The sequence below is a fragment of the Sminthopsis crassicaudata genome, chromosome 4, assembly GCF_048593235.1.
Source record: "Sminthopsis crassicaudata isolate SCR6 chromosome 4, ASM4859323v1, whole genome shotgun sequence".
In the NCBI taxonomy this organism is placed as follows: Eukaryota; Metazoa; Chordata; class Mammalia; order Dasyuromorphia; family Dasyuridae; genus Sminthopsis; species Sminthopsis crassicaudata.
In genome coordinates, this window is record NC_133620.1 from 227,271,975 (window position 1) to 227,335,352 (window position 63,378).

Consider the following 63,378-nt stretch of genomic DNA (forward strand, 5'->3'; position numbering starts at 1 on the left):
CACTCTCTCTTCTTTAGTTTTGGTTTGTAGCTTTTCCAAGTCGAAGAAATTACCAAAAATGCAGTAGTTGACCTTAATGTCATATTCTTCCTCATTGAAAATGTTTAACAACATAGTTGAAAACATCATTCTAAAAAGCATGGCAGTAAATGCACAGCCTTTTTTCCCTCCATTTAAGATGGGGATAAAAATAGCACTAACTACTCAGTGTTGTTGCTAATTTAGGGAAGGTTCACAAATGGCCATTAGCAAGACTATGGGCACTTTCTGTGTTTTCTAGGACAATAACTTCATGCTACATGGAGTGATATGTTTATGAGCAAGCTCTTTAGAATTTAAAAAACAAAGACATTGCCATATTTCATAGACTGCTGCATAAGTTTGTTGAAAAAAGAGTTTCAGGGAAACCTGAAGCAAATTTAAAAAGGCATTTAGAATTGACTTAAAAAAAAAAAAAAAAAACCTTTACAAAGTAAATCAACTTTGTGCATTTGTGTAACAAGTAGGTTTGAAATGTCTAGCCTGCTTCAGATTTCTCTGAGGGAAGCCAAAAATTATCCTCTGCAACTGCTAACCATGTATAAAATATAGAAAACAGGTGTTCACACACCAAGAAAAAAAAAAAAAAAACATGGTCAGTTGAGCTAATTTTGTATGGAATCCAGTCAAAAATCAATCTAATTGGTTTTTGTTGTTGTTATTGTTATCAGATGACCAAAGTTTTAATATAGTTGTCTGTTTTGTTTTGATATACAGGAAAGGATAATATGAAAATATCCATTGCTGATGGGATTTATCTCCCAGCAATCACTGACTATGTCTATATCAAAAACCAAAAGTAGTCTATGATACTCATCCCTGGTACTTCATGGTACTCATCAGGCCCAGGACCCAATAGTATCTATAACCAAGCCCTCAATAGTTTGTCCTGATCTTTCTAAGCTACTTTTTTGCTTGTTTTTTCCACATGTTTCCTCCTACTCCATTACCCTTATCTCCTTACATTTAATCCATTATCCCACAGAATTCATCCAGGTTTTTTTTTTATTATCTTCTTTTCTTTGTTTCTTCTTTTTTGGCGAAGTGAAAGTGGAAAAAAAAAACAAAACACTTTTTAGCCATAACTGTCATATGGGAATCCAGAATTGAGAATGACTTCAGTAGGAACCCAACATTTCCATACCAGCTCAATAATTTGGGGCTGAATTCCCTCAATCAATAGTAAAGTTATATTTCTTGCCAGTTTCTGAATTCTTTCCCTCTTCCAATTAACATCATTTGTGATTGAACATAACCCATGTGGATTTCATCAAGCCTTACTTGATCTGGACTTAGGAGACTTTCCTGCCTGGGTTCTGCCATATCTTATAATGAATAACTCAATCACAGTTAAGTAGACAAGAGAGAAGAGTTACTATATGAAATTTTAATTGCTGTTAACACTGAAATTCTAGAATTGTTATCATAGCAATATGATTTTTAACATTTAAAGCAAAATAACTGAGAATTCCAATTTTCTGACACATTGAAACATCCAAAAAGTCATTTCAAAAGAAAGGTATATATATATTCATAGAAACTTCAATTTAGAGTTGGAAGGAGCGTTAGAAATCATTAAATCCAATTCTGTCACTTTTTGATTGACAAAATTAAGGCACAAAGATATCAGGAAGCACCCAGGGTTACCCAGCCAGGAATTAAAACAGGATTTGAATCCAAGTCCTCTGAACTCTAAATTATTGCCCTACCTACCACAGTACCTCTGAAAAACTTTTTCACTAGTCTTAATAAACTTAGTTTCTAGCTATATTTCTAAGACCTTCTAAATGTGAGTTTATATTTATTTTGATTTGTATAATGCCAGAATTCCTTTAATCTGTTAAATTTAACAGTCTAACTCCTGGCTTTCCAGAATTCCATGACTTCTTTCAAATGTCAGATAAAATTCCACTTATAGCAAGAATATTTTTCCCATCTGCCTTAATGCTTGTGTTTGCCCTGTAAGATTACTTCCAAACTGTCTGTTGTGTATCTTGTTTGAACATAGTTATTTGTCTTCCCCACTAGAGTATGATTTCCTTGAGAGCAGGGAGTATGACTGAAAGCTTATGCCAGGTATATCCCCTTAATAAATGCTGGTTCTTGACTTAAGACCACAGAAGCAACCAAAATTGCATGAACATTTTATTTACTTAGACTACGGTAAGAGCTAATATTTCTAAATATGTATGTGCTGATATGTATTTAATTATGAAGATATATCTTGTATCTTTATATATGTATATACACATGTCCAGATGCATACAAGAATATGCACACATATGTGTGTCCTTTATATTATCCACTCAACATGTATATTCAGTCCACACATATCCATGTGTGAGTACATTTGGATATATTTTAACTATGGACATCTAAGCACATCTGTTGGCAGAGAAAAAAGTCAGTGAAGAAGGAAAGATTTAAAATATTTTTTAAAAGAGGGATTACTGATGTAGAGAAAAAAGAAGGAAGAAGTTGGATCCAATACTTTGACAAAATGGAAGAGCACTTCTTCCACAAAGACAGAAGCAAATCAGAGGGGAAGGGGAAGAATGATGAGTAAAGACAGAGGAAAATATTGTTAGACAGAAACAAAATTGTGAGAACTCACATCAGATGACCTTGATTTCAATAAACTTCAAAGAAGAGTTCATATGTTGGAGATGAGCAAAGGGAGCCTGGAATTGGGAATTTGGCTGAATACAGCTGAGCCAAAGATAAAGAAAGCTTTAAATCAGCTCTGGTAGGGAATACAATAAACATTCTCAGCAAATGAAGATCATAAATTTACTGTTGAAAGGAGCCATCAATCCCACCTTTTTCATTTTACAAATGAGAAAACTGAAGTTAAATGATTTGTTCATGGTCACAAAGCTGGTAAGTATCTGGGACAGAATTTGAACACAAGATTTTCTGACTTGTACCAATACCCTATCCACCACCCCATATTGCTTCCTTAAGAGATGTAATATTACCTGAACTTTTTGTTGATCTAATTAGTCCTTCATAAACTTCAAGAGTTTGAATGAACCTTAGAAATCACTTAGTGTCCAAACTTCTAGTTTTATGGATGGAGAAACTCAGACCAAGAAAGGTGAAATACTGAAAGTCACATAGCTAGAAAGTATCAGAGCTGGGACTCAAACCCAGATTTTTTCACCCCCCCCCAAACCAGTACCTTTTCTGTGATACTTCCCCCAAATTCTAGAATCATCTGAACCAAGATAATAACCTAAGTTACATAGAGAAACTTCTGAGAAGGAGAAATAGGATCATGATGGAGCTAGCTAGAATGAAAACTAAATTTTCAATGTAGCTCAAAATATTTTACAAATCAGGATTTAATTTATTGTTTTATTGATTTTCTAGAATTTGGGAAATGATGGAGAAATGTTGATAATGCCAATTAATATTAAAAATGTTTCTTTCAAGAAGAAAGTAGTTGAAGTTGTACCAGCATATCCCTGCCCACAGAGAGTACAAAAGGATGAAGATAGACCTCTAGATCAAAGGTTCTTAATTAAACTGTGGGTCACAACCCCATATGGGGTTGGGCAACAATGTGGAGATTGTGAAAATATTATTTATTATCAGTAAATGTATGATTTCTTATATAGAAAATAGACTCAAATTTATAATAATATGAGCAATTCTCCAATTGATAAATGGTCAAAGCATATGAACAATTTTCAAAAAAAAAGAAATTAAAGCCATTTCTAGTCATATGAAAAAAAATGCTCCAAATAATTACTGATTAGAGAAATGCAAATTAAGACAACTCAGATACCATTACATACCTGTCAGATTGGCTATGGTGGCAGGATAAGATGATAAATGTTGGAGGGAGATGTGGAAAAACTGAGATACTAATACATTGTTGTTGGAGTTGTGAACTGATCCGACCATTCTGGAGAGCAATTTGGAACTATGCCCAGATAGCTATCAAACTGTGCATACCCTTTGATCCATCAGAGTCTCTAGTGGGTCTGTATCCCAAAGAAATCATAAAAAGGGGGAAAGGACCCACATATAGCATCCCTTTTTTATAATAGCAAGGAACTAGAAACTGGTTGTCCATCAGTTGGGAAATGGCTGAATAAGTTATGGTATATGCATATAATGAGATACTATTGTTTTATAAGAAATGATCATCAGGATGATTTCAGAAAGGCCTGGAGAGACTTGCATGAACTAATGTTAAGTGAAGTGAATAGAACAAAGAAAACATGTACAATAAGATTATACAATGACCAATTCTGATGGACACAATTCTTTTCAACAATGTGGTGATTCAGACTAATTCCACTAGGCTTGTGATGGAGAAAGCCATCTGTATCCAGAAAGAAGACTGTGGGGACTGAATGTAAGTCACAACTTAGTATTTTCACATTTTTTGCTGCTTGCTTTTTTTCTCATGTTTTTTTCCTTTTTTTGATCTGATTTTTCCTGTGCAGCATAATAAATGTGGAAATGTGTTTAGAACAATGGTATAGTTTTAACCTATGTTGAATTACTTGCTCTCTAGGGGAGGGGATCGGGGGGAGGGAGGGAGAAAAGTTTGGAACACAAAGTTTTGCAAAGGTGAATGTTGAAAACTATTTTTGCATGTATTTTGAAAATAAAAAACTATTATTTAAAATGTTTGATTTCTATATTTATTTACATATCTATATACCCAGGGTTACATAAAAAAATTTCTCAAGTGAAAAGGGGTTACATGGGGCATTAAATGGCACCATGGATAGAGCACTGGCCCTGAAGTCAAGGGGATCTGAATTTAAATTTGACCTCAGACAAGTAATACTTACTGTGTGACCCTGGGCAAGTCACTTAACTTCAATTGCCTTACCAAAGGAAAAAGTTACAAGTAGAAAAATTCTAAGAAGCCCTACTTTTAAATAATGGACAAATTTCTAACAGAAGTTAGATCGCAGTGGGATTGAGAAGATAATGGAGAGCAACGTGATACAAATGGAAAGATTTCTAGATTCAAAGAAGAAGAACTTGGCTTTCAAGATTGGGTCTAGTTATTTCATTACTGGCAAAGTATAGGGGAAGTCACTCCCATAGGTCTCAGTTTTGTTTAAAATGAGAAGACGGAGCTAGATTATTACAGATCCTAAAACTTCAGAATTTAGATTTTCAATTTAGGTTTTCAGTCCACATTCTTCATTCCCCATTCATTATCTAGGTTCTGATTATAAAGTATAATATGATTTCTTGGTATTAATTTTGTTCTCAGCATCCTTCTGAAGTCATTTTATCAACCATTCAAAACTGATACTAAATTAATCAATTGTTGGTGTAGTTGTTTTAACTAAGCAAGGTAAATTTGCAACCTAATGAATAAATAACATTCTAGAATGAGTTAATTAATGGAAAATTCACTTTGTTATTTGTATCCTTAAAAAGAAAAAAAAATGCTAAATTTTAGAAAAATCTAGTCATCAGTGTTTGAATTTATCCTAATTGCACATTGATAGCTTCCATGAAGTACCTTGGAATATCTCAACAGCAAAAGAAAGTAATATAAATATAGAGGGCTAATGATAGAGATGGATAGAGAGATAGAGAAAAAGGAATAGCATGTGCGGATGATACAGAGAGGTAAAAGGGAGAGAGGAAGGGAAGGCTAACAGACTCCACCAAATTTATGATATGATTGGAATACATTCCAACAATGGCAATTGAAGCTTATGCATGTTTTTCTACTCTATGAAATTCCTCTTCATACCCTAAAAGCAGGTAAGTGGTACAATGGATGGAGCATTAGATCTAAAGTCATGGAAAATTGAGTTCAAATTCAGCTTGACACTGATTAGCTATGTGATCTTGGACAATTTAACTTCTGTCTGACTCAGTTTCCATATTTGTAAAATGAAGATAATAATAGCATGCTTGGGCAGCTATATGGCATAGTGGAGAGACCTCTGGGCCTGGAGTCAGAAAAACTCCAAAAGAAAGAGTTCAAATCTGGCCTCAAACACTTAAATAGCTCTGTGACTTTGGGCAAATCACACAGTTTGCCTCAGTTTCCTCATTTGTAAAATGAGTTGGAGAAGGAATGACAAGCTATTCTAGTTTTTCTACCAAGAAATCCCCAAATATGGTCACAGAGTTGGTTTGAACAACAACAATCGCTTCTTTGGCTCAAGATGATTGTGAGAATAAAATAAATATTTGCAACATGCTTAGCACAGTACCTCTTACATGCTGTTGTTAAATCATCATAACTCAGGGCCACAAAGATAAAAAATGTTTGTGGCCAGATTTGAACTCAGGAAGATGAATCTTCGTGATTGCAAGTTCAACATTCTAACCACTGCTCCACCTTGCTGCCCCATCTTCTGCTGAGTGACTGCTTTATAAATACTTGTTTCTTTCCTTCATATAAACTCACACTTCTGAGTGCTTTCCTCAGATTCCCTTGAAAACCAAAGAATGCCAAAAGAATACCCAGGCTATCCAATAGTTGTTCTCATTTTTATCTTGTCACTAGCCAAGAGAACTGTCTTTCTCAATCATGTATTAATTTTAAAATATCATTTACAGACTTTCTTTTTCTGATTGCTCATACCTGCAGTCCTTCCCTGTTCTATTCCATTGCCCTCTTCATAGAAATCCATTAGCATACAATTTTAAAAGAACATATAAATTGAATATGCAATACACAAAAACTCATTTTATCAAATCTTTATGTCTTTGACACCATATATGAGTAAATGTGCTTTCCTATTCCTTTATTAACTGCATCATTTTAAAAAATCTTTGCTACTGTGTCTATTTTGTTTCTTCTCTCCATGTCATGTTAAACTCTTCACAAGAAATCTGCTTTGTGAAGCCTTAGAGTGTTATCAAAATGTGAATTGTTTTAGTTATTATTATTTATAAAGACCAGCAACTTCCCTCTAGTGTTAGGTTACAGAGACTGAAGAAGCAAATAAAGCTTGCATTTGAATCTTGCTATAGAATGCAGAGAAAGGAGTTTTATAGAAGCTAAATGGTTTTTCCGTGCAGCTTGCTTTGTTCAGTAAATGGTCATTGATACTTTTTTTCCAACCTTTGTGGAAAGATTGTACCAGACATAAAAATAACCCTGACCATTTTGTATTCATATTTTGTGATTTATTTTGAGGGGATTAATACTTAATCCTAAATTTATGGTTTTTAAGTGTGGTTTTATATTATGCCTTAGTGCCAAAATATTTTTCCAGAAAAACATATCTCCAATTCAATAATTAAAAGAAATAGGGCAATAGGGCTTGAAATGCAGAAGTTTGTTTTACGGGGCAATTTTTAAGGAATGCAGGCATTCTCTAAAGCAAAGTACACTTGTGTATTAGCTTTCTATTCCAAGGGGTAATATTCCAAAGAGCTCAGTCTTCTGTCTACTTTAAAATTATAAATCTTCTCAGGAAGTAGAAGTATGGAATATTCATTATTTTCCTCTTTCATAAGACATGCATTTTTGTCCTGTATATGTTGTAGTAGACCAATTATAAATGCACTAAAGGACAGGCAGGCTCCCAAGCAACCAAATTAATCAGACCCAAAGATACATAATGATCTGAAATAGAAAGAGAAATGTTTCTCAAAGTAGAAAGTGGGCCAACTTCCTAAGAAGAAACACAAACAGTTCAATCTCTTAGGATTAAAATCTGGAAAATAAAAAATTAAGTGTTATTTTAAATTATAAATTCCTTAAGGATAGGGGTAATATATTTCTAAAATCCTTAAAGATGTCTGTTTCACACTGATCTTACTTATCATAGGTATATGGCTACACAAAACAATTTATTCAATGAAATGAACTTGCAAAATACATAAAAAACATTATTGTTATTTTAAAATAGGTATAAGGTTCTCCTTGTAAAGAACAAACAAGGCAAAAATATCAAATATAATGATGCTCATTACATCTCAGAGATCATCCAGTTCAAACTTATCCTTTTACACACAAGGAAATTGAATTTCAAAATAGTGAAGTGACTTGTTCAAGCTCAGACAGAAAGTTAGTATGAGAACTAAAAATAGTGTATAGTTTTTTTCTGACTCAATCCAAGCTCTAGTGAAGGCTGACTTTACAAATAAGATAGAGGAAATTGCCACCGACATCATGTGATTTGAAAGATGTTGACAACAAGGCTACTTCCTTCCCTCTGTCACCTTATTGATCTGTCCCTAAAACCTATTGTCAAAGATTCATTTCCTTAAGTCTTGAAGTTTTGGGGCTCTTCAAAAATCCTGTATTTAAAATATCCTTTTTTAAAATATTAAAAATGAAGCAAGAGTTTTCCAATATAATTTCATTCTATAAGTATAGTTCCTGGTTTTGTTTTTAGTAGGTACACTTTCAGGTATTATTTATTTAAATGGGGTATATTTTACAGTAAAACTTCTTGAAGAGTTTTGTTTGTGATATATAGGAATGTTGATGATTTATGTGGATTTACTTTATATCCTGCTAATTTGCTAAACATTATTGTTTCAAATAGAGTTTTAGTTGAGTCTTTGGGATTTTCTAAATATGTTATCCTACCATCTGCAAAAAAAGATAGTTTTATAACCTCATTCTCTATTCTGATTCCTTCTAGTTCTTTTTCTTCTCTTATTACTATAACTATTATTTCCAATGCAATATTGAATAATATTGGTAATAGTTGGCATCCTTATTTCATATTTGAACTTACTGGGAAGGCTTCTAGATTATTAAGAAGTCTTAGTTTCAATGACTTTCTTTCCCAATTTCAATCAATTTAACAAATATTTTGTAAGCACCCATTCTATATAAAGAATCATTCAAATCAACAGCATCATGTACCAGACATAATACTAAGTTGGGAACTCAAGAGTCATATGAGAAGTACTCCAAGGGAAGAGAAAATTTTCCAAGGTGAGAAAGATTTTATGGCATGGTAGTAAAAGTCCTGTGGAGATGAGTCCGCTATATAGCCTGGAAAGTAATACGCTAGATACTGAAAATACAATGTCCAAAGGGGAAAAAGCATTATTAAAATAATTCCTGCTCTAAAGTACTTACTTTATATTCTATTGGGAGGTTTGGATAATTGAGAATAAGAGTTGAGGGTAAAAGATGGGATGTGGGAAAGAAATATTGATAGTTTGTAGCATCAGAGATAATCTAGTCCAAACTTTTTGTTTTTACAGAAGATGAAATTGAGATTAAAAGAATTGAACCAAGTGACTGGCTCAAAAACAGATATCAAATTAGCAGCATAGTTGGAAATAAGCAAGGTGATATGGCTTGCCTGCTATGAGCAGTCAGGAGATCAGAAGAGTCTACCTTTTGAAGGTCTCCAAAGAGTTATCTATCTGTTTCACAGATTTTCCAAAGTCTGGCTCTAGCTATCATTAATTCACAAGTAGGCCTTCGCAAAGTCAATTCATTCTATCTATATTTCTATAAAATGAACAGATATATAATTCAAAATACATTAATAAATCATAATAAATATAGGTCTATAGGGAATTTCCATTAAAAAATTTATTTAATCAGTACATAAACTTAGCAATTATTTGGACATAGATTGTGCAAGATTGCATCAGCTTTGATATTCATACCTCATCAGAAGCCCCAGCACTCTTTCTGCTCCTTGGATTGAAGAGCCAGAGGGCAGAGCAAAAAATTCCTCCCAAAGCCTCAATTTAAATAGGGATCTCAGATCAGCCTTTTCTTCATTTTCCCCCAATTTGCACTAAATTTTATGCTTCTTGAGGACAGGATCCATAGTTATTTTTTATATATGCATTCTTAACACTTAGCACAGTGCCTGACATATTTATTGACTAAGTACTTAAATAATTTGTTTTCTTAAATGGTAACCTGATATTGCTATCTCCCATACAAGTCTCCATCCCTCTTCACTCCCAGGCTCCTAAGGTCAAGAGTTTATTAGAATACCTGGCATGAAAGTTATGTAAATCATTCAAAATAATATTAACAACAATTTATATTTATAAAGCACTTTTTCTTACAACAACTTGATGAGGACAAGTTTGATTGCCATTTTCATGATTGAGGGACCTGAATCTTAAAAGATTTTAAGTCATTTGTCAAAGATCACTCAACTAATAAAATGTTGAGTTAAGACTTAAAACCCAGGAGTTCTGGATTCCAAGTACAGTAGTTTTCCTACTATTTTCCCCCTTATCTTATTAATTGCTGTTCATCCAGGAACCAATCTCTTATAATTGGCTCCTTAGAATAGAAATTTTACCCAACTTGAAGTGACCTATATTTCCCCCAAAGACAAACTTAAAATTTCATGCTGCTTCATGTCTGAGATGATTGCTGGGCTGGAAAGGTTTCATTCAAGCAGAAGGGAATCCATTTCTTCATCTCATTTTTCCCTTTTCTTGAAATTATCAGACTTAGTGATGACAAGTGGGGCTGACAAGTGCAGGAGATGGGGGTGGGGGTGGCAGGGTCTGGTGCTAAGCTTTTCCCCAGGAACATAGAGGAAAATAATGATAACTTAGACATGGCGACTTGGGTAGTGATGGCTGGTTATCCCTTCTCTCATCAGACCTCAAATATTTCTGCTCCCAAAGAATGGGTGCATCCAAGAAGACATGAGAGAAGTCATGAGGGAGGAAAAAGTTAAAAGGACACTCCAGATTGGATAGTTACTTCTTTCCATTAGCTCTTAAAATTCAAACTGGAATTCCTTTCTCATAATTCAGAAAAATGGAATACCTTGGCTATTACCAGTTGTATTAACAAAAACTGACTTTGGGATATCAAGATGTGAGATCTTGTGCAGACAGCTCCAAAGTTGTAAGGTAAGGTAAACCATAGCTTCCTCCCCACCACAGTCAGTAGCCTTTAAGAATTAGTTTCTGTTTCTGGCATCATGGTGCCAGCTTCTATCTGTGCTAATTGGGATTTTAAAACCTGAGATGTAAATGCCAGATATTGTCCTAGATAGTAAGGTGTATTGCAAGTTTCAGAGTTCTGAGACAGCTATTTAATTATGATGAAACCTAGTGAACAGACCAAAAATGGAAATTAATTTCTATGATATCATTCCTTTAAAGGACCCAGAGAAGCAATTCATTTACAAATATATACTTAATCCTGGAAAAGTAGAGGGAGGGCTTAGCAAAAGGAGGTTTCATTTTGGGAGACAATTGGAGTTCCTCAACATAAGACTGGTAGACAGTTTCCATGCAACTTACTATATATAATAAAAAATATAACTAAAATGAAAGCCATTTGCCTGAGTCTATGATGTGGTGGCTAGTCAATGGAAAGCAGAAAATTTCCTAGATACAGGGAAGGTACCTGACGAGTCATAAATGTTTCCATATTTTAATTTTAAGTTTAAGTTTTAAAGTTAAAATTCTTTGCAAACATTAAAGGGTTATGTAAATGTTGGTTCTTGTCAATGAATGGAATACGTGGAGAGAGTCTGATGATGCTCTAGGAAATGAAATGTTTGCAGTTGCTAAAATAATGGAAATATTCAATAAGCCAAATCTTCCCAGTCTTGTAGTGGTTAATAAAAAGACATGGAAAATTTTTCAAAGAAGAAGGCAGGGAATTCCCTAATGTCATTTGGTGCTTCTCTTTCTTGCAGGCAGGCTTTTGCAAAACAGAGAAAATGTTTACTTACAGGCTTTTCACCCTCTGTGGTGTTTCCATTTTCTCCTGATGCCTTTTCTCTTTTCATGTTCCCAATATTTCAGCAAAGGAATGAATATAAATATTAGGATTAAAACTCTTACATCTCCTGTCAAAGACCACATTTCAACCATTAAAGCATTAGCTTTAAATGAGCAATTGAGCCTTCTGTTTATGAATACTCTCATTTAAATATGATTTCAGTACAGAACTGCTGTTGCTCCTGCCAAATCCAATTGGTACCTACCAAACTTCAACACCAATGCCAGGAGCAGCAGACATGTTATCAGAATGCTTCTCACATCCTGAGAGTTCCAAAGAGATGCAAAGGTCTTCTCTCAGGCAGCAATAATTGACAAATCATCCGTTCTTTTTTCCAAGTTCAGTGCCAGGCAGTGTACTCAATTATTTAGAAAGTATAAAGACTCCAACCAGCCATATCATGAAAGAAAAATGAAATGCCTTTAGTAACTTGGGGTTTAGGGAGTTTCTGCTAGTGGTGTTTTGTTTTTGTTTTTGTTTTGTGCTCTCTTTTGTTCTCTTGCATGTTTAAGCATTTCAATATGTTTTTGAGAGAGAGGCAAGAAGAGGGTAGGGGGATTTGAAGAGGAAAGCAAAAGCTTAGTGGAATGGGCTCTAGATCCCATAAGCCATTACTGCTGAGTCAGCTGTTATGCTGCCAGAAATGGGCCATACTAATCATCTTGTGGTGTATTCAAACTAGTAATAAGTTTGGAAGACCTGGAAAGTGGTAACAGAGCACTCATTGCAGATCAGAAGGGCCCTTCTGGGATCCACAAAGACTGCTTGATGAAGAAAAAGTGAAAAAAAAATATTATAGCTGAATAAGAGGTAAAAGAAAGGGTCAACATGGAAAACAAGTTACAAATAATGAAGCTTGCTGGGATGTTTGTTTTGCAAGAAAGGTGTATGTTTGCTGAGGGATTTCAGGCTAAATAAGGGAGGGGAAGCAGGGTTTAATAATTATTTTGTTTTTGTTTTTTTTTTTTTAATTTGGTAATTTGAAAGTACAATCTTCCATATTTTCTTCAAAACCTTCTTTAAATCTCTTTTCTCTGTCTCTCTCTGTTTCTCCCTCTGTCTCTGTCTTTCTCTCTTTCTGTGACTATCTGAATGTCAGTGTGTGTCGTGTTTGCCTCTCTGTCTTTCTATGTGTGTGTTTGTCAGTCTTTCTCCTCTGTCTCTGTCTTTCCCTTTTTCTTTTCCTCCTCTCTATTTCTCTCAAATTTTATGGATGCCTTTTGTTTTGTTTTTCACACCACAGTTATCTGCCTAAATATTCCACCATCACTGAATTATCCCTTAAAATAAAAATATATTTCAGCAAATACCATGGATTATTGCTCATCAACTTCAAAACACTTGAAATAAAAAGGCTTAAAATTATGGAGACCCAGAATATGAGATCAAAATTATGTGGGAACAGCACAAAATACACAGCATTCATCATGTCCTGAGGGTATCTGTGAGGTTATAGGAGATGAATATGTAGCTTATTATTTTTATTTAACTGAAAAAAATCCAGTTTTGGTTTTGTTTAGTTTTTTAATCCACTTGTGCAATTGTTTCTATCTGAAGTTCTTGTGGGGAGGAGGGGGAATGAGAAGAATGATTGCTAACATCTATATAGCACTTTGTGCTTTTCAAAACACTTTATACATTTCTCTTGTTTGATCTTTACAATGATTTCTGTAAGGTAGACACTGTTATTAATTAGCCCCATCTTACAGATGTGGAAACAGAAGTTGAGGGAAGTGAATAAATCTGCCCAAAATCAGAGAGCTGTTATCTGAGGCAGGATTTGAAGAAAGATTTTTCTCATCCAAAGACCACCATAACCACTATGTGTACTGCTTCTGCAATAGAATTTAAAGATCCTACTTAGGCATCATTGACCCTAAGAAAAAGTAGACATGTTACTTTTAGTTAAGAAAATACAAGAAAAATTTCACTGATGCTCATATTTACTAGAGCCAACAGAAGACATCAATATCTTGTGCTAATCCCTCTTTACCTTTAATACACAAATATATTAAATTCCAACAGCATGGTGCTCTCTACAGTCATGTAGAACAAAAACTCCTTTTAGGCTTAAGTTTAATTTAATTAAAATAAACATTCTAACTTCTTCTAGTTCTAAGTTCAATTTTTTATAATTGACAAAAGGCTCAGAGAAATGGAATTATTTGCCCATATTAACACACCTAATTAGGAAGAAAGGCAGAATTTGATCTTGGGCATCCTTGACTCTGTTGAAACTGGAGTTCCCTACACCATTCACTACACCAGACTGTATGATCTGTTGAGTCCAGTGATAAATATATTAAACCACACTGCTTCCCTATTAATTTCTAAGGATCAGTTCGTGTATACACTGCAATCCCAGGATCAACACTTATCCAATGATAGCACATACTAGCCAAGTATGTACCAACTTAATAACTATATCAGATAGATAACATTTTCTTAGTTAAGTGAGGAGTGTGTATAGAAGATGACAGGAGGAAGATGAGGAGGAGGGAAGAAGAGGGGAGAGGAAATAAGCATTAATTTAGCACCTACTATATGCCAAGCACTGTACTAAGTGCTTCATAAAGCTTCCTGTCTGTAAGCCACATGAATTCTACCCTATTCAATCAATTTTCTCACCATCCTTTCTGAGATACTTTTGTTGATGGATCTTTCCCTTCCACACATAGCAGTTGTCCAAATGTTTCTCAGACACTTCCTCCCTAAGCAAACAAAGCAAAAGCACATTGGAGACCTTCCATTCCCCAATGTGTTTCAAAGAGACATTCCGATCTCCTTACCTCTTGACCATTGATGCAATTGCATTCTCAGGATTAAGGTCTAGAAAGAAACATTTGAGGATACTGAGTTCAAGCCCAGGACATGATAAAAACTGAACAAGAAGGCAAATAGGTCATGTGATACTCTGGAAATTTTGATGAATTTGGAAAGAACATAAGTTTGAATCCTATCTTTGCCATTTACTTAATAAGTCTTGTTCTTTTGAAATACTACATTTTGAACCAGTATGCCTTCACTTAATCAGCATGTACTTACAAAGAACTTACTATGTACTAGACACTCAGAATACAAAGATTTATATTTTGACAAAGAAACAATAAAATATTTTGTATTTATTATTAAAATATTTTTGGGGTTAGAGAAAGACGACAATAGGTAGAAGCATTTGGAAATGCTGTGTTTAAAAGGTAGTTGCATGAGCTAAGTTTTGAAAGAATTATTGGGGACAATTTCTACACTTCCTCCATTTACTTGTCCACTCAATCAACAATTTTTATTCTTTCCATTTTTAAAAATTGTAAATGAAACTTTGTTTTTGGTGGTGGTTGTTTGTTTTCTGTCTTTTTTTGTACCCCCAATACTTAGCACTCTTCTTGGCACATGGTAGGGATTTCATGAATAATTGTCTAACTACCTACCAGGAAACATCCTCATATGTTTTCTTATTATCTAGTTTAGCTATTCCAGTCTAAGATCAAGCAATTGAGAACCAGAGAGAATTAACTTACCCAGCTTGTAAGAAGTGACTTACCTGACTAGGATGAGCCTAGACTAGAACTTATCTCTTCTGGCACCAGGTCCAGTTTTCTTTCCACTATCCCACAAAAAAACCCCAAAGTCTTGATTCCTCTTCTAGGCTACCTCACTTCTAGATTTGCTTATTTGGCCTGGCAATCTGTTTTAGTTTCCACCTAGAATAATTAAATCCCATACAAATTCCTATTCTTTTCTGCATGATATTCATATTTAACAAGACCTTCTGCAACTTTTTCAGTGGCAAAGGCATTCATTTCAAACACAAGTCCTGCCTTCACAAGAGGTTTCCAGCACCAACAGGAAGAGATAAATTTAGCATAAAAATTAAATGAAAAGAAAGGAGGAAAGAGTGAGTTGTTTCCTCTGGAAACCAGGCAAAGAATATAAGAAACTACATTATTAGGTGTTTTTTTGCTATTTTAGTTAACTCCCAGGTTCTCCTTGGAGCTCTAAAAGTAAACTATTTAGAGGCAGAAGTTCTGTGCACTACCAGAAATTTCATTTTCTTACTGTTTATTTTTGATCTTGGAATAGTCCAGTCCCCTGACCTCTAGGTGTAGCCAAAATTTAGCCAATATTCCAGATGTAACCAACCCCTTTCAGATTTTATATATAGTCAGAAATTTTCTTGAAATACATACAGAAAAAAGGTCCACTATAAAAGAAGACTGAAAATTCAAATTTTTCAAACCATGAAAAAACCCAGATTTACTGAATGGGATTGAGAATATAGCATTTTCTAAACCCCTTTTTTCTAAAGTCTCCCAATTTACTAGTAAAATAAAGTATGGAAAGAAACATGCAAAAACATGATGAATTTAAACTTGGCAGGAAAGGGAGAAAGGTATAAAAGGAAATTAACTTTGTGGTTGGAGAAATTTATAATCATTCCTAATTATCTATGGTGTGGTTTTTCCTTTTCATATTTTTTGTTATTGTTTTCAGCATGGGAGGTTGCTTGGAAAGAAGAGTCCCTCATTAACTTGATGAAGTTAAAGGTAGATAAGCACTTGTTTGGGACTTCAAAACTATCTTCTCATGAAGGATGTGGATATCCTCACTAGAATTGCTTGACATAACTGATAGAACCAGAGTGTTTGAGCCTTAAAGAATAGAGATGACCGGGGTATGAATTGATTGGATGAAATTATTGTATACAAAAGTCATCTTTTTTGTGTCAGGCCTATAAAAATTTGTGTTTTCATTACAGATGCAGCCCTTTTTCCTTTCTGAAGAGATCCAGATTATGGTAGAAGTAAGATGGGCCATAGTCCTATGAGTTTAACTTCTCCCTGAATTGCCAGTAATGGTTGCCTTGGAACACCATTCCAAGTATGGTAATATCATGAATTCTTACCCATGAAGCCCAAAGTAGAGTTATTTGACTTTGATTTCTGAATCCCAGCTAGATCAAGAAAGTAGCACAGCTTCTTCCATACAAAGGAAGAAGTACTAAAGGAATAAGGCACATGACTAAATGTTAGGTGTTTCTAAACCTCAGCTTCCACAACAGAGGTAATATGTTCTGGATGACATCAAGTTACCAGGGAGTTTAAGGGTCTAAATAAAGAAGAGGGAATTCTTGGGCAATGCCAGATTCTTGAGGAGACCATATATGTAATCCTGAAACTGAACCATCAAAAAGGACCAAGCTACAATAATGGAAACAAAAGACCTGTGCTTTGCTCTCTGCTATTACTGTGAGTTAACTTAGCCAAAAGAGGTAACTTAGAAAGAGAGTTATCTCTCTAGCAATTCCAATTCTGTTTTCCTTTCAGAAATTTTGGGAATAAAACTAGAAATCTATTGGCAACCCTGGAGTGAAAACAGGACTCAATGTGAGGTCAGGAGGTTGTCTCAAGATTAGTCCAAGTTGGTTTTCTTAAGTTCAAACAATAAAGTTACAATAAATCTATTATATATATATATATATTATTAAATCTCTTGCTGAAATATGGTCTGTCTTAAGATTTTCTGTTTTCTCCTCCATTTGTTGTCTATTACAAGGTAAAGTCTCTTGAGGGCAAAGAATGAGATTTGTACAGCGTCTGGCACAATATGGATACTTAACAAATTGAATAATAATGCCCAAAGTTCTCTAATTTATGTTTCATTTCAGCATTTAGCCCAGGTTGGGAATCTTCTATTAAACATTCATCCTTAGGGTTTTGTTTTTGTTTTGCTTTTTAGTTCATTTACTTTCTGTAAGACAACTTCCTGTTTCTAAGGGGAGAGAGAAAAAGAAAATTTAAAAACTTATTTTAAAAAAGACTCAAAGGCTTCTTGGACATCAAATAACTCTTACAAAACAACATTTTGATGAGTTAAGTGTAAAGGAATCAAAAACATACGGATTAAATTTCCTTTATAATACACATGGGCTTAAAATGAAGGGAAAAGTGCTTAGCAAAATACACTTTGGGTTTGCCAAACCCAAAACATTAGGAAAACAGTTCAAGACGTTCAACAGACCCAGAAAAGCCAGGTTCACCCATCTACAATTCAAACACCCAACCAGCTGAATGTCTGAGCTCTAAACTGCTCAGTAGCTTAACATCTCTCTTTCTTATCCATCTCCTCCAAAATGTAACCTTTTCTCATTATATGAATGAAACTTAGCCACATTTCTTAAGTAATATGTAAGCAAGATCTTAATAGAAAAATATATAAATGTCTAGGCATAATTTTTAAATTTCTTTTTCTAAAAAAATTTATGAAAATGTAGTTAAGCAGGCTACAATATGCATTGCATGAAACAGAACAGAGATGCTTTAGAAAATAATTTGACCTGACAACTTCCATTTTACAGTACAATTATAATCAAATACAATAACTGCTTGTAAATTTTAATATGTGTTTAGATAAATATCACATTAAACCAAGAATAGTATTGTGCTTAAAACGGAAGCCTTTTTTTCTGAAGAAATTTTGATTCTAGCAGTCTGATACCATTCTGTCTGCACATGTTTTCAGAATCAAGAAATCTAATTGAACAAAGAGGTTACTCTTTCCCTCCCAAGTTGTCAGAGATGTTCCATGCCTCTTCTTTTGAAAGGAAGAGAATTAAAAATACTTTAAACTTTTTTAAAGTATACTTTAGATTCCTTGAGAAACAAATGAAGAGAACCCATTTAGGGACTACTAAAAGGAACAATGGCAATCAATAGAATCAATGGTACCTCCAAAAGGAATGCCAGAATGCAAGAAATGACTTTACCATAATAATATTCTAGTTACATCTAAGGAAGCAATTTTTAATAATACAAAAAGATATATGGATAGTCTGACCTATTTTTTTCCTTCAGAGTCCTGTTGTATTTGAGTATTTCCTGTACTGACCTGGATCTAATATCACAGAGCCTAATAAATCAAGTAATAAGTCTCTCAGTTAACTAAAATATTAAAAGATGCCTTAAAGAATTTAAGGTTTTTAAAAACATCTTATATTGAGGGTTTTTTAAAAGGCAAAGGTAATGTGAAACATATTTTATTCTCCATTTTGAATTGAATTTTCTTTCATTGCTTTCTTTTCAGAAAATGACCTGGCTCTATAAGGATATTGACCAGGAAAGTACTTTTCTCTTTACAAAAGCACTCAGAGACAATGTGGGTGGCTCTGTTAAGTCATATATAATCCCTGATTCCTTCCCTAAGGAGCTGTCCGATTCTACAAGAGTAGTATGTGTACTGCTAAGATAGCTATCTTGTGAACAAAGTCTTTTTCTAATTTACATGATTGTATGATTCAGTCTTAAAGACTGTCCAAAAATGTTGTCTCCTAAAACACAATAAAGAACTTATTTGGGTCCAAATCATGCAAATATTAGTTAGTATTCCATAAATTATAGATCAATAGACCTAAAGAACTTAACATCTGATTTATGATGAGTGTTCCCATTCTTAGTTTTACTGTAAAGTTCCCTCCTGACTAATGATATGGCTCATTTTTATGACTCTAATAGAGTCTTCTCATAGATGAAGTTATCACTGCTCATAGGAGATTATAGGAGACTTTTCTTAACTCATGGAAAGTTTTCTGTTTTAAAAAGAAGGCCTAAAAAATAGATTTGATTGCTTCCAAATGGACTCTCAGGAACTTTTAAACTCATATTATGAGTTGGTTATCCTATGGGTCTATGATTTTATGATAGGCTGGGTTTTTTGAGACCAAAGATGTATTGCATTTATACATTGAGTTTTCTACATTAAAAATGTTTCAGTAAAAAAATTAACTAATTTGGACTAATTATTTTAAAGTTAAGCTCAGTTAAAAGTCTGAATGATAGGTTATTCTGAGAAAAAAATTTTCTTTTGTTTTAGTAAAGCCGAAACACAAATTCAAAGTAACTTCATAAAATGTTCCTATGCAAGAATCATTTGAGGTTGCTTTAATAATAAAAACTAGTGCATATATACATATACATATATATCTTTATTATATATATATATGATATATATCTTTATATATATATATGTACATATATATATATATATATCTTTAAGATTTGCAAAATACATTACAAATATTATCTCATTCCATCCTCACAAAACTACCCAGGGAGATAAGTTCTATTACCATTTCTATTTTATAGATGGGGAAAATGAGATAGAGGTTAAGTGATTTGATCAGAGTTACATAGCTAAAAGAATTAGAAGCTAGATAATAATTAAAGATTCTTTTTCTCCAGGTTCAGAACTCTATCCACTGAACTATTTAGCTGGTTTAATGAATAGTTATGATGGGGTCATTTTTCTGACAATTGTTAATATATGAATGACCAGTTTTAAAGTGTCAACGATTGATTCCAGACAGTTTTTTGTCTTAAATTGTTAAACGTTTCTCAAATTAATCATGCTTATACACATTTAATAGGGAAAAAAGAAACTTTCAAATGAATTTTTGATAAGGAAATATCAATAAATGATTTCTTTTGGCCATACTGATCCACAAAAGAAACATGTATTAGAACTCATAACTACGTCAGTTTTGGAATCCTACAGTCGCTGACAGATTTGTTCTTCTTACAGGTCTCTATCCATTCTGTCATGTACAAAAACAAACTAGTGTCATAGGAGGAAAAGGTTAGTGCCCTAATGAATGGTAATGAAAAATGGATTTTCAAACAGGTTCAGCCAGAAATAGAGAAGTAGGAAGAAAATGATGCATCAGAACAAGACAGGGAAGCCAAGGAAGCCAGGGACAAGAGATCAGATGACAGTTTGCTCTAGTTGGAGCACATTTCATCAGAACAAGCTTTTAACAGCGGGCTGAAACATGTTAGCCTCCCTGCTCTCTTCTTCCAGAAAGGATAGTTTGATCGGAGTCACATGGACATTCTGCATCACTCAGAAATGTGGATATCAGGCCAGAAGCAGATATATTAAAAGAAGAGTTGTAATCATCAAGGTAAAAATGTTGTTATTTCTTATGACTCAGTACTTTTTTCTTTTTTTTTTTTTTCCTTTCTTCTTTTCTCTGATCCAGGTATCAATGTCTTTTAGATTGTTGTTAAGGAAAACAAAATGATAGAGTTTTATTCTTGTAAGGATCTTGAAGATTATCTAGCCCACTCTTCTAATTTTCCAGATGCATGAAGTATAATTCAGTATATATAAGTGAGTTTTCAGGTCCCATAGTAAGTTATTGGTAGGTCTCCAATGTTGTTTGTCCATTTTCAAAGAGGATCAATGACCCTATAGATGATATCTTCACTTGAATAGGAATTGCTGACTCTTTCTTCTAGTCATCAAAGCCCAGTGGCAAGATAAAAGTCAAGGTGACTCAGGATATAGTGGATGACTTTGATATTTTTGATGTTTGACTAAGCTCTAAACATCTACAACACTTGCTTCACTGCCCTCTTGGTCATTGGAATAAATTTCTCTCATCTGCCCATTCCACTGGGAAAGTCTATACATGCATATAATTAGATGTCTCCCTAAACTCACCAACAAGTTTAAAGCCTTTTGTTATTCTCAGCCTGGTTTAGTCTATCTGCTGAGATGATTCTAAACATGTTACAGCTACTTCTTGAGTCAGTGTCAAGTGGACACAAAAGGTGAATAAAGAGCCTGCATGAAGATAACTATATAAATATGTATACATATATTGTATTTAACATATGCTTTAACATATTTAACATGTATTAGACTACTTGCTATCTAGGGGAGGGGATAAGGAAAGAAAGGGAAAAGTTGGAACAGAAGTTTTTGCAAGGGTCAATGTTGAAAAGTTATCATGCATATGTTTTGTCAATAAAAAGCTATAATAAAAAAAAAGAAAAGAAAAGAGCCTGGCATGTTCTCACAGCAGTCACTACTCTTCCTGAATATTATATATCCCTCATTTCCAATAGCTTACCCAGCAGAGTAGTATACTCAGAGAGTGTAAAGTCTATGACTCTCGTGGTCAAATGATCAGACACCTTTTCAACTAATTTTCTTCCTTATATTCTACAAGATTGTCAGCTACATGAAAAAAGGATCATATTTTTCCAGTTATCTCCATCACCTAGAACAGTATTGTAACACTAAGGAACTCAGACCAGTAACAAACTTCATAAGCAACAGTTTCTCTGGCATTCTAAGGTTCCTATAAGCAATCTAAGAGACAGAAGCTGAGCATGCAGACTGGTGCTAAAGTTTGGACACATTTTTTGTCATGTTTTTGAAGAAATGATGTTGTTTCTTCAGTGTCTGATACAAAGTAGAAGTACGTTCTGCTTCAGTAATTACAGACAATGGAAGAGATAGAAAACACAAAATGTTAAGTTCAAAGAGGGTGCAGTTCAGCATTCTCTTAAAAGACTTTTTAGTGGTACAGCATGGTGATTTCAGAGATCTCGTATTCCTGAATGATTTTCCTCATGTCTTTGTGTTCCCTTTCAATTTGTATGCCTAGAGAAGCCACAATAGTTCTGGATTCTAGTGTCCTGTTTTCTAGTGTTGTGCTGTAAAGCTGCCTGAGGCCACAGATACAGAGACCACCAGAGGTTTGGTACACTGATGGATCAAAATCAATAATCACTGCATCACACCATAATGATTTCATATTCTTTAAGACCCACCTCTGCCAGAAGTATTCATAGGATCAAGATGTCTCAGTGACAAATGAGTCTGGCTCCTACCCTATCATGAAACTCTGACAAAGTCCTATGCAAATAATATTAGCAGATATTTTATAGCACTTTCAGGTTGCAAAGCTCTTTATATATTCTTCCTCTTCTCACCACCATACCTGTGGTACTTTTGGTATTCTTGTTCCCATTTTTCAGATGAAGAAACTGAGATTCAGAGAGTTTATGATTTATAATTTGACCAAGGTGACAGCTAAAACATTTCAGAGGTGGATATGAATGTGATCTCTTTCCTGACTAAGCTTCCTAATTCTTTCTATAATGTCACATAAACTCTCAATAGGTATTCCTCTAGATAAAAATTAGATTATACTGAATGAGATAAGTTATATAAACATTTTGTCTATTTTTTCTCATTCAGTATTATGGATAATTTTGCTGGATATTACATTTTTGGCCGCGAGCCTAGTTCTTTTTACTCTCATTGTATTTGATTCCAAGATCTTCAGTCTTTTATTGTGGCCACTGAGAAGTCCTATACAATTCTAACTGTAGCTCTGGCATATTTGAATTGCTTTTTCTTGTTTATTGCAAATTTTATCTTTGATGTAGGCATTTCAAAATTTGGCAATACTATTCCTATGTGATTTCCATAAAGGATCTTTTAGCATAATGTTTTCAGCCATGTTGTCAAACACCTCAATGAGGATAAGCATAGACTCAAAGTCAGTTACTGGACTGATGGTATGTTCTCCAACTTGAAAAGGCTTATAAGCCAAAACTAAAATGGAGGGAATGTTGGTGCATGATTCTTTTGTTTACAGATGATTGTGCACTCAATGTGGCCTCTAACACTGAGATGCAACAAAGCATGGATCAATTCTCTGCTGCTTGTGCTACTTTTGGCCTAACACCACCAAGAAAACACAGAACCTCCATCAGCCAGCATCACAGCATCCATGAAAAATAAAAGATAATTTTGATTATATTAAGTTAAAAAGGTTTTTGTACAAACAAAACAAATGCAGACAAGTTTAGAAGGGAAGCAATAAACTGGGAAAACATTTTTATATCCAAAGGATCTGATAAATGCCTCATTTCTAAAATATATAGAGAATTGACTCAAATTTATAATCCTTCAAGCCATTCTCCAATTGATAAATAGTCAAAGGATATGAGCAGACAATTTTCAGATGAAGAATTTGAAGCTATGTGTATATATATATTTCCCCCTTTTAGTTGTGAATGCCCTGAAAATAGAATTTATTTTACTCTTCTGTATGTGAAACCAGCAACTAGGACAGTGCTTTGCATATAGTATTGTTCTTAATAAATGGTTTATTAGTTCATTCCTTTAACTATTTTTGTTGATTATTTATCCCTCCCTCATTTCTTAAGACCTGTCAGTTTGGCTTTACTTCATTTTACTGAAATTTCTTTGATAATTGATAGAAAGAAAGCTATAGGGGTGGGCATTATTTAAGTGCTTGTTAAATGCCAAGCACTGTATTAACTGGGAAGAATACTTTCAGAAAAGCTGATGAAGAAGATAAAAAAAAATCCAAATTGTGAATGAATTGAGAATCACCAATGATATATTTTTGCCATCATCCTCCATGATTTATTTATAAAACTGCTGTTGTTTAAATTACAATAATCTTTGGAATTTTCAAAAAACAAAAAAACAAAAAAAAACCAACAACCTTTAGAATTCATCGTATGACATGGGAGACATTGGAACAGAATCTCCCAGCATAGCATGCCTTCATTAGTGAAGGTGCTGATTCTATAAGCAAAGCAGAATTGAATTAGCTCAGAAGAAACAAGAAATGTCCAAAGTTGAGAGTCTTCTCCAAATGTTCATAGGACTATTTGTATCCGATTTGTGGTAGAGTACTCCAAACTCATATTGGTCTGATTAGCAAAATTGAATATCTATAACTTGACTCTAGTATAATGATGTCATTTTGTCCTCTTCGAGAATGAAAAACAACTACCAACTCATGTATGTGTACATATATGTATAAGTATATATATATATTGTGTGTATGAGTATGTATATATATATTCATATGAGTATATGTGTGTGAGTATATACATATATACGTATGTATGTGTGTGTGTATATATATATATAAAGTAATTTTATTCACACGTCTATTTATCAGTTTTTCTTATGGATACAGATAGCATCTTCCTTTATACATTCTTTGAAGCTAATTTAGGTATTTAATAATAGTCAAAATGATTTATTCACTCAGAATAAAACAATATTAGTGTTACTGTATACAATATTCTCTCGGTTCTGTTCATTTTGCTCTTCATTATTTCATGCAAATCATTTTTCCCATTTTAAAAATAATAATACAATCTGATGTTACTTCTACCTTATTTTCAATAGTTTTGTTCTCTCTTATGAATCTCTAAGGCAGAAAATATTCACTTCTTGAAATGACTTGCAATTGAAATACTCCAATTTTGAATCTAAGTAAAACAAAACAAAACTAATATAAGTATTAATCCCAAAAGAATGAAATGTGAAGTTTTAAAACCAGGGCTATAAAACTAGTACTCTTTCAAGTCCAAATAGCATTCCCTTCTGCTTAATCTAAGTGTCCAGGAAACAAAAGTCACTTAACATTGAGCAGTTCCTAAGATAATAGACTAGCGCAATTAGGGCTGGGGAAATGCAGTGATCAGAAGTTGTTTGAACACACATAAAGTTAATAGTGTCCGTGCTTAAGATAATGCAAGGAATTTTAGATATAAACAGTGGTCACCATCACTATTCTTTTCAGTTAATGAATGCCCAGTGTTTGCATCTTGTTATCCTAGATGTCTAAAAAAATAAAAGCTTCCTAGTCTAGGAAAAATGTCTTTTCTTATCAAGGGTTATCTATAGAATTCTCGACAATGTTAAATTAACATCCCTCACTTTCTATAGGAAACTCCCAACTTTAAATGGTATATGTTTTTTATACTTCAGGAACTCTATAAACCTTTCATGATTTTTTTACATGTCACTAAGTTTTATATTCTGCCTAAATATAAAAACAGGCTTTTTTCTAGAAGGTATGTTGCTATAGTTCTATTGATTTTTTTCAATGACTATCATTGCCAATCATTTCCTTTCTGTGGTGTAATCAAATTACTTTTTGTGTTGTTGCTGGCACTAAAATAGACTCAGCAATTGTATGTTGTTCATTCAGATTCTGGAATAGTTTGAAAATTTGCCACCTAGACAAAAAAAAAAAAAAAAAAAAAAAAACATTTTATCTATCATTTTCTTTCATGGACTTTATTGAGTATTCTATGCAATAAAGAAACTAGGTACTAATTCCACATTTAAAACTTATCTTGTCAATTTCATATAATTGGTCTATTGTTATCTATATTCTGAGCAATCTAATTCAAGTTGGTGGTTATAGTTTTTAAAATTCACCTAAGATACATTAGGTGTATGTTACTAGTTAATGTTAGTAGTTACACCTTTTTTATTGGCAAAAAAAAAAAAAAAATAGAAACAAAATGGATGCTCACCAACAGAGTTGAATAAAACATATAATATGAATTTCATGGAATATTATTATTCAGTAAGAAAGTGGAGAGTCATCCTGGCTTTGTGGATATAAAACTTCACCTTAAAGTCAAGAAAACACAGATTCAAATTCTGATTCTTACACTTGCTAGCTATAAGATTCTGGCTAATTTCACTTTGTCTATCTCTATGAAATTCTTTAAAGTTATCTATTGTAAAGTAGTTTTTGTGTTTGCTTTGGCAGTAGGAATTTCTTCACCTAGAATTTCTTACTCCAAAAAAATTGAAGGTCCAGACAAATAAGAGAATTCTAGACAAGCATGGAATCATAGGTCTAGACCTAGAAGGGAGTTCAGAAGCCACCAAACTAGCTCTCTCATTTTACAGAAAGAGAAACTGAAGCCCAGAGGATTTAAAAAGTTGCCCAGGGCCACAGAGGTAGTAAGCATCAGAAGTAAAGTTTGAAGTAACATTCTCTAACTCTAGAGCTTGAATTCTTTCAACTCATTAGGAAGAGATTTTCATGTGATTCAGATGTGATTCAGAATGAAGTGATTCAGAATGAAGTAGAGTCAAAAGATCAATGTACCTTTGACAGCAATAATGTAAACTATAACACTACAAAACAGTTAAGATTTCAGAAAATCCTGGAAAGAACTGATACTAAGTGAAACAAGCAGAATCAGGAGAATATTGTACACAATAGCAATAAGATTATGTGATGATAAATTGTAATGAACTTGGCTTTTCTTAATAATACAATGAGTCAAAGCAATTCCAATCAACTTGGGCTGGAACATACCATCTGCATCCAGAGAGAGAACTATGGAAACTGAATGTGGATTGAAGAATAGTATTTTCACTTTTTGTTTGTTTGTTTGTTTTTTCTTTTCTCATAGTATTTGGAAAATAAAATACCGTTAAAAAATTTTAAAGCCAGGGGCAGCTTGGTGGCACAGTGGATAGAGCACCAGCCCTGAAGTGAGGTGGACCTGAGTTCAAATCTGGTCTCAGACATTAAACACTTCCCAGATGTGTGACCCTGGGCAAGTCATTTAACCTCAATTACCTCAGCAGAAAAAGAAAAAAAGAAAGAAGAAAAAATTCCTAGAATGGAGAGATGGAGTAGGATGTCAATGCTGCTGGATCATAGAGTATTTAATAGAGACTAAGGTATAAGAAAACTGGAAAAGTAGAAAGAGGCCAAGTCATAAAGAGCTTTAAAAGATTTTTTAAATTGATTTTGGAAGTAATAAGCAATAACTGGATTTTACCATATATACTAACATATTCATTCTTTTCTTTTGTTATAAGAAAAGGGCAAGTTGGGTTAAAAATAAGATGAATTTCTATGGTATAAAAATGACAAAAAACTTTTAGATCCAAAAACATATCATGGGAGAAAAGATATATGTGAAAGCATATATTTCTGTATATGTGATCATTTCAATGGCTAAGAGAAAAGTATGAAAAATTGAAGCATCTTCTTGGGACTAGGTAAGAATTTTAGATTTCATGTCTTAGTTTCTGTGCTACTGGGTTTTCATCCTTTTTGTGTCTTTTTAATAATAATAAAATCTAGCATTTACATAACATCTTAAAGTTCATAAGATACTTTAAAAAATATTACTTCATTTGAACCTCACAACTCCTCAGGGAGACAAATTGTAATTAGGCCTATATTACAGAAAGAAAACTGAGGCATACATGCCCAGTGTCACAAAGCTGATACATATACAAGGCTAGATTTGAATTCAGGTTTTCCCTTTCTCTGGATTCAGTGATCTATCCAATATACCACTTAGCTATCTCTTCCTCCCAGGAATGCCAGGAATCCCATTGTCTGGGGCCAATTTCTTTTGTACCTATTTTTGACTAGTATCAAATCCATTGTGTTATCTATCAAAGGCTAATAAGTATTTATGACTCTGAAGAAAGAATTCAGAGCCTTACTTTACAATTCTCCACTAATTACCAGTTGTACTTCTTTCCACTCTCCCATCTTTGTTGCTCTGATCCTCCATCTCTTTTCCTCCCCTATTTAAAATGCTGTTTTGAAAAATGTCATCTTTACAGGCTTCAGAAGCTCCCTGATCACAAAGGGGACACAAGAACTATACCACCTGTCCATAAGAGCAGAGCCCTATAATATAGCTCAAACACAACTTCTTATAATTCTTTGACGACTTCTGTGCTTACGTAATCCATCTTCTTAAATTACAAAACACTTTTAAGATTTCACCTTCTCTCATTGCTTGTCTTTTATAGTAAATGTTTACAGATATGAGTCTGTTACATTGGTGAGAACTACACTTCATAATTTATAAACTAATACTTCCTATTGTCTAAAATTAGATCTTTATTGGTTGAGAGAAGATTGTTTCATTGCAAAAGCACCTTACTCCCTCCTCACTGCCTAGGAAATGGGTTCTTGACAAGACAGAAGTCAGGGAGGTAAGGACAGAAATAACCCTATGAATTACTTATTATCTAGAAACAAATATTTGAGTGTTATCATGTACTTACTCAAAAGACCAAAGCTGGTTCTGCATCCACAAGGCCAAAGTCGATGAGAGAAAGGTTAAAAAGTTAGTTTAAAAGTTAATTAAACTGGTTTCTTGGCCTTATTTAAAACAATATGCAACTTTCAAACATGGTAGTTTGATTGAATTTAATTTGGTCACTGGATTAGACTTGAAGCCGGAAGATATTTTAGAAGTTATTTGAGCCACTTTTGTTTTAGAAATAAAGAGACTGGGACCCAGAGACTTGCCCAAGATCACACAGCTGAAAGGGATCAAATCTGGGATTCCATCTTAGATTATCTAATTCCAAATCCACTGTTTTTTTTTTTCACTGAATCACTATTTGAAAATCAATTTGTCCATATATCAAGTCACAGTCACAGTTTCTAAGAATGTTGTAAACATATTATTCTTTTAATGAAAAAGCAATACAAATAAAGGTAGCCTAATCATACAACAACTAAAATTGTATCATAAAGTGGCAGTCATAAATACTATCTGGTATTAACTAAGAAATAGAATGGTAGATCAATGGAATAGATTAAGTATATAAGACACAGTAGTAAATGACCATAATAATCTACTGTTCGATAAACTAGAGTGCTGTTTCTGGGATAAGAACTCACTATTTAACAGAAACTACTGGGAAAACTAAATAACAATAAAACAAAAACTAGATGTAGACTAACTTTACACACCATGTAGGTCAAAATGAATGTATGATTTAGACATAAGGAGTAACAACAAAAGTAAATTAGCATAGTGAGAAATAGTTTATTTGTTAACTCAATGGATAAGGAAAGAATGTATGATCAAAGAAGAGATAAAGAATATACAAGTTGTAAAATAAATAATTTTGATTATATTTAATTTAAAAGTTTTTGCACAAACAAAACCAATATAATCAAGATTGGAAAGAAAGCAGAAAGATGGGAAACAATTTTACAGCAAGTATCTCAGATAAAGGCTTTATTTCTCAAATTTATAGAGAGTCATATAAATGATGAGTCAAATTTATAAGAATACAGAGTCATTCTCCAATTGATAAATGGTCAATGATATGGACAGGCAATTTTCAGATGATAAAATCAAAGGTATCTATATTCTTGTAAAAATCTCTAAATCACTATTAATTAGAAAAATATAAATTAAAACAATTCTGAGATACTATCTCACATATATTAGATTAGCTAACATGATAGAAAAAGAAAATGGTAAATGTTGGAGATGTGGGAAAATTGGGATATTAAAGCACTATTAGTGGAACTGTGAACTGATCCAACCAATTTGGATCTATGCACAAAGGGCAATCAAACTATGCATACCTTTTGATCTAGCAACACCACTACTAGGCCTGTATTCCAAAGAGATTGTAAGAAAGGGGAAAGGATCTGCATGTACACAAAAAAAAAAAAAAAAAAAAAAAAAATTATAGCAGTTGCCTTTATGATGAAAAAGAATTGGAAACTGAGGAAATGTCCATTAATTGAGGAATGTGGTTTATGAATAAAATGGAATACTATTGTTCAATAAGAAATGATGAGCAGGTAGATTTCAGAAAAACCTAGAAAGACTCAAATGAACTGATGCAAAGTGAAGTGAACATAACCAGGAGAATATTGTACACAGTAATAGCAACACTGTGCAATGATTGGCTATGACTGACTTAGTTCTTATCAGTCATACAATGATCCCAGCCAAGATTTATGATCGAAAAAGTTAACCACAAAGAAAGATTGATGGAGTTTGAATGCAGATTGAAGCACAGCAGTTTCACTTTTTAATTTTTTTGTAGGTTTTTTTTTTCCTTTTGTTCTAGTTCTTCTTATACAACATGATTAATATGGAAGTGTGTTTTAATATAGTGTATATCAAATTGCTTACCTTCCTAGAAGGGAGAAGGAAGAAAGAGCAAGAAAATTTGGAATTCAAAATTTTATTTTAAAAATTAATGTTTAAAATTGTCTGCTTTGTGTGGAATCTACTGATCCAGACCAAAGAAATGAACAAACAGAACAGGGATGCATGGTTTCTAAGTCCTGGAGCCACCAACACTGCCTGGAACAATTGCGGCGCCTGCCAGGGGAAGGGGGGAGAGTGAACAAGCAGCAGCCTTGCAAGCAGATGAGCTTCCAGCTGCCATGTGCTCCCGACTGTCTCCTTCATCACCGGTGCCCTCTCCAGTGGATGCAGAAGGAGCCGGAACATCATCATCACTGTCCTCCTCATTTGACCGTGTCACTTCAGGCTCTGGAGCTGGGATCTTGGTGGTCTGTTCTTGTTCTATCCTGCTGCACAATGCTAAGATCTGGTGATGCAGTGCTGCATACAACTGCCCAGTATCTTTGGAGCTGGCCGAGATCAGGAACACTTTGACTCCCTGATCCTCAGTGTCCATGGCTGTGATTCGAATGCTCTTATCACTAGCTTTGTCAATGTGCATCTGTGCCCACAGCTTGGTGTTGAGGATAAGCTGCAGGCTCCCCTGGGTCCACGTTACCAGTTGAGAGTATAACATCCCATCATCTGTTGAAGTCATGTCATTAAGTCCTCTGCCTCTTTCCACCCAAGACTGTGATGTTTTGTCAAACACAAACAACTTGCATTGGATCTGTAATATGTTGCTCTCTGCCTTTATCCGGGTGATCACTTCCACCTTTTTTAGTAAACACTTCCTGGCTGTGGCCTTGGTGTAGGCAACTGCTGATTTTGCCAGTGATTCTGAAACATTATTAGCTTTCTCAGGGGTGGCTTCTAGGGAGGAGGATTCTGAGCGGGAGTCAGCAGCAGTATTGTCCTTGCTGGCATCTATTATAGATTCACTAGATTTTGGTGGACTCAGCACTCTTTCACTCATGTTCTGTCCAAATATGAATTTGTTGCTGGAGGCATCAGCAGTATTCGTTGAGTTCTCTAAACTGGAGCTGATGTATTGTAGGAAATAGTTGGTTACAGAGGGTGTTTCAGAGCTGGGATGCCCTGCATTCTCTAAGTCACTTGTTTCAGCATTTTCATGTCCTAGCTTGTCAGCAGATTCAGAAGGATTCCTCAATGCACTATTATTTATTGATTCAGATGTAGCTGCTCCTTGACAGTCTGAAGGTACATTAGCACCATTGGTGCCACTGTTAGGAACTGTTTACATAAGTGCCTTTGGCTAGGGAGCTTGTAATACTGCAGAGCATACCACACTTCGCTGCTGTTCCTTAGGTTTCTGGCTTGGTAGACCTGCACTGGGTGCCTGACCATGCATAAGTGTGGGAGGCTTCAGTAGGAATCCACTGCTCTTTTCCTCTGACTGATGGAGGAAATTGAATTAATGAAGAAGTTCTTTCCTGTTTTACAGGAGGACAGTAGTTTCCATCTTCTTGGTCAGAATCTTTTCCATCTTCTGGACTTGAACCATCAGCAAATCTCTTTTGAGATTTCAGTTTCCTCATCTATAAAATGAAAGAATAACAATCTTCTGTGATGTTCTGTTTCTCTCAATTATAATAGTTCTCTGGGAGCAGATCTCTTGGAGAGCTTCTGGAGGTAGCCTTAGTTTCAGTTCAGTTCAATAATCCCAAAATGCAGCCAGGAATTAAAGTCCAGATCCTTTATCTTGTCCTTTATCTTGTCCTACTATAATCCTTCTCTGGGAGGAGAATTCTTTTCTGTAAATCCTTTTCTCTGTGAGCAGGTTTCTTGGGAGGCTTCTGGAGCCTCCAGCCAGAGCAAAGGTAGAATCTCAAATCCTCTTCTTCCTGAATCCTGGCTCCTTTTATCCCCCCAGAGAATGGGCTTGTGGGTATTCCAAAGATGTAAACTCCTTTAAAGGTATGAACTAAAGGTGTGAATTCTGAGCTAGAGAATTGCCAAGTACCAACTTACCACCTAGTAAGAACCTAACAGTTTCCTTGCCTGGAAATCCCCTATACAGATGAAATCATTGATCTAGTCTATATTATTAATGTTTCTTGAATTAACTATCTCATAGCTTTCTCATGTAAAAAAAGTGTTTTGCAACTTTAAAATATCATAGAAATGTGGCATTATTATTCTTGTCTTTGAGTTTTTCATCTTTATAAACAAATATTTTCTCTACAAACAGTTCATCTCTTTATGAAATTAGAGAAAATCAGACATGATGAGGTTAAGTAATTAGAATTTATGAAAATGATAGGACTATAGAGATAGTTTCGTGAATGCAGAGTGGTCTCATTTTAAATATTCAGATGTATTCAAAACACCTGAAAACATACACACACTTTAGATATTGTCAAATGATTAAACCAAATCTTTGCTGAAGAGAAAACAGGTAACTGCTAGATAATCCAAGGGAAACACAGGTGCAAGGGAAAACCCTTTTAGCCTAATGTAAATAGTCACATTTATGACTGCATTAATCTGTGGAAGAAGACTACTTGGAATGGGTAGAATATCTTTTGAAAAAGTCACTGCACTAGATTTTCATTCTAGTAATTATTCCATAAAAAGACCCTTTAGCAATAGTTTTAAGGAAATGGTCTAGACAGCCATGCTCCAAGAATGTGTCATTGTGAGTACAGCAGATTGAGTTTACACTTTACTTTTAATTCACAAAGAAGGAGCATGCTAGTAGGCCTTATGCCAGAATGTGGGTGACGAAATAAATGCTCTTAGAGGCCCTGATACTCTTCCGGAAATACATTAGCCATTTTCTGATCACTAAATATAGGCATATTGAATGGAGCTAGACATGATGTGCCACTGGGCACACTCCTTCAGGTACCTGAAGGCTGGTCATAAACCTGCAATTGGAATTTTCCATCATGTTGAATTTCCAACCAGCTTACTGCAAATGTCAGTATTTTATTAAGAGGAACAGGAAAAAAAAATGACCTCTAACTACCATATAGAAGAATAAAACTAGCCGTGTCTACCCTGCCATTATTAGCCTGGCATCCTGGAAGTAATATAGGTGATTTGATTGAATTGCAAAACTCATATGATTTACCTATAGTTCAGAAGAAGAAAAAGTTCAGAAGTTGAAAAAAAAAGCCTAGATATTCCAAGATGACATAATTGAGGTGGAAAAAATATTGATCTATTTTCTTTAATTCATAATCTTAAGATCCTGTGTTGTCCATGAAGCTATTCAATCTCTCTGGTCTCACATTGACTCCAAACACTTTCCTTGATCACACATTCATTCATCTTTCTCTCTCTCTCTCTTTCTCTTCCTCTCTTTTTCTCTCTCTTTTCCCCCCTCTCTTTCTCCTTCCTCCCTCTCTGGAAACATGTATATGTGTGTGTGTGTTTACCTGTATGTGGTATAAGTACTAAAATGTTTATCCCTTCTATACACATATTTAGTTTCTTGTATGTAATTTATATCCCTCCTCCAAAATTCCTGAAAGAGACATCCAAAGAAAATTTTTTCCCTAAAATAATTTTCCTAACACATTTTTTAACTTGCTACAGAGGTCATACTAACAGAAGACTAGTTTTTCCTTGCAAGAATAGACAAGCAACTAAGTTAAAGCAGCACTGCCTGCTGATTTGGAAGAACAGAACAAATCAGTACTCTTTTACTCACTTTCCATTTACCCCCATGCACAACAATCTGCCACTGTTAATTACAGCTTTTCCTCATGCTTATTTCCCTCCTTTTCCATATAATGTTTTTCCAAGCTATGTCTACCATTGGAATAGCATAGTATCATCTATTCAGTGTTGTCATATGCCTGCTCATCAATTGGAGCATAAAAAAGGAGGTGCTCATCAAAGGTGTTTACCACTGTCGTGGTTAAATATCTTTCATCAAGCCGGAAGGCAAGAGTTTCTACAAAAGACAGGCTCCTGTCTGTGGATGACGTATTATTGGTTGCATCAAACCTCAGGGTAATACAGAATCCTTCCTAATGAGAGCAATAGGAAATATGTATCCCAGCTAATTTCCTTGTCCCATTATAGTATGTTTCTGAATGAACCAAGTTTCTCAGAGACTTAAAAGGCACATAAAGAAGCAGAAAAGTATACAAATTGAATTTAAAGATATAAAAACAAAATCTAATGGATTTTTTTCATGACAGTTTCTAGGTATATTATGTTTTATAGGAATCAAAAATATCTCTTTTTGCTCATTCAGAATTATTCATCTCACATCAAACCAATTGAACCAGTAAAGGAATAATTCACATTGATGCCATTCCCTTTATAGTCTAAATAGTTCCTAAACACTACACAACATTAATATGTTAGTATTGCTGATAAGATTTGTAGATCTTAACAGAAGTCACCATATTTTGCCTATTCCAGAATGCTCCAGATCTCTCAAAGAAATGTAACTGTTGGTGCTTTAGTTAGTGAAAATGCAATGTTTCAAGTGAAGGAAATAATAGTTGAACTTTACTTTGTTTTGGTTAGACAACATCTAGAGTATTGTGCCTACTGCTGAGTATGACATTTTAGAAAGGATTTGACTATGGTGTCCCCTATAAGGATCTTTAATAACTGAATATCTGGGACACTATACACATTAGGTTGGGTTCACCTTTTCCCAACTTAATTTTCTTAAATATCATTGCTATTACCTCATATAATGCTTTTGCTCCTGAGCTGATTGTGTCCAAGTGTAATGATTCCCTAGTTGCTGAAGAGAATACTCACTATAGAAAAGTCAGTAGATATATTTACCTTTTTGCATTTTTTTGTTCAACTTTTAGTGTTCTGTATAAATGCTCATGGAATGATTGTCATAGATGGCCTTCACAACATATTATCAGTGTTTTCCCTTCTAATGATGTTTACTCTTTTGTGAGGCAATGCAAATGAATAACCTCATCATCTTTCTCTAAACTTTCTTTTCAAAATGACCTCATACTCTAAATGTGTGTTGCTCTTTTGCTACATTTTTCTTGACAAGGAGATAAGCAGGATGGTAAAGTAACTTATAGCCATGACAAATGAGCATAGGTAGAGGGAACTAGTAGTGTTTAGTAGTGTTTACATCAAAGAATAGAAAGCTGGGGCGAGGGGGGGGGCTAGAGATTGAAATTGAAATTCTCAATTTCATTTATATATCATATGTATGATATATAAATATCATAATGATATTTATAGTTCTTCATTAGTATTGGCAAAACAGAGTGTATCATCCAGTTAGAAGGATAATTAGTTGAAACAGAAAAGTATAGATATAATATTAAAGTGAGTTCTGTCTCTGTTCTACTCTGTTTTCTCCCTTTTTCTCCTAGAAGGAATGCTTTGTAGATGTCCTGAGGTCTTTTATGTCTCCTTATCTTCATTACTGAGGATACATTACATGTCACTTGTCCTGGACATAGGTTATAATTTTAAAAAATTCTTGAGAACTAAAGGAAAAATTCAAACTGATTGAACAAACCCAGCTCTTTGTTACAGAATCCATTGCCTTTCTGGCAATTAATGCCTTGGATCTCCCCTGCATTAGCCATAAAATGGACAAATATTGTTGCTTTGTGTTATCTGCCTAAGAGCAGAGAGCTGAACTAGATAATCTCAAAGGAGATCTTAACATCAAGAGGTCATGATGCCATGACATGGAAGTGAATTGGATTTAAGAGAGGGAGGTCTATGCAAGGTCACCTACCTCACTTTCTCCTCCAGAGTCATCTGGTCCTCTGGAAAGATATAGATCAGTATGACTAGAGATGTCCCTGGATGCAATGGATGACCTTGACTTTTTAAACTAAGATCTTCAAAAGGTCTCAGTTTGACTGAGACCACACCATTCAGTGATTAAGGTTAGGGAGCAATTGAGGCAAAGAATCTCTTTTTTCACCTAGACAAAAAAAAAAAAAAAAAATCTAAATAAATAAATAAATAAAAATGAATGAATGAATCTGGGAGGGGAAGACCCTCAGGGTTTCTGGCCAAAGCAGAAATGACTGTGATTTACTTTTAATCTGGGTCAATGAGGACCCACATAATGACCAAATGTGGCTTGGCTTAGGACCTCTGGATGTCCCATTGGCATCAGATTGAGATAGTGAAGAGATGGTTTGTTTTGTTTTTTTTAATCTTTGTAATCATAAAGGAGTATATAACTATTAACCATTATTTCATTGCCTTTAAAGTAATAATAGGACATTTGGTACATTTGCATGTGTGTGTATACACACACACACATATATGTATGTGTGTGTGCGTATTTATATGTATTTCTACATTGTTGTTTTGTTGCTATTCAGGCATTCATACCGTTTGTGGAGTTTTCTTTGCAAAAGATACAGGAATGGTTTGTCATTTCCTTTTCTAGTAGATTAAGGCAAATAGATAGTGACTTGCTCAGGATCACGCTATTAGTAAATGTCTGAGGCCAGGTATTCCTGACTCCTGACTTTCTAACTTCAAGCTAAGCATTCTATCCATTGAGTAACCTACTTACCTACCTACCTACCTTCATATAAGATACATACATACATACATACATACACATATACTTTGTGTACATATATATGTATTTTCTATATACAGACATGAATTTGTATTATGTATAATGTACATATACACATGAGTGTATATATATGTCCTTATGTATTAAATCCATAATAAAAGTAACCATTTTAAATTTAATCAGGAATCTACTTTTAAGACTAAACAGGGGGGGGCAACTAGGTGGCGAAATGGATAGAATACCACCCCTGAATTCAGGAGGACCTGAGTTCAAATCTGGTCTCAGACACTTAACACTTCCTAGCTGTGTGACCCTGGGCAAGTCACTAAACCCCAGCCTCAGGAAAAGGAAAAAAAAAAAAAAAAAAAGATTAAACAGGGAAGAAATTCTATAATAAATGAAAACAATCAAAGATGGTACTTATATCCTTTTTTTAAAAAATGTCAGTTAGAAGTCATGAATGAGTAGTACTCTTTTCATCACAAAATCTCAGAAAATGTAATCACAGAATCATCATCATAAAATGCTTAAAAGAATGTACTCCTCAATCCTTTTTTATAGCAGAAAGTGCTTTATAGTTGGCAGAGAATCAATAAAAGCAACAAAACACTAAATAACCAAACATCTAACACTTAGCCACATGCCTTTATTCTCTCCCAGATCCAGGCAATTTGTTATCAAAGCATAGGCCACTTTGAACATAGAAATTCTAGAAAAAGTTTCATGAACTTAACTTCTATGGCCACATCTCCTTCCAGGATTGTAGAGAACAATTTGCAAATGATATTTGATGTCTGAATCCTGTAAAAGCAGTCTTTCATAATAATAACTATCTTTTACACATTATATCTCTTTAATGATTGCAATGTACTATACATATGGTATGTCTTTGATTTTTACTACAATCTTGTGAAGTGAGTACTATATTTCCATTTTCCAGATGAGGAAATTAAGGCAGAAAAATTAAGTGCATGCCTATGGTCTCATAGTGATTAAGGTCAGATTTGAACTCAAATCCTTTTAATTTCAGGCCCAGCACTCTGTATCTTGGCGATTCAGGTTATAATCTGAAAAGAGCCAAGTTCATCATAGTTGATTACATAATCTTGTTGCTGTGTAAAATGTTCTTTTGCATCTACTCACTTCATTCTAGTATCACTTCACATAAGTCTGTCCAGGTCTTTCTGAAATCATCCTGCTGATCATTTTTTGTAGACTAATAATATTCCACTACATTCATATGCCATAATTTTTTCAGCCATTCCCAACTAATGGACATCCACTCAGTTCCTTGTCACTACAAAAAGGACTAACAAACTCTTTTGAATGGCTTTAGATCACCTTAAAGAACTCTGTAGTCTTCTAGACTTGATGCAATAAATATAGAATTCGTAAACAGAGGTTTAGAAGACTTTACTTTTTATGAGGAATCTCTTGTTCATTTGGACTGTGCAGGAACCATCCACCATAGCAACAACAAACGCTTTTGATGAGTATAAGATCTTCCTTTTTTGTTTTGTTTTGTTTTGTTTGATTTTGATAATGAAATAATTCCTGATTGGAGTTAACTTTATTGCTGTAGATATCAAGGATTTTTATATGATTTTATTATGTGCAAGGAGACACATTGTTAGAAAACCTTGCTTAATGATGCATTTTGTTTTGTTAGAGCCATCTATGTGAGTGTAGAAAAGTCATTTAAGTTTTAATTTCCCCAGTCAATTCTCTCACATTATAACTTAAAAATAAATCACCTAATTGCCTAAGTGCAAGAAATTTCCCAGTATTGATGAAACCATAAGGCTGAACCAAAAAAATTAGAATACATCTGGGGTTGAAATACTAGAATTTGTTGTTACAGGACCATAGATTTAGAGCTTAAAGGAATTTTGGAAATCACCAATGTCATCATCTAATTTTAGAGATTACACAAAAAAAGACAGCTACAAATTGCAAATGCTAAAAGCCAACAAGAGCTCAAGAAAACAGGCCAAAAGCCTGTAACAGCACTGATCATCTTTTGAAAGGAACCCAAAAAATGAAAACTCTCAGAAATGTCAAAACTAAAATCTTGAATGCCTTAGTCAATGAAAATGGATTTTTAAAAATAAATAACCCTCTCAAGTCCACACAACTCTTTGCAGCAAATAATATACAAAAGGAGAAAATCTTGACATTCCATATTCCAAAAAGCAAAATAAAAGGCATAAAAAACAGAAATAATTGATTTTTAAGATACTGAGGTAGAAAATGAAATAGAAGACTAGAGAGAATTCCCATTGAAAAGATCAGGGCAATATAAACATAAGATTCAATGGAAATAAGAAAAGGCAAATACACTTGAATAACTAGAAGAGATGAAATGATGACCTGCTTACATTCTATATTCTTCTCAAAACTTCCACCTCCTCAGTTGAAAACTATACTCCATATGTAACTGAATAAGTTGGAGCCATTCATTAAAAACTCTTCTATATTTTCTCTCCTTCTCTTCCTCTTCCTCCTTATCCTCTTTTTCTTCCTCTTCGTCTCATGTTACCTAGAATCTTTCTGCCATGATTTTCTAGGATAAGATGATCCTTCTTCTTGTCAAGATCAACCTTTTTAAGTACACAAATGATCCCTTTCTATCTACTCTTCTCCAGCAGATTGCCCCTCTATCATCATTACTGTCTCAACTAGTCTTCAGCCTGTCTCTTTCTACTAGTCACTTCACTAACTCTCTTCAGACATGCTCATGTCTCAGTTATCCTCAAAAAATACTCCCTTGACCTATCCATTCTTGCTCACTATTGTCCCATATCTTTGCTCCTTTTGTGGCTAAACTTCTTGAGAAGGCCATCTGTAAATGGTACCTCCACTTCTTTTTCTCTCACTCTCTTCTCAACACCTATTGTTTAACTGCATTGCTCATCATTTAACTCTCTCAAAAGTTATCAATAATTCTTTAATTGCCAAATATATTTACCTTTTAAAAAAAGTTCATCCTTGACCTTGATTATTGCAATAGTATACTGGTTTGTCACAAGTCTCTTTTCATTCCAGACTAATCTTCACTCAACTATTAAAGTGATAATAAATTCAATAAAATCAATAAATTCCAATGGCTCCCTATTGCCTCTAGGCCCAGATAGGAAAAACACTCAAAAATCATTAATAATAAGATAAATTAAAATTATAAAAATTCCAAGGTCTGCCTCATACCCATTAGATTCACAAAATTACCCAAAACATCTAAATGGAGATTATAGATGGGGTTATCCAAGGACAAATATATCAAAGCATCATTAATAGGGATGTAAATTAGTCCCAAGATTATGGAAAAGCAACTTAAAGCCATGCTCCAAATATTCATGTACCCCACTGAAGCGCTAATTAGTTATATATCCTCTAAAAGATAAAAGAGAGACAGAGAGAGAAAGGAACCTAATGTACCAAAAAAAAATTAATAATATCTGTGCTTGTTGTTGTGGAAATTAAAGAAATGATCATCAATTGAAGAATGGTTGAACAAATTTCAATGTGTGATTTTAATAGATGTATTCAGAGAAAGCTAGTTAGACTTGTATGAACTGATAACGTCAGTAGAATTAGAAGAACCATATATACAATAATTTTGAAAGATTTAAGAATTATTATCAACATTCACATAGGACTAATGAGGAATAACACTTTTCACTTTTTGACAATGAAGTGTTAGATCACAGACATAGAGTGAGACAGATTCTTGACATGACTAATGTATATGATACATAATGTTAATTGATTATAGGGGTTGTTATGAGAAAATTTTAGGATAAAGGGAGAGTATGAATAGAGAGGATAGTTATAATGATGCCAAAAAGGGAAGAATGGTTCCTTGATAATGTATTTATAGATATGACTAACTAGGATTCTAAAGAACCAATAATGAAACATGCTACCCATCTTCTGATGGAGAGCTGATGGACTCAAGATGCAAAATGAGACACACAGTATTGAACATAGCCATAATGGAATTCATTTTTTAACTATGTATATTTATTAGAAGGAATTGCTTTTTTTTTTTTTCCAGTGGAGTAAGGGATAAGGAAAAGGAATGGGAAAATGCTTAATTAATTAAAAATAATTAATTTTTTAAAACAGAAAATGCACAAACATAATCAGAAAAATGGTACATAAGCTAAAATGAAAAAGCTTTGGAACTAAAGTATTAAATTGAATATGTACTTTTTGAAAAAAATGCACATAATATTGTATTTTCTTATGTAATCCCCTTTTTCTGTTCTTTATATCTGGAAGTGTTCATGCTTATCATTTATTAGCAACTTCATAATTAAAAAAAAGTTTGGAATAAATTGAATCTGTTTTAAAATCTTGAATAATTCTAACATGTGCAAATTCCAATAATGAATTCAATATAATGAGAAGAACAAAAGGCATCATTAAATGCATGGTTTATCAGAAAAGGAAGTGTGCCAATCATGGAGCAAAAATGAAAGACCAACATGCTCAGCTCGAGTCCAAATTTGTATAGTCAAGATAGTAAGAAAAACATAAGAAACACTTTTGTTTTCTCTATAGAAGACTTGTGGAATGGTATGTGTAATAATAGCTGAGGAGATATGTGTAAGAGTGATCAAAATATTTCCTACATAAATGAAATAATGGATCCATCTGAACATTGAAATTAAGCCCTAGAGATAAGCTGTTGTTATAATATAGGTGAACATTATTTGTTGACATGATACTTTAGTTTATTTACATGAAGAAAAATTTTAGCATATTAATCAGTAATAGCAACTAGAAAGAAAAACTGGTTTTGAAGTTTTATTTTATTTGAGAAGAATAAAATCCCTGAACATCCTCTCCTTTCAGGGTCATGAACCCATGAGGCATATGGTTAGGAAACTGCAGCCTGACCTTACCTCACTCTTACAAATAAAGCAGCTCAAAGAATTGAGGGCATGCATGAGAATAAGCTCTTTGTGTCTTTTCATTTTTACAATGAGACTTAATGACCTAAAGCATGTGTCTGCTTTTCTGAAACACAAACACTGAAAAAAGAAAATTTTAACTGTAAAATATATTAAGAAGAGAACAGAGAAAGTTGAATGCCAAATGACTATCTTTTTTTCCTTCTTAAAAAACAAAACCCAATGCAGTCATTGCTGCCTGAAACTTAAAATGAATTTTGGCTATGTTGGTACAGTAAGGTACAAAAAGACAAAAGAATAATGATTTTTTCAAAGTAACTCCTGGCCTAAACATCAACCCTGCCAAAGTCCCCCTTACCAGATGGCTAAACTAGACAGGGGAAAAATGTCCAACTTGATTTCAAATGTGAGAGTGATTTTTTTCTTTATTTAAATGAATGATAGAAACTGCTTCAACTTCATTATGTCTAAGGATGGAGCTCATGTGTTCAGCTCACAAGTCTGGTTTGAGTAAAAGTTTGTCTTTTTTTGAATAGAAATCATATGTAATTCCAGGCAGTGGCCTGGACCATTTGCTAATACTAATTGTTGTTGGTTGAAAGCAGGGTAGAAGACTGTTAAAGTCTTCCCTGGCAGTAACTTGATCTGTGGAAATGTACTTTACAGGAACTGTGATGAGGTTTGCAGCTGGCAAAAAATTATGACAATATGGCCACATGATTCTCCATCTTCCCTTCAGTAATAGAATCAAGACTTTCATGAAACAACTTCATGAGTGAGATGATGGCAAGAAATACATTTTTTTTGTTATTATATTTGTTTTTTTTTTCCATGTGGTTTGACAACAAGCACTGAAGTGTATGTGTTTGTGTGTGTGTGTGTGTGTGTGTGTGTGTGTGTGTGTGTGTGTGTGTGTGTGTGTATCATTTCTAGGAACAATACTCCTCCCTCCAAAAAATGATGATTTGGTGACATGGTTATTTTGAACTATGATTAACAAGATACATTTAAGGTATAATTTTGGCAAATTTGAAACCCACCAAGTGAGGCCAGATGTACAATCTAGGCCTTGATAGTTTAATGTGAAGCATCAGCAGCAAGCTCAAGTTTTTGTGATCATATGTGCCAAATTACTGTGAGTAGACCACAATCTGCCAAGATTGTTTTGGTGCTTGTCCATTGGCTACTTAGCTATGGCTGCTGTTTTAAATTATTATTAAGCCATAATCTCTATGTGATCAAAATAAAGAGAAGTGGATTTGGTTAGGAAACACCTAGGATCATCTCTTGGAGTCTTGAACTTTGGGAAGACCATGGCTTCATTTAAATTGAGTAACAGTGTCCCAGAGATAGCCATTGAATTAATAAATAAAACTAGAAGCTGGTTTTATTTTTTAAAAATAAATTACATGGTGCTTAATTTGATGTAAAGAAGAAAAGAAAACCAAATTACCATTATCAAAAATGAAAGGGGTAAACTTACCACCGATGAAGAAGAAATTAAAATAATTTTTAGTAGTTATTTTGTCCAATTATATACCAATAAATTTGACAACCTAAATGGATTTATGTCTATAAAAAGTATAAGTTATCTAGATTAACAGAAGAAAAGATATAATATTTAAATAACCCAATTTTAGAAAAAGAAATCAAGCAAAAGCCCAGAAACCACCAGTAGTTTCAGTTGAATACATGATAATTAATCATGTTTTAGTTATACAGTGATAGTGTTGTGCCACAGTTCCCTTTTAAGGTCCTGACCCAGTTTCCCTAATTGTCCTATTCAAGTTACTCTGCCTCAGGTTATCACCATTCCCTCTTAATGTTAGGATAAAGGTCTTATATATATCTTAGACCTTAAGCTATAAACATTCCCTCTTAATGTTTGATGGGATAAAGGTCTTTATCCATTTTAGATATCATTAGAATATCAGGAGCCTCTCCAGTACCTCCCTCCTTAGGGTCATCCCCATCCAGGACCCTCTCCCATTATGTCATCGTTTTTATTACCCTATAAAAGAATCTTGTATCCTCTATTTGAGGCTGGCTTCTTTTAGATGATAGTCTCATTCAGCCCTGGGACCAACTATGGATCATTTGGTCCCAGTAAATCTCTCCTTTCAAATAAAATATTAAGTTGTTCTCTAATCTCTATTCTGCCTCGGTTTCTCCAGCATTACAATAGAAACACATCTCCCTTTGCCTATAACAATGCAGATGCCATTCTGTATTATGAGTTACTTTCAAATCTAATATTTCAGCAATTGTTGCAATAACCTCTCTCAACAAATATGGAGTGAAGTGTTTGCTATATGCTAAGCACTAGGGATATAAAGACAAAAATTAAAGAGTTCCTGCTCTTCAGGAGCTTACATGATAGTCCTATCTGGGGGTGAACGAACAAGGAATACCATAAAAAGATAAGAGCTTTATCTTAGTTTAGGAGTTTCCTTTCTTCATGATATCTCAATAAAAAAAATTTCTCCCCTTCCTCAAAAACATTTACCTTTTCCAGAGGAGAAAACAACTGTTATCCCCTAGCTATTGGCTATTTCCCCATAAATCCATGCTGCCTTCTTCTGATCACCACTTCCCTTGCTAATATATACAAATAATCCTTTTAATCATTCAAGATATAAATTTCTAAGGAATTGCCATCATTCTCAACAACAAATGAACTGTTCACTTTCCCCAAGTCCTATGGTACTGCTACCATTTCCCATGATTCAAAGATCACCTAAAGTTTTCATAACTATAAGTTATATATTAGTACAGTTGGATGTAGTTTCTAGACCAGATGATTTGACCTCAATTGAAGAAGCTCTTTACCTTTGTTTCATTTGCATTGGGGGTTTTTTGTCTGCCTTGGTCCACCTTATCTATCATTTATCTTGATAATGATGACAATTAACCTTTACATAACACTCAAGGTTTGCAGAACATTTTACATATATTGTCTCCTTCAATTGTTATACTAACTCTGTGAAATAGATGCTATTTTATTTCCATCTAAAATTTATGAGAAGATTGAAACTGACAGAGGTTAATTTACTGGGAAGGGGGAAGGTGTGGTATTTTAAAAGTTCAAGAAACAATTTCTAGATAAGTAGTGATTTTATTAATAATGTGTTTAAAATCAATAACAGTAATGAATTATATAATTATAAATAAATGTTATATAATTATAATTATATCATATATTATACCCTGTATAATACTATGATTAAATATAATTAACAATATTAATATTTAATAACAAAGTTTTTTTCTTTTTTCAAGAGGTCAATGACAATCTCAAAGACAATCATGGTAGTGGGCTCACAACTTATAAAGCCTTGGAAGAGTAATGTTCCTAATGGTGGAAATCAACTCTGATTGCTTAATAATTAATGAAAGAATTAATATTACAATTAATATTGTAGGGGCTGAGAGTGATATCATGTCACAGAGAAACTATCCCTGTATCCAAACCACCTCCAGCCTTAGCCAACAAGATGAAAAATAAATCACTTAAGCTTGATTGAGTGGAATTCATTCACTTTAGAAATTCCTTGTAAGGTTGGGTAGAGTCTGATAAAAAGCTAGTTCAATCTTCTGATACTGAATTTTTAAAATGAGGATTTTAGACAAAAGGGGGAACTTTGGATCCCCTCAGATTACTAAAAATCTTTTCTCTCAGGGGAGAGGATCTCATAGCAATAAGTGACTGAAGCAGGATTCCCATATGTCTTCCTGACTCCAACTCCAGGGCTCTAAGGTCCATTACCACCTAGATACCCTCCAAGAAGATAATTAGAAAAGACGGAAAAAACTAGGAGTTGAATAATCATATTTTCTTTGTCATATTTTACTCCCCCCCAACAAAAGTCCTAGCCTGTCCTTTCAGGTGAAGAGATTTCTAGGGAATTGGAGAGAAAGTCTGGGAAAGATAGGATTGTAGTCTAAAGAGGAATAAAGGCAGGTCATGAGACCACTTAAGTCAGAGCTAAGTAAGAGTGGTCCTGGACTAATTTTCAACTCAATAGAGAGTGCAACTATTCAATAGAGGATGTAGCTAGTCCTACTAAGATAACAGAATGAAACTACTTATCTTGATTCCCTGAGACAGGTCTCTCCCAGAGGAGAGCTCCTCAGAGTTTCCCTCCCATTGCCCCAGAAGTTTAGGAAAACACTATTTGCATCAAAATCATGGACCTTGTTTTTAAAAAATTTCCTTGATGATTGCAAGGCTGATCCACAAGTTCTCCTTGGAGTCGCAAATAAAGTTGTTAATGGAATTAATTTCACTTTGCATGCAAAGGCACCAAGAAGTACCTCATGAGACATTTAGTCATCTCTTGTTGCAATTGTCATGACATGTATTTGCAAAAAAAGGTCACCCTGAAAATAAGTATACTTGCACCAACAAATATTGCAGAGAAGAATGAAAAAATGTATGAAGGAGTAATACCCTTCATCTTATTATATTGTATCAATATATCCTTTAACACTTGTTAGTTTCAGTGCTACAGTAGCTATAACTATAAACTATTTTGGGAAAGGTGAATCAAGAATATGAAATTGGAGATACAAACTTGTGAACTACACCAACAACTGTTGCCTGCACATCAGAGAACCTCCAGAGATATCAGGAATTCCAAGAAACAAATAATATAACAAAAAATAAAATCGATTATGTTTTAGCAGTCAGAAAATAACTCATTACTCATATGTTTTCAAATCAGTTGTCTTGAGCACAGTCAGACCATCAGCATTTTAAAAGAGAAAAGTTAATACAAAAGGAAAAAGAGGAAAAGGGGGATATTGAAGACCAAGTCTAATCACTTTATTTTGCAGATGAGGAAACTGAATTCAAAAATTAGATTGAGGGGCTTTTCTAGATTTTATGCAGTTAGTGGCAGTGCAGAGAGTTGAGATGTGAGAATCTCCTTCTGGTCGGTGCAGATTCAATGTGAAAGAATTCATGAGCTCAAAATATTAGTGGCAAAAAAGGAATTTTTATTGTTGGTACTGCAGAAGTCAGCCTTTGCTAGGAAGACTGGTTTCCAAGTGACAAGGTCCTGGCAGAGAAATAACAAAAAGTTTATTACTGAGAAGAGAAGAGAATGTCTCTTCACAGTGGGCAGGGGTCTTGGTAGGCAGCTGTGCCAAAGGGAGAGGTCCCTTGGCATGGCATAGTCCTGCTTTGGGCCTCTGCAAAGAAATGAGTTTAAAATTGCCCTTTAATAGGAAATCTGAGACTGAAGTTTCAATTGAATGAAATTACTACCCCCAGGCCTAGATTTCCAGTACAATGAGACCACTTAAATTCAAGCTAAGTAGGAGTGGTCCTGGACTAATTGTCAACTCAACAGAGGGTGCAGCTACTCCAACCAAGATAACCACTTTATTCTGATTCCCTGAGGCAGGGCTCTCTCAGAGGAGAATTTCTCAAGAGTTCAAGGAGAGTTTCTCAAAAGTTTATCCCATGGCTTCCCCCCCAAAGTCAGAGGACAGTTTCAGGGTTGCCCAATCTGATTCACACAGCTACCCAGAGGCACTACTGGATTGAATACTGGGTGTAGAGTCTGAAAAACCTGAATTCAAATACAGCTTCAGACATTTACTATTTGTATCATTATGATCGAGTCATTTAACTTTGATTGGCTTCAGTTTCCTCGACTATAAAATGGAGTTAACAATCAGACTACATGCCATGGTGCCTTTCAACTTCTGTTGTATTGTTTTTCAAGACATTCACCTCACAAACCAGAGCCAAAATCTTCTCTTAACTATAGAGGGTCAGAACTCTGGAAAGGTATACTTGACTCAAGGAGAGCAGGGTGCTTATAGTTAAGCACCTACTCAGTGTGATTGATGAGATAATAGTTCTCTAGTTAAACATATACTTAATGTGATGTAATGATATAATCACTCTAGTTGGCATATACTTAGTGTGATATGGTGATGTAATGTTCTACAGTTGGCACATGCTCAGTTACTGAAGTGATATAATCCTACTGAGGTATTTAAGGACTGAGAGGACTGGGAACTGGGAATCTCAGACACAGACACAAAGAAGACTCCAGACTCCATCTCTGACCATCCTCCTCGTGATTCTCCTGCCTTCATCACTTCTCCACCTAAAGACCAAGGCCCATCCAGAGAATCCTCCAGAAAGCTAGCCCAGACATTACACTTAACAATAATCTAAAATAATGCTACTGAAAATCAACAATTTAAGTAGAAAATATTAATAATCCTTTAATGTCACAATTAATCCCTTATATAGTTTAGTCCTCATCAGAAAATTATACATGAGAGTCTTTGGGGGTGCCATTTTCACAAATGGATTAATATAACTCATGAATGCATATCAGCAATTCCAGTAAATTTAATGAAGTAAAATCAGCCAAGATTGTAAGGGAAAAAACCTGTCAAGGATTTGTGAGTAAGCAGTGTCAGCATATTGATATAATTTCTCATAAATGATTCTTTTATTTCTTCTAAGAATGTCAAAGTAAAAGAGTACTGTACTTGGATTCAAATCCTTCTGACTTATTAACTATATGGCACCAAGTAAGTCACTTGAACTCTATGTTCCTAAAACTACCAGCTAAAATTTGAACAGGTTATCATTGGCTTTGGCAGAGAGAATTTCCACAATTGAAATCACAGATCCTTGACTTTCACAGATTTGTGACCTATTGAAAATATAGGCAATCAACTCACTAAAGACCAAAATGATCTTGCTGAACAAGACTTCTCACCTAAGTTGCCCTGAGTGATCCAGGACAATAAGGACTCAAACTGAGACAGTCTGACCTTGGAAGAACTTTTGGCAACATAATCTATATCAAAGAGCAACCGTGAAAAGCAGTGTCGGGTACTTTGGAGATGACACATACAAAGAAATGAGAAAGATATAATAAGGAAAAGATGCTATAGAGAATTAATGTGGTAGGGTATATTCAGCACTTTTAATTGTAAAGCACTTGGCACAGTGCCTAGAATATAGTAAGTGCAATATCAATGCTAGCTATTAAATGTTAGCTGGTGTTTTAAGGTTTCTAAACGACTTTTGCTTAAAACAATCCTGTGAGCTAGGTAGGGTGAATATTATTTATATTATTTAGAAAACTAGGGCTCTTAGAGATTGAAGATTAAGTAACTTACTCATGGGAAGGGACTAGGCATTTTTTTTTTAATATAGCACCTAATATGTGCTAAGTATTGTGGCAAAGATTTTATAAATATCCTGTTTGATGATATATCATCCCCTTTTCTTTCTCGCTTATCCCTTTAGCCTAATGAAACAGAGTAGAGTATGGTCAGTTTTGATATTGAACCTATTCCAGTTTCTTCTTTCTGATATGCTTTACCCATATACCCAAAGATCAGTACCAGGAAAGAGACCATGAAGGTTATAGTATGGAATTTCTATCACTCATAACTTAAACATTTCAGTGAGCAAAGACCAAGTTGTCACACATATTTATGGACAGATGAATAAAAAACAGTGATTCTCAGTGTTTTTAATTCATACAATGAGTCTAAACAGCCTTAAGTAGCAAAGTGCTGTTGTTTGCATCTGGCAAATGAAATTTGGGAGGGTGTGACACACTAAGCCTCAGCAATTTCTTAGAAGTGTACTTATTTGTTTAGATTTACTAAATGAGCTATTGGCGAAAACTTGTGGACACATGTCCAAGACTGAGACACAAACAAGTGTTTCTTCTCAGCCAAAAATGACTCCCAATGCCATTTGAAGATTCATGCCAGGCTAAAAAACAAACATGCCTTCTCCTTTTCCCCCAAAAGATCTCACAGTCAGTAAATCCAGGACCCCCTCAGCGGGAAAAAGAAAGGAGCTCCAAAGATGAAGGAATTCCATAAAACTCCAATTCTTTTGGCTCCCAAGATTTAGAAATCTAAGGCCAATTTGCAGTCCTGTTTGTTCTGTCATGAAAGCGGCAAACTTAAAGCATGAAGATATCTATATCCATATCAAAAAATAAGATTTGGACTCAAGCCTGTAAATTACTATGATATTTTTATGGAGATTGTGAAAATGTACCCTGTCTCTGTTGTCACAGGAACATTTTGTTGAAACACTTAAAAATATCTTGGAATACTTTAAAAGCTTTTTCACAAAAGAGACACAAAATTAATGGTGCATTTCAGTCAACACATCCCTTGCAGTCCTGTTTTTCCCCTCCCTAAAGATCCAAGATATAACAAAATGAGCAAAAACATGTCCTCTGATCATTTTCCTAATGGTAAGACCAGCTGGCCAGTGCTGGGCAGATCCAGGTTCTGATCTCCCACACTATACTGTACATTCAAATAGCTTTAAGCTGACTTAAACATTAAAAGTTGATTCACAATAGAAGTTTTAACTACCAACAGTTAAAAATGAATGATTAGAATGAAATACTATATTTAATCCATTCTCTATGGTGTAATACTTGCTTTATCATGCCACCTTTTCAACTGACCCTATTCCTTAAGACTCACAGAATATAGGAACTTTAAAGTCCATCAACATCATCTTTTAGAATCTGTTCTATTTATGATGGTCACTTATTTCCCAACTCATTCTACTGTTCCCAGACATCAGGCATATAATCCTCCTAGTATATTAGCCTGGAAATGAGCTTTCTCCTCCCCTTTGGTTATCTTATCCTCAACATGTGCAAATATTACCTCATTCATCCTTGTACTGGTGCCAGAGATTAACCCCAAAGACTGTCATGATAAATGTATAATTTAAAAAATAGTCAGCTTCCTCAAAGTTTATTTTGTCAGTCTTGTTTTAAACTTCATCGTCTGTTATGACGTGGCTACCAGAACTTGTCATTTTTCATTCAGCTTTGTTTCCAAGGGTAAGGGCCAAATATGATGTCATATGTTCTAGTAGCAGGGCACTTATCTAAAGGAAAGGGCTCACCAGGGTGGTTGTTTTTTTTTTTTTTTTTTTTTTTCAAATGTTTTTATTTGTTATAATAACATATGTAGGAAAAGTTGAAAAACTTATTTTTGAAGGAAGCCAAAGTGAGATAGGTTTTAACCTTTTAGTTAAATGAAGCATCACTTAAAACCTTTTGAAGGAGAAGAATTGAGTTCCTCAGGCAGATTAAATGTTGGGTGGTGTCTTTAGGTCCACCAACTTTCAATACTAAAAGAATTAATCAACAACCAATTGTTCATAATATATTTATTGATCTTTTGTTCTTAATTAAAACACTGTGGTAGTTCTGTAAAGGCTGCCTAAGACATAAAAGCTGTAGTAGTTATGCATAGAAGCCTATTATTGATTCTTTAAAAAAAAAAAAAAGAATTACTAAAATACTTTTATCTTATAGTTAGCTGATTTTTCATTTACTCTCCTGGTCTTAAAAGTGACATTTTAAAAAATAATATGTCTATTAAATCATTCTCTTCCCCATGAAAATCTAAAATTTGATTTTACTTCATTATAGCACTCATGGTTTAATTTAAAGTCTGTTGCTTTCTTCAAAATCTTACACTTATATTAATACTTAGTTCTGGGAACTATCAAAGATGGACAATTTAAAAATCAAGTATCTTTTTTTTTGCATTCATTCTTCTTAACCCCAAACTGGCTTAAGCACCAATGATAATAAGATTTGGGAATTCTGGAGTATGCCATCCTTCTTGAATGACAAAATTGTTTATTTACTCATTTACAGTATTCCAATGAACAAATATTTAAATCAAGTAGTTCAATTCAACAAACATGTATTAAATTGCTATTGCTGGCAAAGCATTGTCCTGGGAGTTAGAAGAGATACACAATTTAAATAGGGCATAGAGATTATAGAAAAATAGGGAGACATGGCATATATATATATAAGGTTTAAAGGAAAAAGGGGGATTATTAACTGAAAGAATGAGAGAAATCTTTCTAAGAGACAATATTATTAAGTAGAATTGTAAAAAATGGGAGGAAATGCAATAGATGGACTTGAAAAGGGTATTCCAGATATAAGAAACTGCATGAATAAAAGCACAAGACATATTTAGCAAGAACAGTAACAATGATAACTGACATTTATATAGCACTAAGGTTTCCAAAGGATTTTACATGCATTATCGCATTATATCTTCATGAGCAACAACAGGCAGGTACTAAGGGTTTATATTAATTTTATAAAAAAGACTGAGACTTAGACATTTTAAATGAATAATTTGCTTTTAGTTACATATATCAAAGATAGCAAAGGCCAAAAAGACAGAGTGGCACTATATTGGGAAGGATTAAAGTACTAAATACTGTAAGGGACAGATAGAAAATATGTTTAAGGCTGGGTCTCAACTCTTCAAAGAACACATATTCTCAGTGGGGAAACAAGACATTCACACACAAAGGAATTGTTTAGTCATTTTTCAGTTATGTCCTGCTCTTCATTATCAAATTTTGGGCTTTTTTGGCAAAGATACTGGAATGGTTTTTTTCTTCTTCCCTCCCTTACCTCTCCCCTCCCAAGAAAGTAAGATACATGTGCGGTCCTTTTGATATATTTCCATATTTGTCATGATGTGAAAAAAAACTCAGACTAAAAGGGGAAAAAATCATGAGAAAGACAAAGCAAAAAACAAAACAAAACAAAAAAAGGTAGAAATAATGTGCTTTGATCCACATTCAGTCTCCATAGTTGTCTCTCAGAATACAGATGGCATTTTCCATCCTAAGTCTATTGGAATTGTTTTAAATCACTCTATTTCTGAGAAGATCTAAATCTATCATAGCTGATCATCACATAATCTTGCTTTTACTATGTACAATGTTCTCCTAGATCTGCTCATTTCATATCAATTCATGTTAATCTTTCCAGTATTTTCTGAAATCAGCCTGCTCCTAATAAATACTTGTTGAAGACTAAACTGAAAAGAACTTTGATTTTTAGTAGACTACAAATTTATTATGAGTCAATAGCAATAGTAAACTAACACAGTCTTAGGCTACATTAAGAAAAGCATAAATTCCAAGAATAAAAATATCATAGCCTCATTATATTTTTCTCCAGTTAGACCATATTGGAATACAGTGTTCAATTCTAATATTTGGAATTCACATTTTCCATAGCTGATTCTAGGGGTTGTGGAAATAAACACATGTAATTTCCCAAGGTTTATGATTCAGAGTCCCATGTCAGTGTCTCTATAAAACTTTCTCACATCTCTCACCTTACAAAGAACAGTAAGAATAAATCTTTCCTATTCAGGAGAAAGAAAGAGGTAGGAACAATGCAAAGCTTGGGCAAAGCAGAAAATGTGTCTTGTCACAGAACCCAGAGGCATTGGCTATAGAGAAACAGGATCCCAACCCTGTTAACAGAGAGATGGAAACCTATTTGGGGCCTGATTTTCTTCCTCTCTTCCTTATCATTAGCCTTTATTACTCAAGATAGTGACCAGACTGGTTGTCCCTTATCTCCTAGTCTGAAGCCACCTAGAAGTCCAGCCTGCAGACCTATACAATAACGTTAGAAGAGACTAATAAATAAGGAATATCCATAAAGACTTGTGCTGGAAGAAAATAATAAAAAACTGTAAATATATCAAGAGAAAAACCTTGAACAAAATGCAAATCACAGGAAGATAAGCTGCAGGGATGATCATAAAAACAAAAGGAAAAATAAATGACTTCAAAAAAATTTATTTGAGATAAGTCTGAAATATACAGAAATCTATGGAGATAATAGATTTATCTTACAGACTTATTTCAATCCCATCATTTTCTGTCTTGTCCTCACAATCTGGGAATCAACTAGTCAGTCAAATAGCATTTATTAAGATCCTAGTAATACAGGCACTAAGTGCTGAAGATAGAAAAGAAACATTCCAAAAAATTAGGATTGAGAAAGCCAGTTTAGTTGAACTATAAATTTCAGAAGGGGAATAATGAAAAATGAGGCTGAAAAGATAGATTACAGCCAAACAATGAAGGGCTTTAAAAGTCAAACAAATGAATTTATATTTGATCCCAGAGGTAATGGGGACCTACTAGCATTTATTAAATAATAAAGTGAGATGATCAGATGTGTGTTTAATGAAAACACTTATATAACTATCTGGAAGATAAATTGGAGTGGGAAGAGATTACATTCAGGGAAACCAGTATGAAGATCTTTGCAATAGCCTCAGTAAATAGTGTTGAAGGAGTCAAACAATATTAATCAATAAACATTTATTAAATGCCCAATATATGCTATGTGCTAAAGTTTTATTATTCAATCATGTCTGACTCTTTGCAACTCCATTTGGGGTTTTCTTGACAAAGATATGGAAGAGGTATGCTATTTCCTTTTGCAATTCTTTTTATTGGTAAGGAAACTGAGGCAAATGGGATTCAGTGACTTGTCCAGGATCACACAGGTAGTAAGTTTTTAAGGGCACATTTGAACTCAGATCTTTCTAAGTCCAGGCCTAGCCACTATCAAACACTGCACCACATAGTTACCCAAGTTCAGAAGATAATATACTCCATTGATGGTTATAGGATGGCATAGACATTTCTAAGGTACAAAGGGCAAGATTATGCTGCTGACTGAAATATATGAGGTCAGGATTAGGTATAGAGGAAGAGATTAAGTTATACACTGGAGATCAAAGGGGACTTCTGGATCTTTCTTCAAAATAGGAAAATTTAGGATATTTGAAAATTTAAACAGTGGCAGGCTAAGGGTTAATTCTTTTGACTTGTTAATGAGCCCACCCTTTAACTTTACAGGATTTCACTACTGCCTGAGGTTATATTAATTGGTTCCTAATAAAGGGGGGAATGTTTGGCACTCAATAAATGAGATTTTTTTTTTTTTTTTTTTGTTAAAGATAGTTTGAAAAACAAAAACCCTTGGGTGCCATGTGAAATTAGATATGGTGCAGGCTAATTTGGTAGCTAAGCTGGTGATGTATATTTGCCGCAATGGAGCATGACCGTATCTTGAAGGGCAGAATTTAGATGTGTGCTCCTTTTTAAGTCAGATCAAATGAGCCTCAAATTCCTAGAAATATTCTCCATGGAATCAATCCATGGAATTAAATTAGATATACTAAAGAAAATCATTATTTCTTCATATCAGAGTCCCCATGCCAGGGGTTTAGATGTGGAAACTGCTGTCAATCACTTCCCTAAAAGCAGTTTTCTACTTCTTAGCTTTTATTGGACAATGAGAGTGAACTCTAGAAGAATCAGGTTAGATTTGAAAGAAGGAGTACTTGGGAGAGTATGGGATTTTACTTTATTGTATTCTTCACACACACAAACATACATACATCCTTGTAACCCTCCTAGAAACAGGAAATAGTGGAAAATATTTTCTAATTTGGAGGTTAATCTGGAGTTCACTTTCTCCAATTTACTGGCATACAAGCCAGATGAGATCCTAGAGTGAACTGGGAACTGGATCTACCCACCCAGAATTCTCTTCCTGTGAGGAAAGAAAAGCATTGCAAATATGTGGGTAATGTGGAAACCCCAGTATGATTATCACATGTAGTCTGTCTGGAGGAGCAGGTCTGCTCTGAGAAACAATTCACTTTCAAATTTTTAATTTCCTCTGAACTTGTCTGAAGTAGTCCAATTTAAGCCATGTGGGTGATAGCCCTAAACAAACTATATTACCCGGCCCTTAGTGACTGGCATTCAGTGTCCTAGGCTATCACCAAAGACATTTTTGGTAATGCTGTGAATCCTTCAAGTTCATGTTTTAATATAATTTTTCTGGGGAAATGGAGGTGCTTTTGTGTAATGTTCTTTTCTCTAAATTATAATTATCTGGAACAGGTTTCTTGGGGAGCTTCTGGAGGCAGCCTTCCTTTCAGTTCAGTTCAATAATCCCAAAATGCAACCAAGAGTTAGTCTAAATCCTTTATTGTCTCTTCCAAAATCTTATCTCCTTCACTTGGGTATTGGCTAGTTTTCTGGAGGCCTTTCTCTCTCCTTGGTTCCCGAGAGCTCCTGTCCGAATATCTCCAGCCAGCACAAATGTAGAAGTGGGAATGAATCTTCACTCTGAATCTCCAAGAGTGTGGGATTGTGGGTTTCTGCCTTGTGAATCTCCTAGAAGTTAATCCTAGTTGTGAATCTCCTGGAAGTCCCCTGAAGTTCTCCTCCTTGACTGAATCCTGACTCTGAATCTCCTCCCAGTGGGCTTGTCCTTTTATATGCTCTCTAAAGGTGTGAAGTTTAATGTGTGAACCAATGAGCGAACTCCTTTAAAGGTATGAATTCCTTTAAAGGTGTGAACTAAGTACATAAGTACCTTGTCTCAAGTTAAGGCCCATAACTTCTCCTTGTAGGATCAGATCAATCATACTGAACCATGCTAAATTAGATAATTATTGTCTCATCCATTCCAGTGACTTTAGCACCTTGTAAGAATCCTAACACTTTTGCACTTACCCTTCATCTTTTGATTCTTCAGTTTCCTATTCTATTCATTACGCGCGCGCACACACACACATACACACACACACATAACATGAAAGGACATTTGTTGTGAGTCATTTTGGTCATGGCTGACTCTCTGTGACCTCATTTGGGGTTTTCTAGGAAGATACTGGAGTAGTTTGCCATTTCCTTCTCCATTTCATTTGGTTTAAATGACTTGACCAGATTAATTCAGCTAGTACATCTGAAGGCAGCTTTGAAATAAAGTTCTCCTGATTTCAGAGTCAGACTTCCATCCACTATACCACTTAGTTGTCCACTGGAAGGACATTAGAAATAATGTATTTCAGTTCCTTAATTGTATAAATGAAGAAACTGAGATCCAGAATAGCTTGCCCAAAGTCAGAGTCAAGCTTTGAAACCAGGTATGCCTCTCTTTAACACTACCCGTTTGGGGCACCTGCAATGGTATAAATGGACCTACCTACCTCATCTCCCAGATCTTCAAAATGGGATTTGAATAAAAGCATTGAGGTTAATTTTGTTGTGGCTTCTAAAAAGATTCTAAAGGAATTCTTTTTTTTAAAAAATTTATTCATTTAAATATAATTCATTCTTAAATATCAGAAGATAAAACAAAAAAAAATATTTTCATGAATATACCACAACATAAAAAGAGTAATACAAAACCATGAATTCCATTGTATACTATTTACTTTATTTTTTTATTTTATTTTTTTTAATTTTTTATTAATATTATAATTATTACATTTTTTGACAGTACATATGCATAGGTAATTTTTTACAACATTATCCCTTGTACTCCCTTCTGTTCCAAATTTTCCCCTCCTTCCCTCCACCCCCTCCCCTAGATGGCAGGCATTCCCATACCTATTAAATATGTTATTATACTATTTACTTAAAAAAAAAAACTGTAATTAACAGTAAACATCTTTTTTTTTAAGCTATCCAACTCTTCTGTGCTTCCTTCTAAATTTTTGTTCTCTACTACGCATTTTTAATTTTTTTTCTCCCTCCCTCCTTACCCTTCCTTAGAGAAGGCTACTATTAGACATAAAAATATATATTTACACACATATATATCCACATATACATGTGTGTACATAAAAACATACTATACATACATACATACTTCTATTTATCAGTTATATGAGGATATGTATATACAGAATATATATATATATATATATATATATATATATATATATATATATATATATATATATATATATATATATATAATCAGATGAGAGATGAGACTGAGATACAGAGAGAGGTTAAGGTACACCAAAGGTATTCTGGAATAAAATAAGGAGCAGAACCAGGGTTAGAGCTTAGTCTTCTGACTTCAAATGCAATTTTTTCTATGGCATACCATATCAAGTCTTAAACATGGTATGAGCAAGGAGAAGAAAATAAAGGGTGCAGGCATATTATTCCATTCTTCTGAATCTTTAATTCTGGAAAGGACTCTGGAAGGGGATGGCAGAGGAGACAGGTAGGGGAAAGAATACAAAGTTGAGAGAATGACATAGGAAATCTCCAAAACTTACTTTATTTTGTTTTATCCCAGATATGTGACATGATATCTGTTATGCAAGCTAAAAGTCTTGGAATTTTATGGAGAAATGAAAAGTTAAATGATTCACTCAGAGTCATACAGTCAGAATGTGTCACAGATGGGACTTTAATGCAAATATTTCTAACCTTCAGTTCTCTATGCAGGGTGCCATGATGCATTATATCTATAACATTTCTATTATCTGTAACAGAATCATCTCTATGCAATGTTATTCTGAATCATAATGTAAAATAAGGGCTAATTCACGCAAATCTTTTTTTGGGGGGGAGGGGAAAGGAGTTAATCATGTCTGGCTCTTCATCACCTTATTTAGGGTTTTCTTAGCAAAGATACTGGAGTTTGCCATTTCTTTGTCCGGCTCATTTTAATGATGAAGAAACTGAGGAAACAGGGTTAAGTGACTTGTCCAGAGTCACATACCTAATAAGTATCTAAGGACAGATTTGAACTCAGGAAGGTGAGTCTTTCTGACTCTAGGCCCAAGGTTCTGTGTACTATGGTATTACCTAGCTGACCTAGCTAAATTAAATCAACCTAAAATAAAATTGTTCAACTTTTAATCTCAGATAACATGTACAAATTTTTTATCCCCAATATCTTTATATAACTTGTAGTCAGTGAATTAGTTTTGGATTCTTCAAAAACATCCAAGAATTTTTCTGAAAAAAAAGCAAGCATATAATAAGAGGTAGGTTCAATGAAAATTAAGGATAAATAAAGAAAAAGATGCCTAATGTTTAAAGTAAGAAATTTAGGGGAATTTTGTCCCTATCTTGTCATGTTATCAATTTATGATTAGAAAGTGTTGGTATTTTCCTTATCCTAAACAAAAGATTTGTGCAGCACTATATATTTTGTATTTGTATACCATTACTCTCAAAATACCAACTTTCATTCTGCAGCCAGGACAACTTTAAAAGGGAAAAAGCCCAATTGTATATACTGCTATGAAAATGATTCCAGGTGTAACAGACCATTCAAGATTTATATAACTCAACTCTTAATTTATTTCCTTTAATCCTCACAATTTCTCCCAGCTTTTCAATCCTCAGCCACATGTTTCTCAAGAAAGACAATGGTGGCACCAAACTTCTACATCCAAGGGAGGGAGTACAGTTTCCTCTGTGCCCAGTATAAAGATTATTTAGTGTTTTTGATAATTCCTTCTGCTTCAATGTTTCCAAAAAGGAAAAAGTCTGTGTTTAATGCCAAACATTGGTCTTTTGCATGGAAACAGTCAATGTGCTGCTAGTTACTAGAAAGCCAGATTTTCTAACTGATGTTAATTTTACTCCCTCAATTTTAGCTCACAGAAAGGAGAACTACCAAAACTTTCAGATGTTCTACAGCTGTTTCATGAATGTGATTCACAGAACAAAAGGGAAGAAAAAAATTAATTAAAACTGAAATCTATTGTCATCTCAATACACAGACACTTGCACAAATAAGTTCTTGATATAAGAAGATAACTGATAGGCAATATTCTCCCCCTTGTTATGCCCTTTTAAGGAAGACTAGTGTATAACATAAAGGGGGAAGGGGGAGTAGAAGGAATAAAATTTGTAAAATACTAAATAGAGACAATTGCCTGATATGCAAACTTAAGCTCCTCAAGATTTTTTTTTTTTCCCAGAAGGATTATTTTCAAATCTTCCCCACAGGGAGATTTTTGGAAAGAAAAATGAGTACTAATTTAGTTCTTATACTCACTGATTGTATAACTTTGGGGGAAAACATAACCCATCTCAATTCCTCATTTGTAAAACCAGAGGGCTAACTAACTTAAATGAGAAAAGATGGAAATCATGTTGGAGGAGCTACACTAATTCATTATAGGTGGACCAATAAAAAGATTAACAATGACTTTACACTTTAACCCAGAGATTCCACTGACAGAAATAAATTCCAAGAACGACAAAGATATAAATAAGGGTCGTAAATATGCCAAAATATCCATAGTGTATTTGTCTTAGCAAGCAAATTGTTTTAGATGCAATTTATTTACAAAAGGTGTTTGTGTCAGAAAATAATTAGAAACAAAGTAGAGACCCTTCATGTGAGGAATGACAGAACAATTTGTGGTATATGAAAGGAATGGAATTTATTGAACTATAAGAAAACATCAATATTGATATTTCAGAGTATCATGGGAAGATGTGAATGAATGAAGAATGAAAAAGCAGAACTACAAAAACAATATACATGATCACAATGGTGTAAACAACAACAAAACAAAATAAAATTGAATGTTGTTTGTTATAATCAAGCTTATCCCTGAAGAAGTGATAAAATTTACCTCATCCCCTTCTCTATAAATATGGGGATTGTGGACATGAAATATCGCATACACTATAAGACTTGTTTGACATATAGTTTAGCTTTGATGAACTCATTTTTCTCTTTCTTTTTAATTTTTTCTTATAAAAATGGTTCACTGGATAAGGAGGAGAAATCTATTCAAAAATAAAAAATTGTATTTAAAACATAGTCTATCAAATTGTGTGTGTGTGTGTGTGTGTGTATGTGTGTGTGTATAAAAGTCCATCTTCTATAAATCCTCATTCAATGCTGGAGGAGTCTTATTCTAATTCTCTTGACCAACTCTATAGATGTGAAAATTTCTACACAAAGAGATTTTGGGAGCACATGGATTCTCCATGAGTTACTACTTACTTTGGTCCACGTGATGATCCCACTTTATTTTCCCATCTTACATCTTTATGATAACATTCTTTGAACTATTTCTCTTATGAAATTCTTGGATAGCAATATATAATAGCCTACTCACACCTACCATATTTACAGTGATTTTGAACTTTAATTTGAACAATCATATGATATGACATTTGACATTACCAACACTCTTTTCCTAAAAAGTGTGGGTAAGAATAAAATGGACTGGAAAGCTAATTTTAAAAAGTCCCTTATATAGGAAAACAAGATGAAAAGTTTTTCTAAGTATTCTCCCTTTTTTGCAGAGTATATAATATAAACATTATTTCAATGTTGTTTTCCCTCATTTTATCCTCACTCAGAACAAGGAAGCTACTTATAGACAATCATCTCTTAAAATTTCAAAAGACACTATTTTGCTTAAATTCCCATGTTGTTTTAACAACAGTACACCGGATCTTTGGCTGCATAAGCAGAAGCGACTTTTCATTGTAAAACCTGGGACCACAATTTATTTTTCTGGATCAAAAACATTCATCTGTCAAGCTTTTCACAGCTACAGATTCAGTGTCCATGTCAGCATCGAACAAAATCAAACATGGCTTATGAACAGAGGTTAAACAGGAGATAAATCATTTCTCAAGCAAACTAGGCAAAAAAACCTTCATGTATACCCATGCCTTGGTTCTTGTCTTTACTTTCAATACAGCTTGCTTACTTTTTTTTTCTTTTTCTTTTTAATATAATTCCCAGTGTTTCGATGACATGTGTTTTGCCTTATTGTACCATTTGGAATACAGGTGTGCCACTGTGTTTCTGATGGAGTGTTGCTATTCTGGAGAGCTCCATCCAAAACACAATCCCACACATGCAATCCAAACTACTGACAATGAGTCAGGCATCATGCTGTCTCTGGCATCATTAAATAGGCTCCTATACAAAGCAAAGCTCTATAGTATTTAGCATCAGTAACAGACACAGTAAAGAAGCAATTCTCCTGAACTCCAGAAGACCTCTTTGGGGTCTCCTCAGGGCTTGAAAAGAAGAACACTTTAATGTTTAAAAAGCAGTTTTGTATGTTTTCTTATGAAGTCTAACTAAAAATATGAGCCTGCAAAGAAATAGGTCTAATATAGGAGAAAAAGAGTTTAAAGGTGGAAGTTCTAAGTGCAAATCTTGGCTGTTCCATTTATTCTCTGAGAATTCAAGTCATTTAACTTCTCTATTGCTCAGTTTCCTTATCTGAAAAAATGAGAAGGCTAAATCATAGTATCTTCAAGGTCCCTTCTAATTCTAAATATATGGCTCTGTTTTTCCTTTATTTAAAAAAAAAGAAATGTAATAAAACTGAAGCAAGGTTAAGAATATATCGCAATATTGTTTAAATGATGTTCCATAAAATCAGGAAAACTTTGAGAGAATCACTCTTAGAGAGATTTCCCCCAAAAAGTCAGGCACAGCTGTACTATCGATCCAGACAAATAGGTCGGAAAAATTCTCATTTCTTTGAAAAAGTTTCAGTTTCTAAAATAACCACTTTCCAAAAGCCTCCAACAACAAAGAGAACCACTAGGTCTTTAGGCTTAATCTAGGTATTATTTTCAAGGTCCACTCTGGAGAAAGGGAGCCTTTGAGGGTGTTGTCTGAACTTCATCTCTGTCAGTGTTTATTTCGTATATTGATAGAGCTAAGCAGTGATTAGTGAAGGATAGGCTGAGGAAGGGAGAAGCATTGGGCAGGCAGGTGTCATAGTCTTCCCAGCCCCAGCTTTGTACCCTTGATTAAAAGCCTGAATGTCCAATTTCATGGTGGCAATTTTGGCACTATGTGGGTGGCTGACTGAGATCAAATACTCAGCTGCTCCAGCTCCCAAGGCAATGACAGACTGTCTCCCTAAGTTCAAAATGCTTAGATGAGAACTTTCTGATCTATTTTTTTCCTCCTTTTTTTAAAGCCTGAATACCAGATGTTTATTCAAAAAGTAGTATCTAATGATACAAAGAATTTATGAAGAACATATTTATATCATTCAGCTGCAAGTGACTGGGCTGTTCTATTGTGTTTGGTAAGTGTTATGAACCACCAACCCAGAGAGACCTGTGCATAGAGCAATTACAGAATTAATTTAAAAATAGCAAGAGACCTTCGAGATCATCTAATCTACCCGCCCTCCTCATATGCAAAAACTCACACTGCTTTATTAGAATAGTAAAATGAAGAACAGAGAGACAAAATAAGTCACCTACCTGTATATTATGTTACTGAATCATCTGTAGTGATAGGAACTAGAACTATAATTTCACCAGTAAAGGAAGCTTATAGGTGAGAAAACTTCTTTTAGGAATGAATACAGGTCAGCATTGATAGGATAAACGACTAGAGGGGAGTGAAAGGGGAAGATGGATCTTGGCTTTCTTCAGCCTGAGAACCATATTGAGACAACAATATTCACACATATATGGAGTTTTAAACTTTACAAGGAGTTTTTATCACACCATTCTGCAGATGAGGAAATAGCCACAGAATGATTAAATAATTTGCTTAGTGTTACACAGCTAAGGAGTATTTTTAAAAGAATTTGAACCCCAGTATCCTCACTGCAGGGCCAGGGCATAATCCTTTACAAACCACTACTTCTTGTACTGATAACACAAACTCTACCTGCTTAGAAAGTCTCTCTGTGTATGTCTGTCTTTCTGTCTGTCTCTGTGTTTGTATCTCTGTCTCTGTATGTCTTTGTGTCTGCCTGTCTCTGTGTCTGTCTCTGTCTCAGCCTTTCTGTTTCTGTCTCTTTCTATGTCTGTCTCTTTCTTTCTCTTTGTCTCTATGTCTGTCTCTCTCTGAGTCTGTCTGTCTCAGTCTTTGTCTATCTCTGCTCTATTTCTCTGTATCTCTGTGCTTTTGTGTATGTGTTTCTCTGTCTCTCTGTCTCTATATCTGACTCTATTTTTTCTGTCTCTGTCTCTGCCTTTAT

The 63,378-nt window shown here is 34.2% G+C and overlaps 1 pseudogene; it reads right to left on the reverse strand.

Annotated features, from left to right (window-relative positions):
- Window positions 1-30,440: 30,440 nt before the first annotated feature.
- On the reverse strand, window positions 30,441-31,853 carry LOC141540707 (ran-binding protein 3 pseudogene; annotated as a pseudogene).
- Between the last annotated feature and the right edge of the window lie 31,525 nt (window positions 31,854-63,378).